General features: G+C 40.6%; 2 long non-coding RNA genes across 2 annotated transcripts; one reads left to right on the top strand and one right to left on the bottom strand.

Annotated features, from left to right (window-relative positions):
- Positions 1 to 30052: 30052 nt before the first annotated feature.
- Positions 30053 to 41827, top strand: LOC143441911 (uncharacterized). Its single transcript, XR_013109663.1, has 3 exons — positions 30053 to 30270; positions 40372 to 40483; positions 41745 to 41827. It is a non-coding gene; the product is annotated as an uncharacterized LOC143441911 (long non-coding RNA).
- Positions 41828 to 56243: 14416 nt separating this feature from the next.
- Positions 56244 to 68407, bottom strand: LOC143441910 (uncharacterized). The gene is made up of 4 exons (XR_013109662.1): positions 67839 to 68407; positions 65971 to 66030; positions 57249 to 57330; positions 56244 to 56360 (listed from the first exon to the last, which is right to left on the bottom strand). It is a non-coding gene; the product is annotated as an uncharacterized LOC143441910 (long non-coding RNA).
- Between the last annotated feature and the right edge of the window lie 3682 nt (positions 68408 to 72089).

Raw genomic sequence — 72089 nt, 5'->3', positions numbered from 1 at the left:
GGCCAATAGTCATAAAATTTTCTCTCTCTTGTAGACATGTTACTCATGTAGCTCAGTCTGGTCTTGAACTCACTACGTAGCTGAAGCTGGCTTTTGACTCCTCATCCTCCGGACTCCTCATAAGTGCTGGGATTACAGGCGTGTACCACCATGCTCAGCTATCTAATTTATCCTTCATTGGGAAAGTACAAATTGAAACCACAATAAGATACCGCCATATACTCTCAAGAATGACTAAAACATAACAGGCTGACAATCCCAAGCCTGGGGAAAGTGTGGAGCACTTGGAACACGGTTCTAGTCCAAGTGTCAATGACAAAAGCAACTCTGGAAAACACTTTCAAAATAAATATTTAAGCTATACAAATGTACAGTCAAAGCCTCAGCAATTCCCTTTCTAGGAACGACTGCAATGGGTGTATGAGGAGAGCAAAAGTCATGTGCATACGTATGTGTCACTGTGAAATCTTAATAAAAGTTAAAACTAGCAATAGCTTAATGCCCATGAGCACAGAAAGGAGGAGTTATCTGTGTTTTACTCAGCAGGGAACAGCTTCTACTGGATCTCATACCACTATGTCCAGCAGTTGTCAGACACCAAGAGCACATACTGCACTATTCTGCTTTTCATGAAGATCAAAAGAAGGTAAGGCAGATCAAGTATCAGAAGTCAAAGAGTCGTCGTCGCTACCACTAGGAGGAAGACGCTGGGGCTCACAAATTGCTACTTTTTGAATTGGATAGTGGTTACCTAGGTGTGTTCACTTAGAGAAAGGTCATGGGAGTGTGTGTCAGGGGGTATGTGTGTGATGAGAGTGGAGTGTGTGTGTGTGTGTGTGTGTGTGTGTGTGTGTGTTATAGTGTATATGTGTGTGGTGTGTGTGTTATAGTGTATATGTGTGTGGTGTGTGGTGTGGTGTGTGTTGTGTTGTCTGTGTGTATTATATGTGTACGGTGTAGTGTGTATGTGTGCGTTGTATGTATGTGGTATGGTGTGTGTAAGGTGTGAAATGTGTGTGGTGTGGTATGTGAGGTGTGGTTTGTGTATGGAGTGATGTATATGTGGTATGGCATGTGTAGTGTGTATGGTGTGTTGTATGTGTGTCTTATATGTATGTGGTATGATGTGTATGTGTGTGGTGTGGTATGTGTGGTGTCTTGTCTGTGTGTGTTATATGTGTATAGTGTGGTGTGTGTGTATTATATGTGTGTGTTATTTGTGTGTGGTGTGGTATGTGTGGTGAATTGTCTGTGTGTGTTATATGTGTGTAGTACGGTATTGTGGTGTGGTATGTGTGTGGTGTAGTGTGTGTGTTTATACACTTTTTCATATGTATATTATTTGTCAATTAAATCAAGCCCTTGAAGGAGTTTAAGGTGCAAAAACATTATTTTCATGTCACTTTACAGGTTTTTCCTCCTTTCACAGCAAAGAAGTGAGACTTTGTATCTTGTTTTCTGCCTTAAAGAACTGAGATGTGTTTTGAGACACATTTCTGTAGCACTCATCAAGTGTGTTTCTATTACTGTCTTCTTGTCCCCGGGCTGTGCCCGCTCCATATTCTTTTTAGAGTCATGAGTTGTTGCTGCTGTTGCTTTTCCATGTGACCCTAGGACAAATGCATTACCGAACATTAAAGAAAGATCAGCCACCCTGGGGCTGAAGTGAGACCTCAGTCTGTCCTCTACCTAATGGAACAGGGTTACTGCCGATGAGCGTATATATTTTTATGTATACTGTCGTAAAGGGGCTTTTATAATGAAAACATAAGAACTTACTGTGTCAGAAGAAAACATCTTGTTACCTCTGTATGACTGTTCTCTCCACCAAAACACAGCTCATCACAGTGTGCAGGCAGTAACCCAGAACGACTTAGCTGGGTTTTAGGGTCTTCAGACAGAGAGTCAAACGCTAATCTACTAACAGTTATGCTTGACAAGAAGGATTAGCTCTCTTTGAGCTTCAAGTGACTTTCCTGTCAAGACAGTTATGTCACAAAACCATTATAAGGATTTAAATGATATATTATGTAAACCTCCCTGCCATAATATTTAACACATCTGGATATTCAAGATGGGAGCTCTCCACTCTCTTCATTCTTTTCCTTTTTAGGCAAAAACTAAGCTGTTTGGATAGTTTACGCCCTGACGCATGTCACCACGACATCTGACTTTAGAGACGGCAGGCCATGGGAGATTGATTTTGTGAGCCCATGCAGAGCCGAGCAGCTGTCTATGACTTTCCCCCTTGTTTCCACATGAAACTTGTATTCCAGGTGGGATTACAAACGTGAGAGTATTTGAAAATTTCCCTTGGTGGGAAAGAAAATACGATATTTATTAATTCAAATGTGTGAGAATTTATTTTATATCTACATTTCTATTGTTCTCTTTGTTTTTATTTTATTTGTGTGGGTGTTTTTTCCTGTGTGTTAGTCTAAACTCCACGTACAGACACTGCAGAGCCTGCAGAGGCTGGAAGAGGGAGCCAGATCCCTTGGGACTGAAGCTACGGATGGTTGTAAGCTGCCATGCTGGCTCTCGAAATCCAAGCCAGGTCCTGAAGAAGAGCAGTCAGGATTCTTGACTGCTGAACCATTTCTCCAGTCTCTTGAATCTATTATTATTTGTGAAGTTTCATAGCTTTGGATAAACTCCTGTCAATAACATTATAACATAATAACAGTGTTTTATGAATTGACATTTGGCTACATTTCATTATAATCACTTGGAGTTAGGTTTTTGTTTTTTTAAAAAAAAAATGCATTCCCTTGAAAACAAAACAAAGGTTTTGTAGTGATTAGTATCTTCATTTTGTAAGTAAAAATAAAGAAATGGAGCAACTGCCTAAGGTAAGCATTGAAAGTTAAGAAAGAATGAGTATTTTTTTTTTCCCTCTGAAAGTGGATACAAATGGAAATAAAAACAAAAGAACAAAGTCAACCTACAGAAACAGTGAAGTCTGACATTATCAAAGGCTTGGCCTCACAGTTACAGTGTCCACAATTGCTGATTGAATCATTTTTAAAACACTTATTTATTTATTGTCTTAGTTAGGGTTTTACTGCTGTGAACAGACACCATGACCAAGGCAACTCTTATAAGGACAACATTTCATTGGACCTGGCTTATAGGTTCGGAGGTTCAGTCCATTATCATCAAGGTGGGAGCATGGCAGAGTCCAGGCAGGCATGGTTCAAGAGCAGCTGAGAGTTCTACATGTTCATCTGGAGACTTCTAGCAGAATACTGGCTTCTAGGCAGCTAGGACTAGGGTACTAAAGCCTATGCCCATAGTGACACATCTACTCCAACAAAGTCACACCTACTCCAACAAGGCCACACCTCGAAATAGTGTCACTCTCTGGGCCAAGCATATACAAACCATCACATTTATTTATTTATGTATGTATTTACTTACTTACTTTACATCCCGTCCCTCCTCTCCTCCAATCCTTCCCTTCCTCCCATTATTCCCTCCCTTTCTCCTCAGAGAAGGGGAGGCCTCCCGTGGTTGTCAACCCATCTTGGCATATCAAGTTACAGTGGGACTAGGTGTATCTTCTCCTGTTGAGCTTAGACAAGGCTGGTTAGTTAGGGAAAAGGAGTCCAAAGGCAGGCAACAGAGTCAGAGACAGCCCCTGCTCTAGTTGTTAGAGGTCCCACATGACAACCCAGGTACATATCTGTTATATATGTGTAGCAGGGCTAGGTCCACTCGATGCATGCTCTTTGCTTGGTGGTTCAGTTTCTGTGAGCCCCTCCGGACCCAGGATAGTTGTTTCTGTAGATTTTCTTGTGGTGTCCTTGACCCCTCTGGCTCCTACAATTCTTCCTTCCTCTCTTGCACAAGATTCCCCAGGCTCTGCCTAATGTTTGGCTCTCCTTCTCTGCATCTGTTTCTATGAGCTGCTGGGTGAAGCCTCTCAGAGAACACTTATGTTAGGTTCCTGTCTGCGAGTATAGGAGAATATCATTAATAATGTCAGAGATGGGCTTAAAGCCAGGCCTTGGAGCCTTTTGTAGTAATCAAGGCTCTGCGAGCCGCCTCCATGACCATCTGCCCTATTGGCACCACAGAACAGATCAGGCCTGCCTGGCAAGCTAAGGCCTGGGGGAGTGCAATTAATAAAGATGTGGACACCTTTCTTCATACTGCCCCTTCCAGGTCACATGGGGAGCAGGCCTTTCAAAGCAGCAGATGCTTTTAAAGACGTGAAGCAATTCAGTTAAAATACTATTTGCTCAGTAATCTGACTACAGCATTTCTATAGCCTACTGTTATCAACTTTTTCTTTCCATCGGGGAAAATGTTAACTTAGTTTCTGCCTGTCCTAGTGATTCTTCTATTGCCCTGAATAGATACCATGGCCAATGTAACCTATATAGGTTGACATTTAATTGGGGCTTGCTTATAGTCAGAGGGTTAGTCCATGTGCATCATGGCAGGGAACACGAAGCGGGTCAGCAGGAGTGGCAGTGAAGCAGTAGCTGAGACCTTGCATCTGATCCATAAGGAGAAGGTAGAAAGAGAGACTGGGCCTGCTGTGGACTTTTCAAACCTCAAAACCCAACCCCAGTGACACACTTCCTCCAATAAGAACACAACTACTCCAATAAGACCACACTTCCTAATCCTTCTCAAACAGTTCTAGTAACTTGGAACCAAGCATTCAAACAAATGGGGGCCATTCTTATCCATTCAAACCACTACACTGACTACACTGTGTGAGTTACCAATATTCAGAATTTTTTTGGTACCATTTTCTCACTATTTGGCAGATTTCAAATTATCCAGTGCAATACTTTACAAATAAAAGTTCTTGGAAGATTCCTCAGGATGTTGTCACTCTTACTGAGCTTATATGGCCCCTAGAATATGAGTCAGTCCCTGCTGCAATTGCAGTATCATTTATTAGCAGGGAAAGGTAGTGAAAGACCTATATATGGTTTGCTTTCTTTGGTTCATGGCTTATTTTATTACTATGACACTGACTCCATTTCAGTCATTTTTTCATATTCCAAAGACTTAAAAGAGGTTGAGAAGAACATAGACCTTGAAGTACATTCTAGCTTACGAATGGAAATCAAAGACCCCTCTATTTCAGTAGTTCTTACCCAGAGTGTGAGAAAAAAAATTCATGTATAAGCCTTTTAGAAAATCTAGTGCATAATATCTGAATGCAGTTCCAAAGGATACTTATTTTTTTTACCACCTCTCTCTAGACAATGCTATTGGGACTTGGGGATGAAGAGTCAGAGAGCCATGTGTATAGCTGTCTTGTTCAGGCGGATGTTGTTGTGGAGTGACATCATAGCCTCATCACCAGCCAGCTGGCTTCGAGTCCCCACTGCTGTTTTCCAGCAGTGTGAGTCTGAGCAAGATACTTAGCCAGTCGCTCATTGGTTTTCTCTTTCATAAGAGATGCATGGTGATAGTAATGGGGCATACATTAGAGGATCGCTGGTAGGAAGACCCAGACTGACGTAGCTGAAACAATCTCTCACGTTGTGTATGTTATATACAATGATACAAACACTTACCAGTCACTTCTACCATATACTAAAGTGAAAAGTTCTCCTTCCCCCCCCCCCATCGCCCCAAAGCCAAGGAGAGCCTCCTTCTTGTCATTTATGCATTGTCTTGACTTGGTGAATATATTGCTTCTCCTAAACACTGGATTAATATTATCTGCTTCTGCCTGTGCATTGTCCTCAGAATCATATACTACACATTTCAGAACAACTGACAACTAACTATACTACTTCACTAAGGTGTGAATTATTTATAGCTTTATTTTATTACAAAAGGGTTAGGGGCAGATAACTTATAAAATATATGATGCAATAAGTTAAAAGCTAATAAACTCAGACTAAAATAGAAACAAGAGTAAGAAGACAGATTAGTCCTCCACACTTGGCTCCCAAACTACCCAGTAGGCATTGGAATCTTGGCCCTGAACAACATCATTCAGGCCTAAACACATACACAGTGTGTGCAATAATATTATCAACACAGAGAAAGAAGGGTGAGTTTTAGTATTGCTATTTTAATAAGCAGAGAAATTTAGATTTTAGAAAGCTAAGCACGTGTCTGCAATTCATTCAATGCGCAATTGACCTGTGAAATACCAATTTTCAAATGTTATTTGTTGGATCTAGAATGACATAAATGGTGTCAGATCCATTGGATAAAATATAAAGTCTTTACAAATGCTTGCTAGTCATTGCTACTTCTACAGAAGACAACTGTTTGGAGTCAGTGTCCAGAGAAATGAGCCCAATATGTGTGCCAGATACAGCGCTTATTTTCACCCTATGATTCACTTTTATCAAAGCTTGAGTCCGCATGTGGTTAGCTCTACAGGCTTTAAAAGGAGACAAATGAGAACTTGAGAAGCTTGGCCTAGGATGACCCCACAATCGTCTCTGGACATCCTTCCTTTGTCTTGTCAAACAACTGCCATTGGTATAAGCCCACAGCTGGATATACAAGACTCCCACCCTGGACAGCTTCCTGGCAAGCAGATAGCATGGCTTTGTATTCTCTGAGCAGCCAGAGACTGTGAAGTGTTCTTGTGGGCGAATCCACTATCTAAGACAAGAGAAAGATAGAATAGCTGTCAACTAATGTGTTTTTTACAAAGCTATTTTGTGCTCCAGCACTGTTAGCTTCGGACTTGACTGTAGAAACGTTTTACTCTCTGTTTCAGATGAGACAAGTTTTGTAATGTCACACTTCAGTGATGAATGAAACTAACTTTTTTTAAGATTGTCTTTTTAGTATATTTATTCTGAGACTAAAACTTTCCAAGGACCTTCAGAGTTTTGAGGCCCTTCAAAGCATTCTGAACAAATTTCTATGCATAATATATATGTTAAGGTCTCCTTCCCACATGGCTAACAATTCTTTTGATCTTGTGGAAAGTGATATGCTGGCAAGAAAAATAAGGATGTAACATATCTTAACTTATTTTCTCCTGATGCAGCAGAATACCATAGATTGAGTAATTTGCAAACATAGAAACTAACAGCTTCACAATTCTAGAAGCTGGGAGGGTTGACAGCATGCACTGTTACCTCATGAGGTCTTTGTTCTGTTATACTACATAATGAAAAGGTAGTGAGCTGGTGTGACATACAGAAAACGAGACCAGGGCTAGAGACCTGGCTCGGTGGCTTAGTCGGTTCCCTGTGTATCAACAAAGCCCAGAGTTTAGATGCCAGTTTCCAAGTAACAAGTTGTGTATCTCACAAATGCCTGCAACTCCAGCTTTGAGGGATCCAATACTCTCTTCTGGCCTCCATGCACACAGAGGCATATGCATCTGCATACACATACACATATGCACACATGCACATATGGGGTGGATTAAAACATATTAAAACATAATACAAAATTAGGCCAAACTAATTTTTTTATCTCTAGCCCTATCCTGTAAAACAATGTTAATTAATTCATGAGACTAGAGTCATAAAAAAACAGAACAATAATTTACGGTCAGAGTCCCTTAATAGAAGTACAACAGTAATTACATTTTGGCATATATTCTGGAGAAAATAGTCAACCTCCTGGCTGGTGTCATTTTCATATGGGTCTTAAGTTTGAGTGTCTATGTTTAAGTCTACTGCACTGTCAACTCCAATATCCTAATTAATAATTCTCACCTGCTCTGGAAACATTCTCTTCCTCAGGACCTTCACTGAACTGTTCTCTTAAAAAATTCCCACAGGCTTCTGGGGCAAGGGATCCAACATTATGAACATATTCTTCAATGGAAAGGCCCTCCTCCCCTGGAAACTGGATCTTTGGCCAAAGCAACTCTTTGGTGGGGTCCAGAACCCTAATTCTACTCTCTTCCTTCCTTCCTTCCTTCCTTCCTTCCTTCCTTCCTTCCTTCCTTCCTTCCTTCCTTCCTTTCTCTTTCTTTCTCTCTCCTTTTCTCTTTCTCTCTTTCTTTCTTCTCAGCCCGCAGTACACACCAAACAGCAGCTGCTGCAGGATGGCCATGTTCACTTTCCAGAAGATATGAATCTAATTTTCCTCCCCTTCTCTGCCTGTCCCTTCTGAGGCCTAACTTCAGTCTTCACACTCATTTGAGGATTTCTCTATGATGACACATTGGTGAGTCTGTCTGAAATTGTTCCAGCTCTCTTGGATTAACTGTTGATGCCAGCACCAGTCAGTTCTTATAAAAGGAGGGCTACCATTAGAAGTTCCTTCCAGGAAACACAACAGGCTTTTTGAACTTTGCTTCTTGAGTCCCTTGAGAACATTATGAACCCCGTTACCCTGGAGTGATGTCCTTCCAGGAACTGAAGTCACTGATCCGCTGTCTCAACATGGGAGACGTCCCTTCTGGCTGTTCAGACTCACCGCTGGGATGTATTCTAAGGAAATGAAGTAAATTTGATTCTCAGACCCTGGGAAGGAAATGCCTTGTGTTCATTAAAATGCCACCAGATCTCTTCCCATGAAATAAATGGTCCTAATTCTAGTTTCTGTCTCATCATTTCCTAACACCAATTATCTTACGTCTTTAAGTCTACATAACAAACTACATTTGACATTTTGCCTTCACTGCTCCCTATAAATATTTAGACTAAGCTCTATGTCTGTGAAATTTTCTATGTTGCTTTTACTGATGGTATACTCCAATAAAGTATGACTTTGTTAAATGTCTTTTGAGTTTTTTATTAGAGTACTCATAATTATTGATTGGATATAATTGTTTACAAGTATCTTATCTATTGGCCCACTGGTAGTCTGTCTGTAATTTGAGGCTTTGTTCTTCACACACTTAGCAAGAAAATGCACTCTAAGAAGTTTTTGTTCAAATTGGCTTATAAATAAGAAACTGTATATATACATAGTCCAACTTCCTTCAAATGCATACAAATGGAGAAAGCTAACAAATTGGCCATTTGTTGATAAAAATCATGCTAAAAATGACTGTAAGTACATTTTCTCAGGATACTATTAATAGTTTCTATGTTTTCAATACAACATTCTGGGTACTTTAGTAACATTTACAAAAACTGGCTTAAAATCTTAATATTATACTTACTCGTTAGCCAGCAAGTAGATCAGTTGTTTTTAAGGTGCTTGCTGAACAAACCTGGCAACCTGCACTCAGTTCCCAGAACCCATGTCAAGGTAAACAGAGAAAATGAACTCCACAAGACTACCCTCTGACCTGCTTGTGTGTGCACACACACACATAGAGGCAAATAATAAATAAAAATGTTTAAAAAGATAATTACTTATGCTTCCTTGCTAAGTTTGTCAAGAGTAAAACTACTTACTGTAGCCACATCAAATTTGGTCTAACATGGCTTGTTTTTGTTGTGCTCTATCTAAATGTTAAACAGCTAAATTTTACACTCCTATCCCTTCTTTAAGATTGGTTTCATAGGCATTATGGATATCCAACAGTCTTATTGGAGGCTAAACTCAGTGGGAGCTAAGGGCCTATGAGGATAGGTTCTATTTTGACTTTTACTCTCAGGCCAAGGGGACCAGGGAACCAGGAGACCAGGTTGAAAACCTTTGCAAAGTCCTATAGCTCCAGTAAGCCATCCGTCCTCTTGATTAGAAAGATCACTGAGACTCCAGAGGATAGATTCTAAATAATGTCTTCATGGAGGGTAATGTCCTTAACGTTTCCAAGTAAAGCTACATGGTCAGTGGGTCAGTTTTATGTCAATTTGATACAATCTAGAATCTCTTGGGAAAAGAGCTTCAAATGAGAAAGGGCCTCTAGCAGACTGGCTTGTAAGCAAGTCTGGGGGGGGGGAATTTTCTGATTAATGACTGGTGTGGAAGGGCTCCACACACTGTGGACAGTGCCATCCCTGGGCAAAGAGTCCTGGCTGGAAGAAGGGAGCAGGCTGAGCAAGCCATGAGGAGCAAGCCAGTGAGCAGCCTTCATGGCTTCTTCAGCTCCTGCCTCCAGGTTCCTGCTTGGGTTGCTTTCCTCAGGGATGGAATTTTTCACCTGAGAAGTGTAAATAAAAACTAATTATTCCTTCCTCATGTTTCCTTTGGTCATGGTGATTTATAACAGCAATAAAAACCCCTAAGACAGTAAGCTACACTGAGCTCCTCCTAAAACCCCACAAGCAACACTGTGAAGCCCCCCAACATAACCAGTGGGTTAATCCTGGCCGCCTACATCATCTTAAGCACCTACATGAACAGTATGGACAATAAGACAATGAGTAAAATAATTAATATTACTAAAAATTAATTTCTGTCAGATCTCAATTAGGATTCTCATCTTAAGCCAGGTCAGCTAAGGGACCTGGTGTAGCTGCTTGGATTCTCATGCTAATTACATTCCCCCCAAACTGCTCACACATGTATCCATATGCAAGACACTGATGGACCCTGCCCCTAGTTGTTTCTGACTAGTAAATAAGATGCCAAATGACTGGGCATGGCAGACAGAGGCAGGACTTTTAGGATTCTCGGGCTAGGGACCAACAGGAAGGGGAAGAAGGAAGTATGCCATGCCAGGAAGGAGTGGAAAACATGCCTAAGGAGAGTAGAGGAGAGGAAAACATAGGTGGCATATGAAGGAGCCAGGAGAGTGTGGCCCAGCTGGGCAGCCCTCTGGGTCCAGAGCAGCCAAGATCGAATGTAGGATTTAGGAAGTAATAACTCGGGATTATCAGAGGGGGTAGGAGGTGGGGGGGAAGTGGATTAGCTGCATGGAGGTTAGGAAGTGGCCTAATCATTGCACTGATTAAGGTATATTGAAATATAAAGGCTGAGTGTGTGTCTTTCATTAGGGAACCCAGAACATTGGGGTGCGTAGGGAGGAATGCACCTTTGGGATTTATTTAATTATCTAAATTCTATGACCTGGTGAGCCTAAAGACCTGCAGAGGCAGTCATTCAGTTAAGCAACTTAGCCAAGATAGAAGGGATCCCTAGAATATCACTGGGCAACTGGTACACACTGATGGCCATATATGAAAATATGTGTTTATTTTCTTCTGTTTGATGGCATCTTCCCCAAACTCCAGATTTCTTATCCCCATGCACAGCATGCTCTTGCCTTTACACTATCGTACTTAACAGGCAATACTTGCTCTTAATACCAAGCTTCTTCCTCTTTTTCTTCCTATTGTTCAAAGACTACCTTTAGCACTCACACACCAAGCATGTGCTAGCCTAAGAACTTCAAATGACACAGGAACAGTTGAATTCATTTCAGCGGTTACAATTTCCAGGACAGTCAGCTCTAGATCTGCTGACTGATGCTAAAGGTAGAATGTGCATCATGGTCAAAGAAGGATGCTGCATTCACACAAACAGATATGACAATGTAAAGCATTCCAACAAAGTCACCAAAACATCATCAAATACACCAGCGATCTTGGGGATACAGAACAAAAGGAAGATTTGACTGGTGGGATTTTAAAACATCTGGTCCTAGTTGTTCTGGTTGCTTTCTTTCCTGGGGCCACTCTTAGCTACATTTCTAATTCTTACACTAGATCCCTATATTTTAAACCTTCTAACCAAGCTTGTTTCTTCTATGGTTTAGCAGATCCATCCTCAGATGATTCCTCAGCCAGGCTTTTGACCCTTGCCATAAGATGCACTACTTAAACACCCTGTACCAAACAACCCAGACCACTGAGCAAAACTGCCCCCTTTTGGGCACCCCATGGAACCTCTACAAGAGAAATAAATAGATAGAGTTGGTGTATCCATGTGTCAGCTCAGTTTGAAAAAGCTACTGAGACCTCTAATGTCACAAGATTGGGTTTCTTGCTCTGTCAAAGTGGAATGTACTGGAAGGCCATGATTGAAAGACCAGAAATGGAACAAGATCCCAGTGTGAGCTGGTTTCAAAACAGATCCCCCAAAAGAAAAGCTGTGACTTCATTCTACTCAAATAGTGAATACAAGATTGTAGCGTTTCAACAAAATTAGCCAGAACCTTATACCACAGGCCACTGTCATTTGCCTGCCAAGAATTATATACCTAGAAACTACATAGTAATGTGACTCACCCTGACAAAATAAGTATCCCTCCATAATGGAGTCCCCTACAGCCTGTTTTTGTACACAAGAGGCTCTACTGTTATGGCTATCTGGTCCTCTTTACAATATGCTAAGTAAAATACTTCTTTCTATTCTGTTTTACAGGGTGAATTCTTTCACCCTAAATTCCCCATGACTATACATATATATATATATATATATATATATATATATATATATATATATATATATATACCTTTATCTGTATCTGCCTAGATACAGTAGTTTTGTGACCAAATAGGTCATGACCCCTGTGGCAAACCTCTTTCTCCAAAATTATTTATACTACAATCCACAACAGTATCAAAATTACAGGTATAATGTAGCAATGAAGATAATTTTATGGTTGGGTGTCACCATAACCTAAGGATCTGTGTTAGAAGGTGGCAGCATCAGGAAGGCTGAGAACCACTGGTCTAGAGATTTAGATATGGCTACTTCTCTATTGTCTTCACTGCTGTGATGTTATAATGAGTTTTAAAGTCAGTAAGTGAGTTATGTCTTTGTTCTCCTTTACGAATGTCTGCCATTTAATAAGACTCTTGAATCTCCATACAAAGCTTAAGTTTGTCAGTTTCTATGAAAAGATAAATCAGTACAAACTTTAATAGTCATCGTGTCGAATCTGTACAATGCTTCAGGGAAGAACTGCCATTTTGATAACTTTAAGTCTTTCAGAACCTGGACAAAGAGTGTCGTCCCATTATTTAGATGTTCATTTACCTGATGATCATGTATATTTTCAATGTGCTCCAGTTATACTTCTTTTGTTAGATTAAGTCTAAATACTCTATTCCTTTTGATACTGTTACTAATGATGCTATTTTCTCAAGTTCATTCCTCTTTCAGCCATTGCTAATAAATAGTAATATGACTGTTTTTTTTTTAGTTTTTCCATGCATAGGCCTTGAGTTCTGTGATCATTATGTAATGATATGGTTATTTCCTCCAGGCATAATATGACCGTTGCCATCATGAAGCATAGCTGTAGTCATGGCAACAAAATAAGCAAAACAATACAGTTGTTTTGTTTAGCTCTAAAGTAAGGACCATGGAACTGTAGACATTCCAGAGTATAAGGACACAGGGAGGGTCACCAGCCCCTCTACAGTGATCCCAACCACCATTCCTTGACACTTTCCTTACCAGATACATATTACCTTGACAGGTACTAGATGGAAAACCAGGAGGCATAAAGTTGGCTGAGGGTAAGACACTGGTGATGAAGTCTGGGGTCACTTTTCTTGTAATGGGACTTTTTAGTGATGCAGCTGCTTTTGAGTCACTTATGCTGTTGTAAATAAACCCTCACCCATGTTCCTGCAAATAGCTTCAATGTGCTCGATGTTTCACCGAGCTGGACTTAGATGGAATAATGTCTTTAGTCTGTCCATGTCCTATCTGGGGTGCATAGCTATTTGTTTACTGTTCCCTAGGTGTCTTACTCACTGTTCTATTTCTGTGAAGAGACACCAGGACCAGAGCAAGTCTATGAAGAAGACATTTATTAGGGGTTGCTTCTAGTTTCAGGGGGTCAGTCCATTATTATCATGGCCAGGAGCATGGAGGTGTACATAGTGCTGGAATCATAACTATATCCTGATCCACAGGCCAAGGGAAAGTGTATGAGAGAAGGAGAAAAAAAGAGAGAGGGAGGGAGGGAGGGAGAGAAAGGATAGGGAGACACAGAGAGAGAGAGAGAGAGAGAGAGAGAGAGAGAGAGAGAGAGACAGAGAGAGAGAGAGAGACAGAGAGAGAGAGAGAGAGAGAGAGAGAGAGAGAGAGAGACTTGTCCTAGTCTGACCTTTTGAAACCTCAAAGCCCACTCCAAATAACAGACTTTCACCAATAAGGCCACACCTCCTAATCTTTGTAATTTCTTTAAACAGCGCCACTCCCTGGTAACTAAGCATTCTGTGGGGCCAATGTTATTTGCACCACCACTCCAGGATAAAGCATAGAACAAATGGTGAACTCTCTGTACAATTTGTAATGGGTAAAGATGTATATGTGCACACTAGTGTATGTTTGAATGTCCTAGTGTTTTCTAAGTTTTTCCTCAGTATGATACAAAATAATAAACACTACCATAAAGATAGTTTTATTTTTTCCATTTAAAACTACTTTTTTTTTTTACCTAATCACTTGGCTAGGACCTTCACTCTGCTGTTGCATAAAAGAAAGTAGACCTTCCTTTCTCTTACTGAACATAGAAGAAAGTCATTCAGACACTTACCATTGAGTATAGTTATATTATATATGGTATAATTATGTGTGTATATTAAATATATAATATATTATATATAAATATAATATGTAATATATATAATATATATATTATTAGGCTCATTACAATATTACTTTTCACATCTCAACCAACCATGTATCTCAAGGCTAAAACAAATTTAATGTAAAATTATTTCCACTGGCTTCAAGCAGTGATTGCCAAGTGTAATCTTCAGATCAATGATTCCATAGGATGCCAGCTAGTAGTTTGTGGTGGCTAGTTTTATGTCGACTTGACAAAAATTAGAGTCCTTTGGAAAGAGGGACCCTCACCTGAGAAAATCAATGCCCCCATTGGCCTGTGGATAAGCCCGTGGTACATTTTCTTGACTGAAAATTGATGTGGGAGGGCCCAGCTCACTGTAGGTGGGGCTTTTTTTGTGCTATTGGTGATATAAGAAAGCAGGCCGAAGCAGCCAAAAGAGAGCAAGTCAGTAAGCAGCACTCCTCCATGGCCTCTGCATCAGCTCCTGCCTCTAGGTTCCTGTTCTGTTTAAGTTCCTGCCCTAACTTCCTTCAGCAATGGACTTTTACCGTGAAGTGTAAGCCGAAATAATTCCTTCCCTAAATTGCAAAATAATCCCTTTCCTAAAATTTTCATAGTATTTTAATCACAGTAGAAACCCTAACTAAGACATAGTTGCTCTATGAAAAAGAAAGAAAACTCTGTTTGGGAAATGTTGACTTATAGTTAGTCAGATTTCTCACAGCAGAATATATAAGAGAAGATAATATGACTGTGAACGTACTGTACTTATCCATCAAGAATATCCTGTGATGCTAATTTTCCATTATACTTTAAGTCAGTGGTTCCCAACCTTCCCTTTAATACAGCTCATCCTGTTATGGTGAACCGAACCATAAAATTATTTTCATTGCTACTTCATAACTGTAATTTTGCCACTGTTATAAATCATCATGTAAATATTGTTGGAGACAGAGATTTGCTCAAGGAGTTGTGACCCACAAGTTGAGAACCACTGCTTTAAGTTTTTTTCCCAAGAATTTTAATTAAATTTCTCTGGCAGGTTATAGTGATTTTAAAAGGCTAGAACCAGGGGGATCATCAATAATTAAATTGTACATTGCGACCTATAAAGTTAATATGCATTTATTAATTTTAAATCAGTTGCTATAAAATTGCTTTATATTTATTACTGCTTGTAGAGCATCTCCCTGACAGGTTCTCTCTCTCTCTCTCTCTCTCTCTCTCTCTCTCTCCCTCCCTTTCTCTCTCTCCCCACCTCTGTGTGTATATGTTTGTGTGTGTCCATGTGTGTGTCCATGTGAATGTGTGTGTCCGTCCGTGTGTGTGTGTGTGTGTGTGTGTGTGTGTGTGTGTAAGGTAGCATGCTATATTCAGTAATCTAGGGGATAGAGTGTGTTAATTTGTAGCAGCAGTGAAGATGGACAGAAATGTTCATAATCTGTTTGTCAACTTAAATGTGATCACAGGAATTCCTGGAAACTTGGATAAGAGATGTGGGAGAAGGGAGACACTAAAATGACTACAACATTTTAATGCTGTTTATCAGCAAAGAAGAAAACGGATGTGGGCAGACTCTACAGGGGAAGGGAAAGTTCAGTTTTGGAGCATGTTGTGTTTTCATTTGCTAGATGTTTTATCACTCAATGCAGGGACTGAATCTGCTATTCGCTTTATAACAGATCATTCAACTAACATTATCAGAGGTACCAGCTTACCAATGTGCTGCTCTGGGAATATCTGAAAAGAGAAAAAAAAATAGAATTGACACATGCTATTTATACTGTCTTTACTTTTTGGTTTTTGTTTATTTGGTTGGTCGGTTAGTTGGCTTGGGGGTTTGTTTGTTTGGTTGGTTGGTTGTTGGTTGGTTTGGTTTTTTAAACAGGGTTTCACTCTGTTGTCCAGGGAACTCACTCTGTAAACCAGACTGACCTTAAACTCAGAAGTTTGCCTGCCTCTGCCTCCAAAGTGCTGGGACTAAAGGCGTGTGCCACCACAGTCCATGATATCTATTTTTCAATTAGTATTCCATCCATTTTACTGAAGTACGATTTATTGTTTGTTTGTTCCCAAGGTCTTACTGTGTAGCCCAAGGTGGCCTTCAGTTTGTGATCCTCCTCCACAGCCCCTCAGGTTCTGGGATTATAGGTCTGTGCCACTACACTGGGCCTCACAGCTTCTAACAACTTCTTCCTACGCGTTAAAATAATTTTGGATCTTGTCCTGTAGAAAAATAGTGTTAATTACAATAACAAACTAGTAAAAGCTAAAGCTCCATTTGCCTTCTGCAGTGAGGAATCCCTCTGCAGGCCTTGGCATTTAAAATGTCTATTCAAGGCTGACATATAATGGTGAGTCAATAAAGAAGGTATCTTCCGTTGGCATAGGAACTGAGAGAGACATCTGAGTGTTCACTCAGTCCTTGAGTGAGAAAAGCAAGTTATGTCCATCTGTAAGACATCAAGAAGGATGTGGTGCTTTGCTTTTCTTGCTAGTCTGATCTCTGGCTTCCCTGGCAGAGAGGTATCGCCTTATGACTGATATTTTGTAAAGGAATGCAAATGGAGGTGACCTGTCCAGATCTGCTTCATGACCTCTCATCCCAAGTCTCTGCTTGAAAAAAAGTCTCAAATGTTTATATTTTTATACTATTATTACAATATATGTAATAATAGTAGTAGCAATAATAAATGCTAATAAAAGTCTCCTTAGATACTAGCCATGTGTCAAGGGGTAGCGAAAGCACTTTGAATATTTAAATTTATTTATCACAATAATCCTTCTGCTTCTACTTTCCCAGTAGTGGGATTAGAGGTGTGAGTCGCCATGCCAGCTAGAGAAAGGCATGTTGTCATGTTGTGTTGTCTACTAGCTACAGAAAGCCTTTTGAATTGAGATTGAGATTGTTACAAATAAAATAACATTGAAAACTGAGTCAACTGCGTGATGGTCGCCACACTAAGCAGCCCCAGTGCAGAATGTTCTGCCATCTCAGAGTGTGTCACAGAAAGCCCCATTTAAGCGCTGTTCTAAAACGGAGGGTTGCCCTTCCGGTCTGGGCCAGAGCACTGAGCAGATCTTGGGTGGCAGCTCTGCCCCCAACCTCCAAGAACCCAGAGGAAGCAGGGATCCCAGGCGCTCTAACTTGGACAGTGTCTTAGAAACTAGTTCTCAGATCTGAGGCCTGGATCAGACCTCTGTCAGGTCTGCTGTTGTGTGGACCCCGGATTTCACCTGAGACATACTGGAAGGTCCACTCAATCCAGAGCCACAGAGGAACAAATGAACTCAGAGCGTCAGACAACATATCCTGAGATATTCTAGAGGAGACACTGCACCCAGAACAGCAGACACCTAGCTGGACTACTACCTTGGAGGCACCATATCCTGAGGCATCCTAGAGGTACCACTGTAATCAGTGCAGCTGGAAAAGATCAAAGAGACATCTGGACCCCTAGGAGATCAGACACAAGCTAGATAACAGGAAAGACAGGCTTCAGTCAGAGACAGCAAGTACAGGCAGCACTAGAGTTAACCAGATGGCAAAAGGCAAGAGCAAGAACATAAGCAACAGAAACCAAAGTTACCTGACATCATCAGAACCCAGCTCCCCCATCAGAGCAAGCCCTGAACACCCCATCACACCAGAAAAGCAGGAATCAGAATTAAAATCACTTCTCATGATGATGATAGAGGGCTTTAAGAAAGACATAAATAACACTCTCAAAGAACTTAAGGAGAGCACTGGTAGACAGATAGAAACCCTTAAAGAGGAAACACAAAAATCCCTTAAGGAATTGCAAGAAAATGCAACCAAACGGGAAAAGGAATTAAACAGAACCATGCAGGATCTAAAAATGGAAGTAGAAACAATAAAGAAATCACAAAGGGACAATACCCTGGAGATAGAAAACCTAAAAAAAAGATCAGGAGTCATAGACACAAGTATCACCAACAGAATACAAGAGATGGAAGAGAGAATCTCATGTGCAGAAGATACCATGGAAAACATTGACACAACTGTCAAAGAAAATGCAAAATACAAAAAGCTACTAACCCAAAATATGCAAGAAATCCAAGACACAATGTGAAGGCCAAACCTAAGGATAATAGGTATAGATAAGGGGGAAGACACCCAACTTAAAGGACCAGTAAATATCCTCAACAAAATTATAGAGGAAAACTTCCCTAACCTAAAGAAAGAGATGTCCATAAATATACAAGAAGCTTACAGAACTCCAAATAGTTTAGACCAGAAAAGAAATACTTCCCGCCATATAATAGTCAAAACATCAAATGTACAAAACAAAGAAAAAATACTAAAAGCAGTAAGGGAAAAAGGCAAAGTAACATATAGAGGCAGACCTATAAGAATTACACCAGACTTGTCACCAGAGACCATAAAAGCCAGAAGATCCTGGACCAATATCATACAGACCCTAAGAGAACACAAATGCCAGCCCAGACTACTATACCCAGCAAAACTCTCAATCATTATTGATGGAGAAACCAAAATATTCCATGACAAATCCAAATTTACACAGTATCTCAACACAAATCCAGCACTTCAAAGAATAATTGGTGGAAAACTCCAACACAAGGAGGGGAAACTACAACCTAGAAAAAGCAAGAAAGTAATCTTCCAAAAACCCCAAAAGAAGATAGTTACACAAACATATCTCCACGGATGTTAGCCCAAAAGCTTGGATTATCGAAGACTCAACCCACAGACCACATGAAGCTCATGAAGAAGGAAGACCAAGAGGGGATGCCTCGGTTCTACTTAGAACGAGAAACAAAAATGCTCAAGGGAGCAAATAGGGAAACAAAACATGGAACAGAAACTGAAGGAGGGGCCATCAGGAGACCATTCCACCTAGGTATTCACCCCATGTACAGCCACCTAAGATAAACACTGTTGTGGATGGCTGGAAGTGCATAATGTGAGGAACATGATATAGCTGTCTCCTTAGAGGTCTGCCAAAGACTAACACACTCAGAAGACGATGCTCACAGTTAACCACTGATATGATCAGGGGTTTCCCAATGGAGAACTTACTGAGGGGACTGAAGGAGCAGAAAGGGTTAGTGACCCCAGGTGGAAAGCAACAATACCAAACAACCAGAGCCCCCCAGGGTCTAAACCACCAGCCTGGGAACACATAGGGAGGGACCCAAGACTCCAGAGGTATATGTAGGGGAGGATGGCCTTGTCGGACATAGGTGGGGGAGGAGTTTCTTGGTCCCATAAAAAAAAATGAACACACAGTGGGGGGGTAGGGGGAATGTGAGGGCGGGGAGGGGATAGTGAGGGGGGGTAGGTGCAGTCACTGCCTCATAGAAGCATGAGGAGGGGGATGGGATAGGAGGTTTCTGGGTGGTGGGAGGAAGTAGGCTAAGGGGATAAAATCTGAAATGTAAATACTACAACCAATTTTAACAAGCGAAAAAAAAAGTCTTCAGAACCAACATCTTTAAAAAAAAAAAGTCAGCCCCCTGGGGGTGGGAAATTTTTTTTTCTTGATAGTAAAACTTGTTCTGAGAATTGTATATTGCAGAATATACAGCCTTGGTGTATCTACTCATCAAGCATACTGAGCAGACCTGCCCAAACCTCCGATGTCCTGGAATTCCATCTGGATTCAGTGAAGACACAGCATCAGAGGCTTATCAACTTACTCTTCCCCCCCCCCCCCGACCCCTCTTCTAAAATCTCAACGCCCTTAATCAGCTTGAAGAAGTTAAAGAAGAGTCAGCGCCCCTATTCCCTGAGCTTGGGGACTAATGTGGTTAATAATGGTCTGTCTTTCTAGGGAAAAGTAGTGGTTTTGTTGGAACAGGGGGGATTAGCTAGGACTTATTGCATAGCCATAACCTATTGGTAGAAATCTGTATAATTATTATCAAGATGAAGTTATAATTTCTTAAATGGTACAAAATTTACTTTGATTTCAAATTTAAGATTTTCATTGGTATGAGCCTCTTATTAATATAAAAATGAGATGAATATTGATACTCTCATGGGCATTGTGCCTGTATAACACATTTAGGAATACAATGCCTAGACCCAGCCCTTTTTTAACTTTTTTAACTGATTTGGGACGGTTAACCTATGAGTTAAGGGACTATAGCAAATTCATGGTTTTGAGTTTATTGTTAGGGTGTTTTCCATATTTTATTTAGAAATAGCTGAGAGGAGTGAACAGACAACAGTCCAGGTTACCTTACATGGATAGTTGATTTTCAAAACATCAGAAGTCTATAGAACTGACACTACAAATATTTATATATTAATGTTCATATTGATTAGAGACCTGTCTGCTCCTGACAGCTTCCTGTCATGGATTCTAAGAAGAACTTGAGCATCCTTGGAGTTACTCCAGTTGTGTGGTAACAGCCACTAGGCAAGAATTGCCTCTCTCCATCTACAGACAAATTACTGTCCAGAAAAGGACACACATGCAGAATAGTCGACTGATTATATCTGCCTAGACAGAGTAATCAGTCCTTAATAATCCTGTATCACTTAGGTCTGTCAGATGATTCTGGGCCAGAAGGCTGAAGATTTGATGCTCCAACGTTCGGTAGTATAGGGGCTTTTCAGGTGTTCAGAGGTCTCTATAAATTGGCTAAGTTTTAGAAGCTATGCTTTGTGCTTCCCACAATTATAGTTAACTCAGTCATTCTGGATTTCTGATGGGGTTGAAAACTTATAGCTATTTACCTTAAGAGAAAAGATTTGAGTGGATGGTCATCAGCTGACATTCATCCTAAAGCCAGGTTCAGAACTAAATGTTTTAGTTAAGATAGATGACAGAGGTGCTGGTTAGTCAACAAAAGGATGGACGGGGTATTAGGACTATCTTATACCTCACTGGTACAAATTGGCATAATTATGCTCTAATTGTATTTTGAGAGCAAAGTTTCATTTTAACAGGAAGGGTGATGTGTAGGAGGAGCTAAGGTAGGAGGAGTACTGAGAGGAAGAGAAGGAGTAAGAAGAGGAGGAGAAGAAGGAGAGGAGAAGCTAGGTGATGAAAGAGAGAAAGAGGGGGGAGACAGGGAGGCAGATATTCATGTATCTCCACCAGTCAAAGATAGTTGTTATATCTAGGTTGGTCAGTGGGTTACACCTCTAATTGAACAATTCCAAATTTATAAAGCTTATGATTAACATTATTTTTAAAAAAAATGTATAAATGCAAAAAGGAAAAGGGGGCATGGGATACGGGTTTTCTAAGGGGGGAATGGGGAAAGGGAATGGCATCTGAAGTGTAAATAAAATATCTAATAAAAAATTTTAAAAAATTAAAAAAATAAATAAATAAATAAAACGGAGGGTTTACGGTCAGAATTAATTTTGTCAAAAATAATTTGCAGACCTAACTTACTGGTGATTTGTTTTCCTTTCTACATCCTTCTCAGAGGGTTCTATGAAGAACGAACATGAACACTGAGCAGTAAGCCCTGTTGCCCCATTGCCTCCCTCTGGGGAAGACACCGACAAGGGTCAAGCAAGCAGGATGCCTAAAGGAAGCCAGGAGGAGAGTAAAAGTAACGCCCAGATCATCCCGCCAGCTGTGGACCAGTAAGGAATGTGCTGCTCGGTGCACATGAGAAACTGAATCTTTACAGCTTCCTTAATAAGGACTTCGAAGTACTGTGTGACTCGGTTGGGCCTTTAGCCTAAGACCAAAACCTACACAATTAAAAAACACAACTGTCTTCTGAAAGGCTCCACCCAGCAGCTGGTGGAAACAGATGCAGAGACCCACAGTCTAACATCAGACAGAGCTCAAGGGGTCCTGGGGAAGGACTGAGAGAGCTAGAGGGGTCAAGAACAGTGTAAGACCTACAGAGCCAGGTAACCTGGGGCCATGGGGGCTCACAGAGCCTGAACCCCCAATCAAAGAGCATGCAAGGACTGGATCTAGGCCTCCTACACACATGTAGTAGATTGCAGCTTGGTCTTCATGTGGGTCCCCCAACAATTGGAGCAGGGACTGTCTCTGACTTGAACTCTGTCGCCTGCCTTTGGATCCCTTTCTCTTAGCTGGGCTCCCTTGTCTGACCTCAGTGGGAGAGAGTGCCTTAGTTCTGATGAGACTTGATGTTCCAGGGTTATTGGGGGGGAGGGCTCCCCCTCTCTAAAAAGAAAATGGAAGTGGGGGAATGAGGGAAGGGGGTGGGAGGATGGGACTGGAAGGAGAGGTGGAAGGGAAGCTGCGACTAGGATGTAAAGTTAATAAGTAAATTAATTTTTTTTAAAAAAGCTATGTAAAGACATAAAGAACAAGGGCAATTTCTGCACCATTAAATAACACCATCATTCAATTGCTCCATAGTTGCTACCTGTGCCCTGGACTACTCGATTCCTGACCCTACCTCCCCTTGGGGGTTGGAGGTGAGGTGGTGCGGAATCAATGACACAGACTCCGGGAGCAGGTGAGAACCGCTGCAGCAAGCTCATCTGAGCACTGCCGCTACCTCCTTTAATACCCTCCACCCGCGCCCCACTGGTCCCAAGAAACCATCTCTTCTAAACAGCACTTCTCAATTGGCTGGCATTGGCTGCGTCAGCAATCCTTGGTCACACAGGCAGTCTTCAATTAGGTCTTCCTGTAGGCGATGCCTTTGTGGCTGCACAGCTTTTATGTAGAGGTGACTGTCCTATTTCTCTTACATTTTCTACCCTTTTGTCTTTAGATTTTTGACAGCCTAGTGAGACCCCTGGGGTGCCATTGCCTCCACATTGTTGGCCTCACCTCGGAGGATTCCCAGTATTGCACATAGGATTGATTTTTTTTTTTCTTTTCCCTTGATGCTTGTATGGAAGAGACTGAGATTTCTGGCACATCCTTCCGTTTGTCTCTAGATGTCTAAGTTTCCAAAGACAATCACTAGCTTTGCCCTAGATACTGACTACCTACTATGAACCTTTCCAACAGGACTTCTTTTTCTCTCTCTCTCTTCAAACTTACTATTAAAAAGAACTGATTAAAAGATAATGGAATAGTATCAGCCATATATTCTCCAATTTCCCGTTATAAATGTGCTATCCTTACCTTTTAGCTGACACAATTCTGGTCTCTCTCTCGGTTACCCCTATCTTTCTTAAGCTAGATTCTACTATTTCCTTTTCAAAGACAATGCAATAAATATTAGTTCCAAAAATTGTCAAGGGGAAGCAAAAGAATATATACTAACGAGGAAGGAATTCTTTGCTGTGTTTAAATTTTGCCATTTCAGGTTTGATGCTGGAGTCTTTGATGCATTTAGAGTGAATTCTTGTACAGGGTAATGGATGGGCCTAACTTCGTCCTTCTGTGTGTGCACATTTGCTTGGGGGAGCACTCAAGGAAGCATTGTTTCATATATGTTTCTATTTGAAATATTTAGGTTCAAATAGCCATTGAACCAAAACCTTTTACTTTCCAGCACCAAACAAACCCTGGGTTTTGTCTGTGTGTGTGCACTGCTGTGTGTGTGAGTGCATGTACATACTACAGCACTTGAGTGTTCCGCGCACCTCCTGTGTCCCCCCTCACCCGTGGGAGAGAAACACGAGAGGCAGAATTCGGGTAGTTACCACAGCGAGGCTTTACTCTGTATCACAGACGTGGAAAACGCGGAAGGGCTGAAGACAGGAAGAGGCCCCGCTTAAATACACCCTAGAGTGACATATTCACTTCTGATTGGCTGTTTACTCATTGCCCAATATTATGCCTCGGGATTGGCCAGTGACTTTGGCGGGCTTTCTGCCTTTGCAGCTGCGCAGTTACTTGTTTACTACTGGGAAGACACGATGCCAGCGACATCTTGGAATGGCGCATACTGACTGGGGCTCCCAACACTTGAGGGGAGGTCAAAGGACAACCTCAGATGTCAATCTTCATCTTGCACTGTGTTTAGGACAGGCTGGCATGTTTGTTGCTCTGTGGACCAGGGTAGCTGGCATGAAAGAAAACTTCTTCGGATTCTGCTGTCTCTAACTCCTGCTTTACAGAGGAGCACGGAGACTGTGGGTGTGCTCTACCATGCCTGGTTTTATGTGGGTCTAAGGATTTGAACTCAGATCATCATGTTTGTGTGGCCATCTTTTTTAGCCACTGAGCTATCTCTCTGGTTCCTACAGTTTTATAACCCACTATAACTTATTCATACACTGCAACAGTATAATTCAATTGTAGAATTAGTAGATAAATGTTATAAAAAATATTCTTTGAAGTTTTGTGTTGTTTTGGTGTATTTGTTTGGGCTTGAGAAAAACTACTGCAAACCATAATTTCTGGTGTGCTTTTTTAGACTACTATTTTCCCTCCTGACTACCAGTCATCACTGGGCATGAGACTTGTGCAAGCCACCAAGGACATACATACAATCTGGGGAACTTTGAGCTATCTTGGAATTCCTTAATTTCATGGGAAAGAACTAAGAGGGGAACAAGCATTTTAGTATTATATAGAGATGGGGGACACTTGAATATTAAGCTTGGGAACTTCTCAGATGTATTAAAAGAATTCCATATTTCTTGCTGAAGTAGGACAGACAAGGAATGTCTGCTGTATATGTCTATAGGCTATACGTAGTCTGTTTACATGAAGAATTTAGGAATCTCCTTGGAGACTCATTATCTTCAAATAAAGAGAGTAATGTGCAACAGATGAATCCCTATGGCAAAATCTTCATTATTAGGGAGGGCTTTCAATTTTGATTACTGTGAAGATGATAGAGATGCTCTGTGTCTTTAGTTTGCCAATCTTTATTTTAATAATAAAGTCTTTGGTAGGTAGTTTGGATCTAGAAGCAAGTTCTTTCCTGTTCTATAAATTGAGGCCACCGGGTCAATTTTGTGCAGTCAGCAGAGCAGACAGATTGATACTTATAAATAAGTAATTTTTCAGTTCCTTCCTTTTGATTTTATATGACATTTTTCAATAAACTCAGACAACATCAGAAGCTCACAGTCTGTGTCAAGATTTGGGGATACGATGAGGAGTTTGACTGGCCATCTTTTCTTTGATCAGCTATAGTTTCATGGGAAAGCTAACTTCAAACATATGTAGCACCACACTAATAATAAAATCCCAAGACCACTTGTGAGATTATATAACAGGAAGAACTCTAACCTAATATTAAGGAATGCCTCTTAAAGTGAGATTTAAATTGATGGGAGAAAAATATGAAGTTGGTCACGTATGTAACATATGAAGAAAGCATTACAGGAATCAAGTGTGTGACATATGAAGAAAGTGTTACAGGAATGAAGGATATTTGTCACGACCTGGTATAATACTATATTTAATAAGCTCAAAGAACCAAAGGAGCCATTGTAAAAAAGATCGAGGAGGAGGAACCTGAGGAGGTGACTCTGCAGGCATTGGTAAAGATTGGCTTATGCATGGCTTTGTCAGCCCTTGTAAGGATTTTAATTTTATTCTAAGAGTGATGGGATTCATAAAAGTGTTTTGGATCAAAAGTAATATGATTAAAATGGACTTTCCAGAAGTTCACTATATGGCTGTTCCTTGCCATATAGATTACAAGAAGCAAGAATGGATGTGGGAAACCCATTACAAAGTCCAGACCAAGAGACACTGGTGATGGTCACCAGTGTCTGCGGCTTCCTGGAGATCCTGAGCATCCTTTCATGGGCCAGCAAATGCTGCTTCTATAGCAATTCCTTGCTTCTTACATTGCTTTGCTATTTGCACTGGTGACACAAAGAAACATAATTCCAGAGATTAGTCTGAACTGATGTGGAAGTGGTAAACTGTACTTAGAGTCTTTAAACTCTCTTTCATATTTTATTCTTTGAGAATATTACACGAATTTACAATAAGACATGGTATATACAAAGAAAAAGTATACAAAGAAAATCACCCCATTTTCTCCTTACACTCCTCCTGACATCCCCTCTGACCGGTCCCTGTCATCTCCTCCTACTCTTCCTCCTCCTCCACCTTCTCTTCCTCCTGCTCTTCTTCCTCCTCCTCCTCCTCCTCTTCCTCCTATCTTTTTGGAACCCAGTAATTTGAATTAATGTTTCAGATGCTTGCATACATTTAGAGCCATCTACTGGAGTATCTTAACATAGTCTCAATAAAAAGTTTCAAGTTATTTTTAAAGATACTCCTGATGAAGCAGAAACACTTCTTAGTTTTAATAAATCCTATCCCTGAGAAAAACCCCATTCCTTTTTATTAAGGTTAATTTTTTTCAATCCATGTATTGTGATCAGTTTCTCCTCTCTCATCTCCTCCCAGACCCTCCTTCCTCACCTCTTATCTAACTCCACACCTTCTTTCTCTCTCTCTTTAGAAGACAAAAATAAAAAATAGACAAACGACAATGAGAAGGAAAAAACACAAGAAACACACAGAAATACATACACTAAAAACATAAAAATACAAAATCAGAAACCATACTATACAAGCAAAAGGTCAGTACAGTTTTAAAATACCTAAACAAAGCAATATAAAACAAAACAAAAACAAGAAAACCTCCAAAAGTGCCATTGAGTTCATTTTGTGTTGTCCATCTACCGCTGAGCATGGGCTGCCCTTACGTGTGATTTGTATCCCCAGTGAGACTCCACTGGAGAAAACTAATTTGTCCTTCGCAAGTGATTGTCACTTGGAAGTAGCTTCTTTGTTAGGGATGGGGTGAATGAGAATGTTAGAGATGGAGTGAAGATGTTAGAGGTGGGGTAAGGATGTTAGGGGTGGGGTGAGGATGTTAGGGATGGGGTGAGCATAATAAAAATGGGATGAGCAAGTTTGGTAGGAATGGGGTGGGTACGTACCATTCTAAAATCGTGAAACACTTAGTTGACACAGATTGAAGTAAGTGCTTGTTTCCCAAGGCATAACCAGAGGTCAGCTGCTTCATGTAGCATGGAAGAAGGGAAAGAGGGTAAGGGAGGGAAGGAGAGAGGAAAGGAAAGAAAGAAAAAAAAGGATAGAGAGTCAGAGATAAACAGACATAACAGAAACAGAGACAGACAGACAGACTATTAATGTGAGGAGGGGCTCTAAATTCCAATGGGAAAAGGAAAGAAAGTAAAGGCCCGCACATCAATGCATCTACAATGGTCTACAGTCATTCTCCTGACCCGCCCAGTCTCCCAGTTCTTCATTAAAACCACTGAGTTCCTTTATTTCTTACTCTCCCAAAAGTATATGTAGAGAGAAAAAAAAACGAAAATAAATCTTACTATGTCCCCAATGTATATTACTTTAAATAGTTCCAATACTGTGTATGCACTTAAGGCAAAAGAAAATGGTGAGGTGGGGGATGGTTGTCGAGTGAGCAAGCCTTCATTTCAACTGCATCTTGCAATACATTTTACTCTCTCTTAGCTAACAGTCTTGAAAAGCTGCACCCACTAGTGATGAATTCCTAGGTATTTAGGGATTAATGGCGGGGCTTGTGGATTGACACCACCTCATCTTTGCTTGTCTTTGTTCTCCTTGTGGCCTCTAGTCACATCTTGTTACTAATTAGAACCCGCTGTTTCTCTTCCTATTTTTTAACGCCCCCCCCCCAAATGGTGTTGCAGCAGGAAGTCAAAAGAATTTGTTAACATTTATAGGTTTTAATTATCCATTTACCATAAGGATAGTTCTGCTAAACTTTATATATTACAGAAATACTACTTCAACGAAGATTTAAAATCTTCATGTTTAAAATATCTAAGCATCTTATGTGCTGTCTGCCTCTAGGAAGGATTAAAACACCCTCAAAATTAGATATAATCCTTCTTCTATCAAAGTGCCCTCACAGTATTAAAGCATTTTTCCATAGCGAGCACTTTGTCATGGTGAATGAATTTGAGTGTGTTCCTTGGAAGATAAACAGTGGAAGATAAACAAAATGTTGGGCTTCGGTTACAGCCAAGCCTTCCAAAAGAAATAAAGTGAGTCGTTAATCCTCATAGTACTGGAATCTGTTCACTGTTAGCCAAAAGACTATTTAGGGACTGCCTATGTGTCTATGCATGCAGGAACTCAAAACCTTGACTGTGGACTGCATAAAAGAGCAGGAACAGGACAAAAGTGGGACCACTGACCAGGCTAAGGATGGTAGAGACAGTTTGTTCAATTGTGCATGTGTGACTGTATATGTGTTTGGAGAAGGGCATGAGGCAAAGGGGAAGGAGGCAGTATCACTGTTAGTATCTCTATTCTTGTTGGCAATTAGTTAGAGCTAAGTCTCCTAGAAACAAAATTGACATGAGGCTTCCATAACGGGAACCTTTGAGAACCTCCATCCTAGATGGGTCTTAGGCAGCTTGAGAAGTCAACTAATCTTTACTCCACATCAATTGTTCTTTGTGCCTTTGTATTCAGCATGTATGAATACACATATATATGTATATATATTTGGCAAATTTTCAAGAGAACAAACACATAAAAAATGACCTTATCATACACACAGAAACGCATGACATCTCATTTCCACTAACTTCATTCTGCACTGCAGAAAGTACAGAAAATACTGGTTTAGGCGTAGAAGTAAAACATAGCTCCTCACATGAAGGTCTCTTCTCCTCGGGGTCGTCAGGCCCACGAGGACAAAGTGGGCAGAGTTAATGAAAAGGGTTTCAGACGCCCGTGAGCACAAATCAAAATGACGACACATTCCGGGATCAGCTTTGGGGAGACAGATCAACTTTAATCAGAGTGAATTAAGGGTTATACAGCTTCAGGGAAGGTGGTAGCAATATCCAGAGTGAGCAAAGGTCGTTGGCGGAAGGCTAAGGTGTTGAGATGCATCATGAACATGGAGAGGCAGCCCAGGAATCTGAGACACTTGCTGATTGGGTTCTTATCCCAGAGAAAAGAAGCTGAACCCGTAAACTAACAAAGGCCAAGCAACATTCCACAAGTAGAGGGTACAGGGGTGTGGGCCCCCCAGAAAGAGTCAGAGAAGGAGAAGCCCTGCTAATAAAGGGACTCTGCCATTTTACACTCAGGGCTTTCGGGTAATGTCAGACTTCGTCCTTTGTTATCAGGGTGACCTACTAACAAATGATCAGACATGGGCTGAAATGTCTCCGTATTTCTAGAGCAGACACACTGCTGGCTTCACTGAAACGAGAACTCACTTCTCACTTGAATGATTTGCAGTGTGTAAAAGAAAAGGAGAAAAGAGGAGTGGAAAGAACAAGACATCGATGATCTCAGAAATCATTTTCTCCCTCTGATGACGTCAGTATTGGGAGCTGACGTCATGCCCTATGTCCCCTGCGATTCCCATGAGCACCCAGTCCCATCCACTTAAATTTACTCATCTTTTGGATTCGCCTCACACCGCCAGCACGCTCTGCATGCTTAAGTCCAATGGAGTTAGATGCTCTATTGTTTTGTGTTTTGACTCTTTGTTCAATTGTTAACCGGGTTTTAACATTTCAGGCTCTCATTCACAAGTTGTATGAACGTTCTCTGGTCTGCCCCATTCAGACTATAATACACTTATGTATTTAAAAGGGTGAAATTGATTGAGGTGAATAGTATTTATAGTACATTAATTTTATTCTGAAATGAAAAACCCTTTTTAAAACAGTTTTGTTGATTCTTTGTGAATTTCACAGCATGTACCCCAATCCCACTCGTCTCCCCATCCTCCTCCATATCTGGCCTCTGACCTTGGAATCTCCCCCTCAAAAGCAAACAAACAAACATCTCACTGTGAAAGCTTCAGTGTGTCACAGTGTGTCACACAGTGTATCATTTTGTCCAAACAGCTTTTCTTGCAGATGTTCATTGCAGTGAGTCATTGGTCTGGTTCAAGGCCTCTGGCTTCTGCTACACTGTCAACACTGGATCCTCACTGGGACTCTTCTTGGATACCCTGTGGTTGCCCTGTGTCATGGAGATCCTGCATTTGATTCTGTAGAACCAGCCCTTCGTGCACTCCAGCCTTTCATAGATGAGGTAGGTGTTGAGGTGAGCCAATTTAGAGTCCTGGGTCTAGACTTGGGTGGTAGCTAAGTTCTCCCATGCCTCACCCCCAGAGTGAGCTCTTCACTGCCCAGGTGAGAGGTGAGGCCAGCTCACCCAAGTGCTGCAGCTGGCAAGGAGCGGGGCCAGCTCACCCATGCCCTGCTCGCCTATTTCTGTCTTCTTGTAAAATGCCCTATTTCTGAATCAGCAAAATGTTAACAAAAAATGGTAAAGAATAAAAATAGACTTCTTCCTACATTTTGAACAACTCAATTCGTTGAAGCTTCTGACTTGATGATTAAGATAATGTATATTAAAGAATTTTAAATAGTATAATTATTTTCCATGAGTTTGAGTTGTATTTTTTGCAGAAAAGCTGAACATCCCCAGATAAGCTTATATGTCTTAATTCATTACTAAATCTGTAGCTAAAATTTCTGAAGGAAGTATTTTTTCATTTCCTGAAATTTTATGTGTTTGTGTCTCAGTTAGGAGATAATTTTGTGAATTCACTACTAAAATATTGTCAAGATAATCATATGAATGGATGTTACCTTCAAATATGCTTACTTTACTTTAATGTTTTGCTAATGTTCTAAAAAAAAACAGACAAAATGCAGAAGACTGAGTGGAGAAATGTTTAATTTTAGGATTTTCTTTATGTTTTATTAAAATGAATTATTTTTCAGCTAGTCCTGTCTCTTAGTGAGAACATAAAATTAGATAAATGTCTAAAATCATCACAGGTCAGTTATCTTGAGTCACATGTATGTCACACAGCAAACAGACTTTCGTTTCCTACTGTGTATACAATAGAAATGTTGGGCAACTTTGATGTTGTAATGACTGTAAATTTTGGGTGTGATTCCTGTTATCCCACAGAATGGGCTGACAGATTCCAAACATTGGCCTGTTGAGTTCACTAGGACAACTCAGAAAAGCCACACAACTTTCTGACATGATAATGACACAGGGATCGTGTCTTCAGGGCTTCATTCGTAATCTGTGTAGCGCTTTAGTCAAGAAGTGAAGTTTTCATTTTCAGGGGTAGACTTTATAAATGAAAGAGCTGTCATTGGAAAATAAGATCCACAACTACGCATTTTTCTAAACACCAGTAGACAAACACACTGAAATCAAACTCACCTCAGAAGGACTGATCCAGAGTGATGTGCTGGCGGGGAGTTTGTGTATCCCCGGGACTTGAGGAACACTAGCTCTGGCTGAAGGCTTTGCAAATAAATCATGTGCAGCATTGTGGGCCTGAGAGTAGAAGCTACTTAGTACAAATAAGCAAAACAGAGTTTGTATCTGACATACTATGTTATTAAGGCTTCCCTCCAAGGTTTCAAGAACTGGAATTCATAATAAAGCCAAATATATCCTTGGACTTCTAATGGGAAGATAAACAATAATCATCAACTATATGACAGTTTAAACAAGCACATTAGAATCCTGCATTGCTATGTGAAATACCCCCTCAAGGATACTCTTTCATTTTAATTTCTAATTTTGTGATATTACTGAAGTTTGTCACGGGAAAAAGATAACTACTATCTGTCCAGCACAGTATAAGGGTTGTAATTTCTAGTTTGGCTCCTCCTCCTCTTCCTCCTCCTCCTCTTCCTCCTCCTCCTCTTCCTCCTCCTCTTCCTCTTACTCTTCCTCCTCCTCCTCTTCCTCCTCCTCTTCTTCCTCCTCTTACTCATCCTCCTCCTCTTACTCTTTCTCCTCTTCTTCTCCTCCTCCTTCTTCTTCTTTAACACCCAACAAATTCAGCATCATTGCCCTCAATTTACAAATGAACTCTCTGAGATTCAAACTGCAGGAGCTAATGTTGTGGAGAATTCCCAAATATCACCCATTCCTTTGTTTGTTTATTTTTGTCTCTAAAATGCCAGTAAACTTACGCTTCATATATTAAGAGAGATGTTTATCTATTGCAGATCAAAGGACTTCAAAGTGGTGCTCCCATGTCTGTGGGAACTCCAGGGCTAACTGTTGGGTAGGTTGTTTAACCAATGGCTCCCTTTCAATGGCGTGGTGTAGCAGTAGCTTGGAGCTCAGGGAGAAGGGGCAAAGAAAGACTAGAACACAGACCTTTGCACTTGGAAGAAAATGCTGTTTATATACATGTGAATATATATATACACACATACACACACATATGGCAATCTTCATTTTTAAATTTCCAGCTTCTGACTATTATAAATAGAGCAGCAATGAACATAGATTAGCATTTCATTAAGATATAGAGTCCTTTGGGTATATGTCCAAGAGTGATATAGCTTGTCACAGAGTATACTTTATTTGCCCAAACAGCTTTACTTGTAAATGTTCATTGCATGAGTCATTGGTCTAGTTCAAGACCTCTGGCTTCTGCTACACTATCAATACTAGAACCACATTGGGATTCCTCTCGTATATCCTGTTGCTGCCTTGTGTCATGGAGTTCCTGCAGCTTTGGTTCTGCAGGACCAGCCCTTTCATGTGCTCCAGCCGTTCATAGGTGGGGAAGATGTTGGGGTAGGCTAACTCAAAGTCCTGGATCTAGGCCTAGGTGAAGTCTGAGTCGGGCAGCCCACCAGCTCTCCAGCACCTATGCCACCAAGGTCAAGTCAACTGTGCTGCCCAGGCAGGGTGCGAGGCCAGTTCTCCTGCACATATCCATAGGAGCCAGGTCTCCCATACCCACGACATCATTGCCAGCAGTCCCATGCTGCCCAGGCAAGAGGCAGGGCCAGCTCAGCACAGTACTTGGACATCAACATGGCCCTGGCAGCAGTCCAATCCAGGGACATCCACATGGCCTTTGGTGGTAACATGGGCCATAGACATCAGCACAGATCCCAGCTGCAATAGAGCCATTGACCCAGACAGGGCCCTTGGCAGCAGCCTGAGCCAGACATCACCATGGCCTCAGGTAGTTGCACAAGCTCCTCATATCTGCCTGTTACTGAATGCCATAGCTTCTCTGGTTCCACCTTTCTCCACAGTGCATGAACCACTTGGCTTCACTTTCTCTCCCATCTCTCCACAGCTATACTTGGTCTCTCCCATCTCTCCATCATGTAGTCAATCAGCATAATGGCCAACATCTACCAGGGGCCCTGGGTGACCACTTGGGTGTCTCTCTTCAGGCCACTCCAGGGACGTATAATATTTTTGTTGTTGTTATTCAGTCTTTGTGTGGTTTTGCTCATCAGGGTAATAGTGGCTTTGTTAAATATATATAGAGAGAAATATATAAGTTCCTTCTCTATGTTTCTCTTTAAAATTTTGGTAGAATTCTATGCTACATTTATCAGACTTATGGCTTTTTTCACTTGGGAGATTTCAAACTAGTGCTTCTATGTCACTAAGACTATGCGTTTGTTTAAATTATTCTGTCTTAATTTGCCTTTGTTAGGTTTGCCATGTAGATGAAGAATTCGTTTCCTTTAGGTTTCCAACTTGGTGGCATACAGATATCATGTTGTGTCCTTATGATTCTCTAAATGTCTTCAGGATCTGTTGTGAGCACTCCCTTTCATCCTTAAGCTTGCTATCCTGAATCCTCTCTGTCTGTCTTTGTGTTATCTTAGCTAAAGGTTTGTCAATCTTGTTGATTTTCTCAAAGAATTAACTTCACCCTATTAATCTTTTTTATTGTTTTTCTTTGTGATTGTTGTTGCTATTTCTGTTTTATCAATTTCAGCAATAAATTTGATTAAATTTTCTTGTCCACTTTTTTGGATGATGTTTCTTCAAAACTTTCAAGTGTATCATTAAGTTGTTAATATGAGATCTCTCTGATGTGCGTGTGCATGTGTGTTTGTGTGTAGTTACTTTGTGCCCTGAACTATTAGAACTGCCTTCATTGTTTCTTAGACATTTTGGAAGGCAGCTATGCTTACCACTATACTACCAACGCAGCACATTCTTAGACATTTTGATGCGTTATCTTTTTATTCCCATTCAATTTTTAAAAGTTTTAAGTTTCCTTTTTTTCTTTTATTGGATATTTTCTTTATTTACATTTCAAATGTTATCCCCTTTCCTGGTTTCCCCTCCAGAAACCCCCTATCTCATGCTCCACTCCCCCACTTCTATGAGGGTGTTCCCCACCTCATCCATTCTCACCTCCCTGCCCCTGAATTCCCCTATACTGGGGCATCGAGCCTTCACAGAACCAAGGGCCTCTCCTCCCGTTGATGCCCAACAAGGCCATCCTCTGCTACATATGTGGCTGGAGCCATGAGTCCCTCCATGTGTACTCTTTGGTGGATGGTTTAGTCCCTGGGAGCTCAGGGGAGTCTGGTTGGTTGATATTGCTGTTCTTTCTATGAGGTTGCAAATCCCTTCAGCTTTCAGTTTTTTTTTTCTAACTCCTCCATTGGGGACCCCATGCTCAGTCCAATGGTTGGCTGCGAGCATTCCCTCTGTATTTGCCAGGCTCTGGCAGAGCCTCTCAGGAGACAGCTATATCAGGCTCCTGTCAGGCAGCATTTCTTAGCATCTGCAATAGTGTCTGGGTTTGGTGACTGTATATGGGATGGATCCCCAAATGGGGCAGTCTCTGGATGGCCTTTCCTTCTGTCTCTGCTCCACACTTTTTCTCCATATTTTCTCCTGTGGGTATTTGTTCCCCTTCTAAGAAGGACTGAAGTATCCACACTTTGGTCTTCCTTCTAGAGCTTCATGTGGTCTGTGAATTGTATCTTGGGTATTCTGAGCTTTCAGGCTAATATCCACTTATCAGTGAGTGTGTTCTTTTGTGATTGGGTTAGCTCAGTCAGGATGATATTTCCTTCTTGATTTCTGCCCCGACCCTCTCTCCATTTTGTAATAGCTTGTTTAGCGTCTACGGTTTTGTGTGCTCTCTGATATCTCGCTTTCTGTCGATACATTGTACAAGCATGTGGAGATTAGATTAAAGCCTTTGACTTGGGTTTCTTCTCCTTTTTTGGCTACTATTTGTAGGTTTGGTCTTTTCATGATGTCCCAGATTTCCTGGATGTTTTGTCCCTGAATATTTTTAGATTTAATATTTTCTTTGACTTATTGATCTATTTCTTTTAACTTGTCTTCAATACTTGAAACTCTTACACGTTTTTCTTCTGGATTTTTTTGTTTGGCTTCCTAAATTTTTCATTCTGAGTTTTGTTTCATTTTGACCATTCCTTAGCAATTCTGTCTCTTTGTCAAATTCTACGGTCAGACCTTGAACTGATTTCATTATTTCATTCAGAGGTTTGTGTTTTCACAATCTTCATTGAGGTATTTATTCATATCCTCTTTATGACCCTTGAACATATTCAGAATTGCTCTTTTGAGGTCTTGGTCTTGTACTTCAGATAAGTTGCTTTTTGCTGAGAATATTACAATAAGGATGCTAGTTTCCTGAGGAGGCATATTGTTTTGGTTGCTGATGTTTGTATTTTGTGATAGGAACTAGGCATCTGGAGTTTTTCTTAGTGTAGATATACTATTATATATATATATATTTATTTATATATATACATATATATACATATATATATGCATATATATACATATATACATATATATACATATATACATATATATATATTACACTATAGTATACACTATACTATAATACTGCTTCTATTGGGTGGGAATGTGGGGCTTTGTTTGATATTGCCCTAGTTTGTCAGATTGCAAACTATCTCAACAATACTTGGTTTTCCGTTTTGGCATCACTCTGGGTTTCATTGTTCAGACTCAAACTAGCTGAAGATCAGCTTGATAGTTGGAGTAGCTAAAAGTATTGTTGTAGCTCTAAGGTCAGTCTCTAAACAGTCTCACATAGGTGCCATGGAAGGGGTGGGTGCTAAGTGAGCAGGGTTTGGGGGAGGGAGAAGGCTGACTTTGAAGGTCTCTTAAGTAGAATTTGGGGTCTAGCTTCACATGACACCTGAACCAGGGCCAGTGGCTGGTGGGCTAGGTAGAGGCAGTGAGGAGTGAATCTGTGTCTGGAAAACCCTACCTGAAGTTCTGCTTCAAACTCTAGATTTAGACTTCAAAGAGTCCCAGATTGGTTGCCATAAAAGGTTTGAAAGGAAGCTGAGCATGTTATGGCAGGGTATAAAAAAAATTAGGGTATACAAAGACACATTTTAAAAGGTCAGTTGTTCCTTCTTATATTAGTCTCAGGAAGACATGATGTCAGCCTGCACTGCAGTCAATGAAGACAGAGAGAAGCTCATAAAATCAGCAGATTTAAAGTTGTAGAACTGATAATACTTGCTGGTAGATTTGTTGTAGAAGATTAGGAAAAGAAGAAAAGGACAAAATTTGGTACACAGTTACGGGCTGGCCACTTGTAAAGATGAAAAACATTGGCAAGTGGTGTGGCATTGGGTTAAGAGAAGGAGCCTCAAGAAGGCGCCAGGAACAAGAATGTCTCTCACTACCTGATGGTTCAACATCGGGGGTGTTTTTCAAATAGGCCTATGATTGGAGAGCTGAGCATGAATGCATACTCAGCTAAATGCCCTTTCAACTTCTTTTCTTTCTCTTAAACATGTAGACAATTAAATTTAGGCCATGGAGTTGGAAATGCAAACAGTAATACATTTTCTAGATGGCTACAGGGTCAACACTTAACCAACTCATTTAATCTAAGACCTTTTGATCTCCTTGGCCTCGCTAGATTCTAAGGGGATTCTTGTATTAGCCTTACAAGAATCACTATAAGGATCTTTCCCTAATCTAAATTGAAATCCAGAATTTCAGTGTGTACTTGATAAAAAGGTGCAGCTAAAAACTCTAAGAGGCCATGTTGATGAAGTAAGTATGTAGCAGGAAAGTGACTAGAGCAGCAGTTCTCAACTGTTGGTCACAACCTCTTTGGGAGTCAATGATCCTTTCACAGGGGTCACCTAAGACCATTAGGAAACAGATATTTACATTACAATTCATAACAGTAGAAAAATTACAGATATGAAATAGCAATAAGAATAATTTTAGGGTTGGGGGTCACCACAACATGAGAAACTGTATTAAAGGGCCAAAGCATTGGGGAAATTGAAAACCACTGGCCTAGGGCCAAAGGCAGACAGGAAAGCAAATAGAAAATGGTACTACAAGAAGAACCTGGTGTTTGCGATTTTGGAACACTGGGACAGGATTTATTACTCAGGCACAGAAACCAGACTTAGTTATTATTTTTCAAGCATCTTTGCTAGCCAGGATCTCAGCTACATGACTGATAGGAAGATCCAGGAATGGAGCTTGCCAACTTTGTTCAACATATCTTGAGCCTACGGAAGTAAGTGTATGGAATTACACAAGGATGGCCACAAATTGGAGCTCTTGTTGTCAGACCCGTTCTGTTTGGGTAGTGAGTCTTACTGAAGTCTCATGCAACAGTCAACTTATTCAGAGCATCAGACAATTTATACCCAGAGTGTTAAGAAGCATCACATGAGTAAAGTGTGACACAAGAACAAGCCACACAGGGCAAATCATATTTTTCCATAGAGATGGGTGAAGTAAACTCTATGGGATTGCGATACAAGCATGATTCTTATACTAAAGTGTGCTTCAGAATACCTGGTGGAAGTTCTTAATTTTTAAGACCCATGCCCATGTCCCACTTACAAAGATTCTGATCTAGAAAGCGTAGTGTGGTGTACCAGAAGTGAGAAACTCCACATGTGCCTCTGATACCATCCTGGTTAAGTCATTGCCTGAAGTGCATCACACTTGGGTTAGAGCTGAAAATATGTGGCAGAAGAAGTTAGGTATTTGGGATTGTTCTCCTTTTTGATGCTATTGCTTTGCTTCTTCTTTTTCTCCCCTGCTTCTCACATTCTCACTGAAAGGACTTCTTTTCAATTCCAGTGGTTCTCTTAATTCTGCACTGAAGGTTTCTGCGACAGAGATGCAGCTAACCTTTAACTCTTAGAGCCTTCAGCCTTGGATTGAGATGAGAAGAAAAGTTAAGAATGTAAACATCCTTCTACACTTCCTTAGAGAAAGCAGTTCCTAGCCTTGTTTGATCATGCTAAATAATTCTGTGAATATATTTTAAGACATATTCCCTCTTCCTCTACTATTTTTCCAGCTTGTTCTATTGTGGTTTGTTTGTTTGTGGGGTTGTTTTGGTTTGGTTTTGCTTAAAAGTTATCCGTGGAATCTGGCATGTGTCAAAGTAATTTAGTAACACTTTTCTAGACCTTGAAGAACAGTAAGACACAGAAATGATACTTAACCACACCTAGTACTTGAAATAACCTGTGCTAACGGGACCCACCTAGTTCAATGACTCATTCTTCAACACTATTTGCCAATTTTTAATTTGATGGAATTTTAGTCTTCTGGGAATAAAATGAAAATGCAATACAGCTTTCCCCTCCCCCAGTATAAGAATTTCAGCCGTTTGTTCTGTCAAGAACGCAGAGATCAAACGCACATCAGGGATAACAAAGATCAAGGAACAGACTAGAGCATGTTTTAGTTTGAAAGGGTCGGCAAGGCTATCTTCCTGTACTGCCTCTGTCTGAGGAGGAGACATGAGGTTCTGGAGGGAGGCGTGATTCTTCTTAGTACTGAGAGAAAAGGAAATTTGGTATTGGGAACGTACTGATGTGCTGATCAGCTGAGAGGCCCTGGGAGGGCTGGCCTGGTCAAGCAGCTGGGAAGATTGACATAACTGCTGCACTAGAGACAGAGAAACATCCTGGTCAGTTTAGTCCAAACACTCAGAGAGCTTTGATTTCATGAGAAAGGAAGTACTGTTCCTTTCATCTGCAGGGTGTAGAATGTTGCACCAATCATAAAGGGAAAAAAAGAGGGGAGACCAATCTTCTGTCTTTATTACTATTATGAGAAAATTTTAATCTAACGATTGATTCTGCAAACCAGAGTACAAAATGGTGGCTATTTAACAGTGATAGAGTTCATTTGTTTGTTTGTATTTTAAATTTTTACAAATGTTGTGGTTTCTGGACATTCAAATGAAGGTAACAATTCAGCTGATTTTTAGTACAATTTATATGTAAAATAAAGTCAGAATCGAGGTAGAAAGGACAGTTTGAGGCATCTCTTTGGGATACTGCTTTAGTTACCTTATCATCAAAAATTCTAAGAGACCATGATGTGTAAAACACTGTGTTTGGGGATGAGTAAAAGGGAGTTAGATATGGTGTCAGCTTAAGTGGGGTTACAATATGGTGATTGCAAGGCCAGACAGGAGACAGTGGACACCTCATACTTGGAGAATCAATCAGACAGAAGTTGTGTGGAAATGTCAGTCAAACTGAGTGCAGCACGCTAGCATCTTGCAGCTCTGACAAGTGGTGTTTTATAGACAAGTATCTCTCAGTGCCCATCCTTTCGGAATCAGCACTGTTACCCTATACAGGCATGTGCACATGCATGTGAAAGTGTATGCAAGCACATGGAGACCGGTAAACAAACTCCACCCGAATCTGTAATCTGACAGCACTCATTTTACACCACTAGCTTGTCTTCTTTTTTTTTAAGACTTATTTTTAAAATTGTATGTATATGCAAGTTTGTGTTGGAGGCGTGTTCATGTGAAGGCAGATGCCTATAGAGGTATCAGACCCCACTGGAACTGGAGGCACAGGTGGTTGTTAGCTGCCCAGCACAGGTGCTGGGACTAGAACTCAGGTCTTCTGCAAGAGCAGTCTGCGCTGTTATCGTGGAGCCATTCTCCAGCCCATGATATTCTTACATCTAGAACCTCGGTGATTCTTAGACGTTGGAACCGTAACTATTTTTTAGAAGGTGTAAGTAAACTCTGATTACTTCCAGACAGCAGAGTGTGCGTGTGCATGTGCGTGTGCGTGTGCATGTGCGTGTGTGTGTGTGAATACAGTAATATTTCAGAAATGTCTTACTGAAATCCTTTGGCAAAATCACTCACTTCTCCTTGGCTCAACTTTAAAATGACCATAAAATACCACAAACAGTTTGAAAAATCAACTGAGGTAATTATATAAAATATTAGCACAGAGTTCAGGGCAAATGTGTAATAACCAACGTCCATTCTCCCTCCCTCCCTCCCCCACCCTCTCCTTGCATTTCCCCCTTTCCTTCTCTCTGTCTTTCTTCTGATAGGGTTTCAGTTGCTATGATAAAACATCATGACCGAAAGGGAAGGGAAGAAACGGTTTATTCCACCTTTCATCTTCTAGTCCGTCATCCAGAGAAGGGACAGAAGGAACTCAAGGTAGGAACCTGGAGGCAGGAACTAATGCAGAGACCGTGAAGGAATGCTGCTTATGGGCTTGCTCACGTGGTTTCTTAGCCTGTCTTCTTATAGCATCCAGGACCACTAGCCCGGGAGTGCCACTGCCCACACAGCTCACACAGCTCACACTGCCCACACTGTTCACACTGCCCACACTGCCCACACTGCCCACGCTGCCCACACTGCCCACACTGTCCACACTGCCCACACTGCCCACACAACTCACACTGCACACACAGCTCACACAGCTCACACTGCCCACACTGTTCACACTGCCCACACTGCCCACACTGTCCACACTGCTCACACTGCCTACAGTGCCCATGCTGCCCACACTGCCCACATTGCCCACACTGCACACACTGTCCATACTGCCCACACTGTCCACACTGCCCACACTGCCCACGCTGCCCACACTGCCCACACTGTCCACACTGCCCACACTGCCCACACAACTCACACTGCACACACAGCTCACACTGCCCACACTGTTCACACTGCCCACACTGCCCACACTGTCCACACTGCCCACACTGCCCACACTGTCCACACTGCCCACACTGCCTACAGTGCCCACACTGTCCACACTGCCCACACTGCACACACTGTCCATACTGCCCACACTGTCCACACTGTCCACACTGCCCATACTGTCCACACTGACCACACTGCCCACACTGTCCACACTGCCCACACTGCCCACACTGTCCACACTACTCACACTGTCCACACTGCCCACACTGCACACACTGTCCATACTGCCCACACTGCACACACTGCCCACACTGCCCACACTGCACACACTGCTCACACTGCCCACACTGCCCACACTGTCCACACTGCTCACACTGCCTACAGTGCCCATGCTGCCCACACTGCCCACATTGCCCACACTGCCCACACTGCACACACTGCACACACTGTCCATACTGCCCACACTGCCCACACTGCCCACACTGCTCACACTGCCCACACTGCTCACACTGTCCACACTGCTCACACTGTCCACACTGACCACACTACTCACACTGACCACACTGACCACACTACCCACACTACCCACCATACCCTGACAAATCATTCATCAACCAAGAAAATGTATCACAGAATGCCCACAGGCTAATCTGATAGGGGCATTTTCTCTGCTAAGGTTTCCTCTTCCAAAATGACTAGCCTGTGTCAAATTGGCATTAAACTACCCAGCACAAAGATTATTTTCTTTCCTTTTTTTTTTCACCAGGGAAGATGGAAGAAACAAATGGATAACCAAATTTCACACATGGACACAAAAGAAGAGAGAACAAAGACATCTGAGACCTTCAGCAACTTGTTCATGGGAATGTCTAAGAAATCTACAAAATACTGTGAACATTTTATGTGAAAATAAACATTTCATATATTTAATCTAATAATCTTAATAGTATTAATTACAGTGCTAGTGGCATTTTCAAACCACGGAGCTCTTGTTATAAGTCAGGTGCTGTGCTTAGTCTAGCTTATATAATCACTTTCTTGAGTCCTTTTAAAAATATAAAATTATATGGTCATAATATGTCATCTGAAATTCTAAAATAAAAACTCTAGAAATGATTACTTTTCAACAGTTGATCTAGTGGCCTGATGGTCTAATGGTCTGCGGTTCAGTCTCAACCTGCCTTATTGGCCCAATTGCTGGGCGATTCTAATCTCCCACCTGGACAAGTGGCCATGTCCCACCCAAGATTTCACATGGCTGGTTATCCCTTCTCCCTCTGAAGAATCCCTTCTCTTTTCCTGCATCTGCTAGCCTGCCTGTGGGAGGGGGGGGGAGACTGGAAATCCTGCCTATTCCTCCCAGTTCATTGTCTGCTAGCATCTTTATTCATCTATCAAGAAACAATTGAGGAACAGGACCTTCAGTGTTCACACACAGATTCCCAATCAAGGCATCAGAACCACCTCCTATGAGAAGGCCTCTCAATGGTCCAACCATGGGGCCATCTGTGGTTGGCTTTTAACAGACTAGTACTTGTGCAGGCAAAGTTGCACTGAATTAACCATTGGAATGGCTTTATCATGCTCAGAAGATAGCTAGCTTTCCAGAGTCCTTTTTTCCTGTCTTGCAGCCCTTATAGTCATTTGCTTCCTCTTCCTTGGTATTGAGCCTTAGAGGGGTTCTTGTTTATGCCTTCCTTACCCTCAGCACCTTGAGGGCTCCCAGAATATGACTGCAAAGAGAAGCTTCTCTGCTTAAGATCAAGAGTAGCATCTGTCTGTGAATTATAAATAATTAGAAGGTAGTTTGATGCTATTTCAGTTTTGTTAAACATTAATGAATTCCTTCCTACAGTCTACTACTTCCCCAGGCATGAAGTTGTTTGCTTGTTTCTTTGTAACTGGAATTTACAGTACAGAAATGGATTGCCTCTTGTGTACCAAGCCTCAAGTCTAATCAGAAAGTTGTTGGTTACTTCCATAACAACTATGCCACTGTTCTATAATTGGGCACTTCTTGCCTGCTAGGTTGGCATTCTAGGAGAAACCTCCCATTTCAGCTCTAGCTTGGTTTCTCTGTAACCTGTAATCAAAGTATATAGTCTCTTCAGCAGCAAAGTCTTATCATCTAATTGTGGTAGGCAACCAACAGTAATGGCAAAAGCCTATTTCTTTTGGTGGTCCCTGGCAGACAACACAAAAGATGGTATCTTATATCTGGCTCCGGGATTTTTGTTTCTAAGAACAGTCTTATAAAAATCCTCAAAATTATTAGCTGTTGGGAAAATGCACATTAAAAAAGCTTTGAAATTCTATCTTACCCCAATTAGAATGGCTATCAAGAATATATATATATATATATATATATATATATATATATATATATATATATGCACATGCATATGTATATATTACTGAGTTATATTCTTTAAATTGGGCTGAATAATAATAGGTTTATATATGAATTTTTCATATATCCTTTAACTTGGTTCACCCTACTACCCTTTCCCATTCTCTCTTCCCTCCAAACCTTCCTGCTTCAACTTTCCCAAACTCTTGGTTTTTACCCTTTTTATTTGAATAGTTATATTTCTCATTTCACATGTGAGGAAGAACATGTGCCATTTTTCTTTCTAGCTTCTACTTTGCTTGGTATACTTTTTCTCCATGAATTTAACTGAAAATTTTACAATATCTGGGTGTTTTTCCACTGAATAGGTTTTTTTCAATATGCACCAGCTTTTCATAGTCAAATTCATCAGCTGATTACTCACCAAGACTTATTCCATTTCCCAGCTATTGTGCATAGAATGGCAATGAACATGGGTGAAAAAATGTTTCTATAGCACAGTGTAGGCTTTTTTTTTTAAGCATATGGCCAGGAACAGTTGGGTAGTATGGTATCTTTTTGAAAAACCTACATATTGATTTCCATAGCAGCCGTATCAGTTCACAATTCCACTAATGTGGATAAAAATTCTTCTTGCCCTCATCCTTATCAAAATTTGTTTTGTTGTACTTCTTGATAGCCATTCTTATTGGGGTAAGAGAAAATTTCTATGTGTTTTAATTTGCATTTCACCAATGGCTAATAATGTTGAACATTCTTTTTAAATGTTTGTTATATATTTTAAAACTTTTTTTGAGAAGTCTATTCAGTTCTGCAGCCTGCTTTGGGGATGGAGTTGTCTGCTTTCTTGATGCTTTCCTTTTGAGTGCTTTGTATGTTTTAGATATTAATCTTCTCAGAGATGTATAGCTGAAAAAGATATTCTTCCATTCTGTAGGCTGTCTCTTCACTCCACTGACTTTTTACTTGACAAATGGAGGTCCCATTTGTCAAGTGTTGAGCTTAATTCATGAGCAGATGGAGTTCTTTCCAGAAAGTTTTTATGCCTGTGTGTTTCAGTGTGTTGTCTGCTTTTTTGTAGCAGTTCTAGAGTTTCAAGTTTTGAATGAGACCTTAAACCTATTAGGAGTTGTTTTTGTGCATATATGAGAGAAAAATCACGTTTCATTCTTCTACATATGGACTCTCAGCTTTGAGAAATGTTTTATTGAGAATTTCTTTTTTGATCTTCCTCTTCTTCCTCTTTTTCCTCTCCTTCTTTTCCTCCTCCTCCTCCTCTTCCTTCTTCCTCTTCTTCTTCTTCTTCTTCTTCTTCTTCTTCTTCTTCTTCTTCTTCTTCTTCTTCTTCTTCTCCTATACCCACAATTCCTGGGTTAGATCATTTTGTGGTGTACCAAATTCATCTACTTTGTGACCACTGAGTAGTGAGTTAAAGCTACAGGAGTAAAATATCAGAATATGCAAAGTAAGAATACAGTAATAACACACTATTGAAAGAGGAACTTAAAACTGCTTTTGCAAATAAAGAGCCAAAGAAAGAAAAAAAGAAAGATTAATTGTACACTTGCACCAAAGGTAACTTAAGGCAAGATGATACTCTGGCATCTCACCCTTCATTTTTGTCTGTAGTTTGTCTGGGATCACAGAGGAAAGTTATCATCAGCCTTTCCCCCTGAGATTTTTTGAATTCCAAAAAGAGCAAAACCTCTCAGGAATTGATATCCTCCAAATGAGGACAACTTTTCATAAGGGTGAGGATGTCCCCAGAATAGAAGTGGTCATCTTATAGGAAAGGACTGGCCTCCTGGGCAATGAACAGATACTACTTAAAAGATCGCCTTTGATAATCACGTTGAAAGACGGAGGTAAGATTCAGTGTTGGACAGGACCAAACTTTGACCCTTGCCCTTTCTTTTAATACAAACCTCATGTCAGTATTTGGACACAGATTAAATGTCACTGGACCACTTTATTTGTTCTTTCCAATGTGGCCACATTGCAAAACATCTTAGTTTTTCTACGTTTTGCCACTGTTTATATGTTTAATGGACATATCAGCATGGGAGGCCAAGGAGATTAATTAAGGGACCACTGGAGTCCGGGCTATATGCTAAAAACCTTGATGACACTGTGTGTTTGAGGAGATAAAAATGTTAATATTAATTTGAATATTTGTGTACATGTATCAAACATTATCTCATCCTCTAGAAATACATAAAGTGTTAGTTTAAAGGAACAAAATAAAACAAAAACTTTCCCCCAAAAAACTTGTTGTTCTTCCCTTTAAGTTGAGATAATAATTGAGTATAATACTAACAATTTTTTTCATTCTATTTAGAAACCAGAAGTATCCATACTATTGTTGTAATATACTTGATTAGTTAAGCTCATTTGTGTCTCTATTTATTTATGTTTAGTTGCAACATATCCAGATTGTGATTTTTTTTCACAGATCTCACACATGTAGTGTAAGCTTAGGTTTTTTAAAGTCTACTTTAATTAGAGTTCTTTAATGCTTTCAACCTCTGTTCTAGCCCACCAACCAAAAGCAGGGGGGAAAGATGGCTAACAGGACAAAGAAGATTGTGGCCCTGTTTAGAGGTAGTTCTTTGAGGTGATTCTGATCTTTGTTGTCAGGATATCAGCAGTCTAATAGCAAACACCAAACACAAATCAGTAGCAGTGTCTTGATCCAGCAGAAACCCAGAGGCTCCACAGAGTCACAGGAATACCAGGAGAAGGTCTTTGGTGCTTTTTGAAGACCAGCAGCAATGCAAAAGCATCCTTTCTCTCTGTGTGGTTCTACTTATACTCTTTCCAAACATCACACACCCTATCAAGTGTCTGCTCCAGCAAAACATCCTCTCATGTAGCAGCTTCCAGAAAAACATCATGTGACACACTGAGTTTAAAAAAAAAAAAAACAGAAATTTCCACTTCAATGTATATTTTGGCATTCTGGCATTCATTCTTAAGTGCCTTGTTCTTTCCTGTTCAAATAACGACTTTATGAAGCAGTCTGCCATCTGTAAGCAGATTCTCATGAGTTGAAATGTTTAAATCTGTCCTTAAAACATGAACAAGAAGACAACAACAAATAGCTCTGCTATAATTTTAGCATCCAAATACTTCAAAACTATTGGCTGTGAAATCCCACAAAAAGCCCATCCATCCTAAATTACTAAATCTAAAAGAAGCAAAAGCTAACAGGTCAAACAAACCATCTCTGAAATGCACCCAATCCCCATATGTTACTATCAAGTGTCCGTTTCTACCCTAAGACTCTTAAACCACACAAGAGAAATGTACTTGGGAGGCTTTCAGTTACATTTAGAAAATTCAGAAGAGCTTTCCAGAGTTATAGTTGGAATAAGTTTTGTTTTATTACTTTGGGGAATAGTTGAGAAAAGGAAATAGGAATTTTCTGACCTTTTCCACTATCAGCTGGCTCCCAAGAACATTGTACTTTCTTGTCAAGTTTTCTGTAGACATTGAAGGTGGGCTACAGAGTGTACAGGGGTCAAAATAGACAAACTCCTCTTCTTACTTTGATAACTCAATGATTTCTCCTTCTTCAAACTTTCCCTCTGTCTGCAAGTTGATACAAAGCTATGAAACACAGTTACCAGTGGTCGTTACAAATTGTTATGTCATATCTTGGGCCTTTAGAAAATTTAACTTTGTTCGATTTTAGATTCTTACCCTTAAAATAAACTGTATTACCTTTTATAGTTTACAAATCAAAGTGTATGTCTCAGGGTTTTCATAAAGTTTCATGCTTTTGTCAAATCAATTCCCCATAGTTCTGGATACCATTGTGAGCATAAAAGTCTCCAGGTTTGTCTTGAGAAATTGGAAATTTTCACTCAGCCCATGTTGCCACAATCATTCATCAGTTTCAGAAAGAATCAGCCGATCCTACTGGTAGAACATTTGCTGTCCACGTTGCTACAGTGTCTTCTATTCCTTAATTTTTCCCAACTGCAAAGACATGTTGGTTGCCAGCAACAAGGGTGAAAAAGTGAAAACTTTGTAGATTATAGATGTGTGGACAGAGAGAGCCAAAGACACAGCAAACATGAGAGGAATGCAAAGCCAGTGAGGTCTTAAAAGGCATGTTGTAGACTAAGCTGCCCAAAGAACAACACAGGGTTAGGAATGCAGATTCTACTTGCCAGCAATTATATTCCTTGAAACTGATCTTTTGTGAGAGAGATGCCTGCATTCTGGATGAAGGCTTCAAATTCCATCAGCCTGGGTCACATAATGAATACTTCTCTCCTAACAGGTATTGGGACTAAATTTCCCAATTTCTTCGAGCCTGTCTCCAACTGTGACCTGTTGAAGCTCGTGATCCTGTTCCTGCTGTTTCATATCCATAGTCTGCCTTATCTATCACAGACTCTCCCAGTGAAATTTAATTTCACAAATGTATACTGTACCCCTGGGAAATGATGAGGTACCTTTTAGGTCACTTGCTAACTGCCATGCCCTGTTGTTGTAGCCATTCTGAATTACTGTTGGATAAAAATCTACCACATCTCCCTTCCTACTTGCCAAAGGAACATCAATTTTTTGCTTAGATAATTTGACCTCTTCCAGAAGGCCATGTGTTTTCTTAATAAAATCATGGTAATCTCATTCTTCCTGCCAACAGTATGTATAATGTATTTCTGATTAAGGAGTCATGGAAGGGAATCTACTGGAACCCTTGGGGAGGGATATTCATAATTATAGACACAGAAAAAGAGGCGACTTTATACTGTGTTATTTCAATTATGATACAGGGCATATCCTGTTCCTGAGGACAAACACATACCCTGAAGAATGCATTGCTGAAAAGTAGAATGTCTCTCATTCTTCCATGATACCGCTAAGGAACTGAGCTAAACAACTCACAACACATACATACACACACACTCACACGCATGCATACACACATATACACTCACACACACTCACACACACACTCACATTCACACTCACATGCAAGCACACACACATAGACACACACACTCACATTCACACTCATATGCTTGCACACGCATGCACACACTCACACGCAAGTACACACACGTATACACTCACACACTCACATTCACACTCACATGCTTGCACACACATGCACACACTCACACGCAAGCACACACACATACACTCACACACACTCACATTCACACTCACATGTTTGCACACATGCATGCACACGCTCACATGCAAGCACACACACATATATGCTCACATACTCACATTCACACTCACATGCTTGCACACACACACATGCACACACTCACATGCAGCACACACTCACACACACTCACACACACTCACATGCTTGCATATATATATGGCTGATGTAGATATAGAACCATCTACAATCCACAAATGAAAGAAAACATGCAGTATTGATCTTTCCAAATCTGGCTTATTTCACTTAATGTGATGATCTCCAGTTGCACTCATTTTCCAGCAAATGACATAATTTAATTCTCTGTTGCTGAATAAAGCTCCATTGTACACACATATTACATTTTCTTCATTCATATTTTGGTAGACACCTAGGTTTTTGCATAATTTAAATAATATTTTAATAAACATGGATATGTTTCTTTGAATGTATATCCAGAAATAGCACATCTTCATCACATGGCCATTCTATTTCTAGTTTTTGGAATGGTTTTCATAGTGGCTAGATAAATTTACAGGCTCACCATGAGTGGACTCAAATTCTATTTCCCCCACGTAGTTGCCAGCATTTCTTGTTTCTTTTCTTAAAACTGACATTCTGACCGGGATGAGTTTTAATCTGAATGTAGGTTTAGTCTTCATTTCTCTGCTAGCTAAGGATGTTAAAATTTTTCATATGTTTATTAACTATCTGCATTTCATATCCTGAGAAATGTCTGTTCATTTCATTAACCCAGTCATTGGTTCAATAGCTAGGCTTCTTGGTATTTAGTTGTATAAGTTCTTTATATAGTAGATACTAATCCTTTTTCTGATACATGGCTATGAAAATTTTCCTCTCATCTGAATACTGTCTTTTGATCTAATTATTATTTCATTTGTTGCATAGAAACTCAAGAATGGAAAGCAAGTAATAACTCTACCCAGCTTTGAGAGCTATGAACTATAACAATGACCAGCATGACCCAGTCGCCGTAAAGGTACGGTGGTGGCACTGTTGTCTGGGTGATAACCAGTAGCTGTCTGACTAAATGGAAGGCCAGCCTGCTGAACAGAAGAGAAACCCAGCAAGCTAGCAAGGTCTAGTGAGGTCTTGTGTCTTAGAGAAAAACCACCACCACTTCTCTACTCCAGCATAACTCATAACCATATTCTAAATATTTACGTTATGACCACAGGTAAGAGCCACTCTCAACCTTTGTCAAGGAAGCTTCTCTTTACAGAAGTCAGAGGCCATTACAGAAAACCACAACTGGCCAACATACAGAGAACAAGTAACCATGCTAACTGTAACACAAACATGTTATCCACCTGTGAGTATAGGTTTCCCAAGGAAAAATGCCTCCTGTAAATGGAAACTTTTAATACAATATAAAATCTTTTTTTCTTTATTTTAAAGTAGGCAATAATAAATTTTCCTTTGCTGTAGATTTGTCTAAACAGGTCAGAAAAAGAGACAAGAGCAAGAGGTTGTTCTCAGAAGTTACCTATAGTTCAGCTAGACCCTTTAAAATTAAAAAAAAAAAAATCTTATTTTAATTTTAGTATCTCCTTTAAAGTCACAAATAGTTTTCAGAGCTATTTTTTAATTACTAATTTTATCATTTCTCTTTTTAAGATTATTTTCCCATTATAGCAGGCTACACAATTTTGACTTAGTTAGAAAAAAAAAAAAAAGGAAGCTGAAGGGTTTTAGTTAATAAGCCACTTTGGAGACACTAATGTTCTCTATTAAGGGAAGAAACATCAAGTTAACTTTAGCTGGATTTTCGCTTTTGCTTTTCAACTTGTATTGAAACATAACAAACATTAACAAACTAAACAAACAAAACACCCAAATACCTTTTCCCCAAACCCCCTGCTTGCATAACATATGGAAGAAGGTCCTTGGGGTGGGGAGGGAGAGCAGCAGCAGCTTAAGGACCCAAAACGCCTTCAGGGGTCTAAAAGCGAACAAACAACAAACTGAATGCCAGAAAATGAAATATTCCCATAGCCAACAAACAAAATAGATACCTAAAACAAACACTTAGGAACAAAAAAACAAACAAAAAGAACATGTACCAAATAAAATCCTTAAACAAGCAGTTCAGAATAAACAAGTGGACCCTTAACTTGCCAAAATCCTCCTGAGGAGATGACGCCAGGTGGCGAGCCAGCTCCCGTGGGTCCATGCTGCCATCTTGCTTCTATCCAGGTTATTACTCTGGTAAAAGTGGATCCTTCCCAGCACTGCACTTTGAGATCTTCATTGTTGACACAAAGACGATTCTCATATCAAAGGGGATAAGTTGTAATTTATTCTGAGCGGCCATGGCCCAAGAACACAGATTTAGCTTTTGCCCAGATTCATGTTCCAAAGTGGAAGAAGTTTCATGCAACTTTTACAGTAACAAAACAATGAAAATCATAAGTCAAGGCGCTTTTCTATAATATATTGGCAGAAACATTAGGTGGACAGATTAAACAGCGTGGGAAAGGCCCTGCCACCAGCCTCAGACACTGTGTGACACTCTTAGCCTGTTGATTGCTGGGCTAAGTGTTTGCATTCCAAAAGATTTGCCTTGATTGTCACAGAGGTGTTAGCTCCTACATACACAGAGGAAGGAAATGAATGGCTCTTAAGAGGGCTAAAGATATCCCAAGATGGCTGGGTTCTGGACTTGGAACTGTCCACAGTCATGGAAGTTCTAATTGCTTAGCCAGCCTTTCAGAGGTTCAAAGGAAAGTGCAGCTGTTTCCCAAGAACTTTCATCCACAGATGAAACCCAGAATCAATCACAACCAAGATGAGAATCAATCACAACCAAGAGACAGTTGCTTATTACATTTTCTCAAACAATAGCAACTTAATTGTCGCATAGCGTCTGCCAAGGAAAACCATCTCTTTTGCACTTGTGGATGTCAATTATTTCCTAAAAATCACAAACTAAAAGTATTTATCTTCCAGTTGATATCAATGCTTTACCACTAATCTCCTTCTGGCCTTTGCCTTTTGCTACACGCTTTAATAATAATCTGTGGTATCAGATTTTAAAAATGAGGCTATTTGATTAAAGTATTTTTAATATGTGTAATTCTGAGGTTCATCAGAGGTGAGCTGACATGCATTTTGGTTTCTTTATCTACTAACATCAAAGTATCTTGTGCACATTTCATCTTCTTGTTAGGTTAGATTAAAGGCTCACATTTGTTTTTAAGTCATGGTGTTATAAAAAGGACAGAATAGAAATTACAAAAATAGACACTAAGGAAAATATACAAACAATAAAAATTACCTCACTTTTTCTGTTTTTGTGTATTTGTTTACAAAAAAAAAAAAAATGTCTAAATGGGTCTTAGAAACCACAGAGGAAGAATCCATGACCACATCATTCTTATGTCTTTCATGCCTCCCAAAACAGTAACATAGGAATGACACTACCACCATTGACTTCCAGCTATAGATGGACCCTCTCCCCCACTGGCCAGATTATCTACAGACTTTGTGAGATGAAGCAACTTATGCCTTCTCCTTTCACTAGATGGAAACTTATCTGGGTAAGGTCTCATCCTGTTCCCATTGTTCCAGTACAGAGAAGAAGGCCCCTGCTTAATGTTAGTAATCCCTTCCATAGCCTGTCTTCAGCACACTCCTTGCCTGGAACCTTAGGCTTCCTAGGCTTGTTTTCTCCACAAACCATACATTTTGTCTTTCTTTCTGCCCCACACACTCTTTTTTAGTTGTAGACCTAAATTAGAGCTATCAAATAAGGACTGTAAGCCAAGTGAACCCTTTCCTACTGGAGTTGATTTGATCAGAGTGTTCTGTAACCCTAATAGAAAGTAAACTAAGACAAATTGGTATCATGAGTGGGGTACTGCTATGATGTATCTCAGTTGCAGTGGGGACCCCAGCATACTGGCAATGCTAGAACCATGTGATCACTACCAAGGGACAGTTTAGAGTGGAACCAGCCTGAGCCTACAAGATTCTGATTCAGTGCCTGCCTCTGGGCTCCCGGCTTGGGTTCCTACCCTGACTTCCCTGACTGTGATGTGAAGGTGTAAGTCAAATAAACCCTTTCCTCCCCAAGTTGGTTTTGTCAGAGTGTTCTATCACAGCCACAGACAGTGGCCTAAGACATTTTACTTCCTTGATGGCCTTGTGCCACACCACTGTCTTCCAGGATCCTATTAAAATGTCCTGTTAATCTCAGCTTACAGCATTCAATTGCCTTTCTAGTCCAAAAATTTCAAAGTCTTCTACATTACTCTAAAAAATAACAGGAGCGAGTTCTTCACAGAAACACCATAGGTCTAGTGCCAACTTCTATGTTAGTTATTTTTGTTGTTGTGATAAATTACCATGACCAGAAACAACTTATAAAATAAACAGTGCCAGGAACCAGGGGCCAAGTGTTCAAATAAATGAGGCTATGGGAGGAATACTTTTCATTCTAAGTACTACGGCATTCCTGGGGTATGTTCACTTCGTGCTCCTTACCTATATGCTTACAAGCAGTGTATTTGGTCATATTATGGTTATAATTTTAGTTTGTTGGGCAACTGCCACACTGATTTCTATAGGTGCTTCACTAGTTCACATTCCCCGTAGCAGTCTAAAGATCCCTGCTTCCTTATATCCTTGCCAGCATTTGTTACTTACGTTGTTGTTGTTGTTGTTGTTGTTGTTGTTGTTGTTGTTGTTGTTGGTTTGTAGGTAATTGTGGCTCGAGATGCAGGGTTCCTCATGCCAGGCTGTGGGTAGTTGGCTGGGAATGCAGGGTGTCCCTCTATGGAGAAGTTTGGCATGGCTGCTGTGGCTCCACGGTTCCTCACCACGCGGTCCCAATGACACGAGAAAGTCCATGGGTTTTTACAGGCTTTAATGTCATGGCGGATGGTGGATGGATCTGGATGCAACCCCCCAAAACCCAGGCCAGACCTGAGTTAAATAGGGAGGGAGAGAGGGGGGAGGGGCTGGGGAAGAATGTTTAGTTGGCTCCACCCTCTGGCCTTCAGGAACCACATTAGTATGTAAATCTCTCTAGGGCCTGAGGCCTGTTCCTCATGACTATTAGCCATAGACCTCTCTGTCTGTGGGAGTGGTTGTTGGAGAGCTGAAGCTAAATGAAAAGAAGGAGAGCCTGGGAGCAGAGCTGAACTGCCATCCAATAAGGTTCCGGGGTTCCAAGCTCTTGGTCGACCAAGCACCCAGCTGCTTCTCACAGCCCACCGCCCCACAGTTGTTGTTGTTTTATAATAGCTATTCTGACCGGGGTAACATATCAGAATCTCTGAATAATTTTTATTAGAGTTATTAAAGATGCTAAAGAATTATTTTCATGTTTTTTGATCACTTGCTCATTAACGTTTGAGAACTCTCTATTCACAATGATTCATCAAACCATTAATGATTTGTCTGATTATTATAGAGAAAACAAATGTTTTCTCTCATTCTGTAGACTGTAGAGAGAATCTCTCGCGTACTGTTTGGAAATATCACATGTCAACAAGAAGCTGATGGCCTATGAGCCGGGGCTGGAATTAGAAGGCGGGAGCTCTGATAGGGAGAGAGGAATTCTGGGATAGAGTCAGGAGCAGGAAGACATTCACCCTGAACTCTGAGGAGAGAGATACTTGAAACTAGAAGAGGTAACCAGTCATGTGGAACTCATAGAAAAGAAGAAATGGTTAATTAAGTTAGTAGCTAGTCAGGGAATAAGCCCAAACTTATGGCTTAAGCTTTTATTCATAAATAATAAGTCTCAGAGCTGTTATTTGGGGAACTGGGGTATGAGTGGGAAAGTCCACAGTTAGAGTAGACTGTCCCTTAACTCAATTAATTGCTTCATTTGCCATATAGAAGGTCTTTAAATATAAGCAATTCTGTTTGTTAATTCTCGGTTTCAGTTCCCAAGCAGAAAACCCTTTCCCATATTTATATTTTAAGGTGTCCTATTTTCTCAGATGACAAACTTATTTCCTGTTCTTGTCTGTTTGTTCTAAGTGCTTCCCTTAGCTGGATAGCTATTTCTTTCATTAGAACTAGGAAATTTTCCACTATGGCTTTATTGGGTATATTTGCTATGTCTTTATTTTGAACTTCTCAGCCTATTATACCCAATGAGTAATAAATTGGCTCTTAAAAATGGAACCCTATAGATATCATATATTCTATGTGTACTTTTTATTATTTTACCTGCCACTGCTTGAATGTTCTAAGTAACTGACTTTCTAGCCGTCCACTGAAGTATTTTCAGTTTTATACTACTTACTGTAATATCTGCTATACGTCTGCCACATATAGATTTTTATTATGTTGAGGTCATGTTTCTTCTACTCCTAATTTCTTCAGGACTTTGAGCATGGAGGGATAGTGAACCTTTGTCGAAGACTTTTCCACCCACTGAGAGGATCACAGCATTTCTGTCCTTAAGCTCATGCTGTATATTACATTTGATGACTTGCTGGACAATCCTTGCATCCCTGGAATGAAATTGATTTTTTCATGGGATACAATCTTCTACATCTGTTCGTAACTTTAGTGTGGAGGATCCTTCAGAGACATTTCTTTTTCCATCTATGCTCCTCGGGGTTGTCAGGTTACAGTGGTTATAATTTTTTATTTTTGTTTTTTTTTTAAGGCTTTAATAACAGTGGAAAGCATTCACAACATAATAGATTGATTGGGTGTTAGCTTTGTATCTTTAGATATGTGTGTTTCATTTGGGAAACCCACAGAGGTCAGGAAGTTAGTAAGGGACAATGTGGGCATCTTTCAAGGGAGGGAAGAAAGAACATAGTAATATAAAGAGGAGAAAGAGAATAATGGAGTAAGATAGTTAAACAGGGTTGAAAACAGGGTAACAGGCTATCTCGGAGGAAATACAGGGAGGGATACCTCCCACTAAGGACCTTCTGAATAATTATAGGAAAAACTACTACTTCAGAAGCTTCCTAAAACCATGTGCTGTCCATATGTAAAAACTTTTAGGTAGAGTTACCCTATAACGGGCCACCACCCTGTTAGACATCACAGGCTAAAAAATAAAAACCAAATACCAGGGATGGATTATCTCTTTTGGTGTTGTTGGCCACTGAAGTTTCATAGACCCCCAAATACTGCAGGCTTTTGTCACTGTTCTCAGTTGCCCTGCATAATTCGATGGTAAGACCATTGAATTTTGAACTGTTGGACCTACTGCATATTTGAGTCATATTTGAGCTGGACAAATCCAGCTGATACTGACCTGGAAGCTTCATCCCTACTAACTAGCTTTCACAGTGTTAAAAGATACCAGGCAAGCTATTGGAGGAGAAAAGTAACCTGCAATCTCACCAGGCTGTGAACCTCACAAACTGCAATTATTGGACTGGCAAGATACACTCACTGGTTGCACTAGAGGCATGGGAGTCACCCACCATGTTCTGATGGGACTAAAGCCAACTTCACAAGATGGAAGTCATTTTTAGTAACATTATTGGAGTCAAGAACATGTTGCTAGACTGGTCATGGGATTACTTACACTACTGTTCTACTAAAGGGACTTGGCTTTAAATAGAGTCTCAATGACTTCTTGTTACACCTATAGATTAGTGTATCTCTCAATCCTCATTTGAGAAGGTTCTTTTTACAGTATATGATGACTGTATAGCTCAGAGGCCCACAAATGGCCAATGTACAGAGAACAAGAGACTCCAGAGTGCTCAGCTTTAAATGGGACATCTGTAACACACCTCTTCTTCCTCCTCCTCCTCTTCCTCCTCCTCCTCTTCCTCCTCCTCCTCTTCTTTCTTCTTCTCCTCCTTCTCCCAAGGCCCAGGGTATTTGTTGAAGAGAAGGCAGGAAGGCTGTAAGAGCTAGAAATGATGGACAACTATAAGGGAATGTTTTGTGGACACTACAGAGTAGTTTCACATGTGAACTCACAGCAGTTGTGACAGCGTGCAGAACACACAGGCAAGCCTAAGCCAGACAAATCCCAGCATAGAGAGGGAGGTAGGTGATCACAAGATTTCACTCACTGCTGGGGAGTTACTGTTAATTCACAGCTGCTTGGAAAGGAAGCATTGGTTTTCTTTCAGGCTGTGTCCCCTGGGAAGTGGAGCATGCTCTAGGGTGTGGGCATATACACAAGCACATATGAGTAACATAAATTGCACTCAGTGTTTTTTGGGTTTTTGGCCTTTGGGGGGTGTGAGGGAGTTGTAATCAAGACACAAAGTTGGGTAGATATAGGTAAAGGGTGCTAGTTAGTTTTGTGTCAATGACACAAGTTAGAGTCATTTAAGAGGGACACTCATTTGAGAAAATATCTCTACCAAATTGGTCTGAGGGGAAGCCTGTGGTCACTGTTCTAGTGCCACCTCTGGGCTAGTGGGCCTGAGCACTACAAGAAAGCAGTCTGAGCAAGCCATGATGAGCAAGCCAGTAAGCAGCACTCCTCCATGGCTTCCAATTCAGTTCCTGCCTTCAGGTTCCTGTCCTTCTTGAATTCCTGCCCTAACTTCCCTCAAGGATGGACTGTTACCCAGAAGTGCAAGCTGAAATAAACCCTCTCCTCCCCAAGTTGTTCTTGGCTGTGGTGTTTTACCACAACGTAGAAACCATAACTAAGAGAGGGGTGGACCTTGAGAAACTGGAAGAGGGAGGTGACTATGATCAAAATACAATGTGTGAAATTCTTAAAGAATTCATCCTTATTAAAGAGAGCAATATATAATATCAAGTCAATGTTTACAGCTCACATGTGACTTGTCTTCTTTGGATTGTTTTTCCATCTCTCTGTGTCTTGGCAGTTGACTCTTGTGTTAACTCACTATATCAGACCTTGAGAAGAAATTGAAAAAGATCTGCAATTATAGTGCATGAAGATGTGGTACACAGGAGTGCCGACGCCCTCCCAAAAATCTGCTCCACAATTCCTGCTGTCCCAGCTGAAGCTAGGGAATATAGCAGTAGTCTGTTATACACACACGAGGGTGGCTTCCTAATGCTTAGCATTAAATCACAGAGGACGGGAGAGAACCTAAAGGGTGTGAATACTCAGCTCATTTTTGTTTCCCCACAGTGAGATGCTTTGAAAAGAATCAAAGGAGAAAGAATTAGTCTATGACTGTCTTAACTTATTTCTGTAAGCTCTGATTTAGGGTGGATTTGAGTACATTGCAATGATAAGACAATTATAGAATTATTATTATACAAGAAGCAAAAAGGAAAGTAGAGAGGTTGAAGGGGGAAAATATGACAAATGAAGACAAATGAACGTAGTCCTGAGTTTCTCTCCTGTCAACACTAGTACTTTAATTCCCACCCATGACTCAAATAAAGAAGAAATAACTTTATTTTTTCAGACCTGGCCAGAAAAGAAGTAGGCATTAAATAAACTCATGAGTTCCATTGACAGTTTTATTATCAGCGTATTGGTGGAAGAAATTTGCTTTTCTTCAGGAAGCAATAATTGTGTCTAATGCCCCTTTTAAAAGCAACAACAACAAAGCATCATATTAGAAATGAGAAAAGCAGCATTTCAGCTATTTCTAGGCCAGTAGGTTTCATTGTTTTATCTCACATAAGAATAGACAAGGGTCTAAGTTTTCTTTTCAAGTTAAGTTGTTGTCAGACATATGGATGTGGTTAGAAATGTAAGAAATGAACCTAGAAATATAAGGGTTTCATATGGAAAGATGAAAAAGGATGAAGTATTGTCTGCACTGTCATATACATGAAATAGTTTCAAGATGCAGACGAGGGTTGTGATTAGCTAAGAGAATGTCATAGAGTCACAACCTATTGTTCAATAGTTTTAATGATAGTTTTTACGTCAAGCATTTTTCAAAGATAACATAAATGAAAATATAATGGTTCGGGTGAATAAAATTTCTACTGTATAGGCAAATACAAAAATGGGCTTAGGGGCTAGAGAGAACTCATAACTTAAGAGCGCTGTGTGCAATTATTAAGAGCAGAGTTCAGAGCTAGCACCCATGTAACTCTACCTCCAAGGGATCCAGAACTCTCTTCTAGTCTCCGTGCACTCATGGGAGCACACTGGCACGCACATAGGAATGGCTATGCACACGGAGAGATACATAAGTAAAACGAGTCTGTTTGAAAAATGATAGTTTTCAAGAAAAAGAATAAACAAACACATGTGCAACAGTGTGTCATCCTTTGTAGAGAAATTGAGAGAAAACGCAGGCAGAACAAAAGAGGAAATTGAATGTTGTGTCCTATGTAAGTCTAGTCGGTTCTCCCTTGTGAGCAACCATACTCTGCAGCACACATTGAGAGTAAGGGGCTGACCCGATTCTTCATAACTAGAATAACTTTCAGGAGATACAGCAACTGTTTCTGGGTGAAGATAAAGGAAAAATTTAAAAAGGAGAACCAAGAATGCTTGGAGATTTTTCCAATTCCTGCTACAGTTAAAATTCTGCCGTGTATCAAAAGAGAGAGCATAGATATGGGGTACAGAAAAAAAATCGTTCTCAGTAAACACCCTAGCTGCAAAGAAGAAGAGGAAGAAGAAGAAGAAGAAGAAGAAGAAGAAGAAGAAGAAGAAGAAGAAGAAGAAGAAGAAGAAGAAGAAGAAGAAGAGGAGGAGGAGGAGGAGGAGGAGGAGGAAGAGGAGGAGGAGGAAGAGGAGGAAGAGGAAGAGGAAGAAGAGGAAGAAGAGGAAGAAGAGGAAGAAGAAGAAGAGAAAAAGGAGAGCGTATTTGACCATTATATTTATGTTAGTCTCCACCTGAGGCTAAAAGTCTAAACTGTTTCTTATCTTGAAATAATTGAAAGCATCTATAGAAGCATTCATCATAAGCTTTTGAGTATAAACGTAGTCATACTTACTAAAAAAACTTCTTTTATTGTATATTCAGGAATAGTGTTCTAGAATTTTTTATTTATTTATTTATTTTATATACATGAGTAAACTGTAGCTGTCTTCAGACACACCAGAAGAGGGTATTGGATCCCATTACAGATAGTTGTGAGCCACCATGTCATTACTGGGAATTGAACTCAGGACCTCTAGGAAAAGCAGTCAGTGCCCTTAACCGCTGAGCCGACTCTCCAGCCTCCAAGGGCTTTTGTTCTAACTCAGGATTTTAGAAAGAAACTGAAGAAAACCTTTAAGTAGTTTTCATATAGAAAATGAATGAAACTTACTGGTAAGTTTGTTGTCAGTGACCAATGTTAAGTCCCTTCAGTTCTTTAAAGTGAAGGCCTTTGGAAAGATTCTTCTGTGGACTTACTGTTTCTTTACTTCGAGTTTTTGTTTGTTTTGTTTTTATTGTACATGAGATTTACTGATGTTTGGAAGGATGTTCTATGTACTTAATAAAACATTTAGTTTTAAGCCATCAGTTTCTACTTTTACACAATGCTACATTACATCCTCATGTCTAGGATAGCTTAAATATTTATTATGTACTCAGTAAACGATTAATTATAACTTCATATTCCATTCATAGTTTTGGGTATAGTTTCACTAGCAAGAACTTATTAGAAGTTATTGTGATAATCTTGCTTGAATTGTTTTGTGGCCTAGGGAGATGACTTACTGGAAAAAAATCTCGTGCAAGTATGTAGACCTGAGTTCTAATTCCCAAACCCACATAAAGTCCTGACACAGTAGTGCACATCTGCAGTCTATTAAAGTCTGGATACAGTAGTGTGCATCTGCAGTCTCAATAAAGTCCTGACTCAGTAGTGCCCATCTGCAGTCTCATTGCTCCTTGGGCAAAATGAGAGTTGGAAATAAAAACATTCTCCAAACCTCACAAGCCAGCTGGCTTGCTGTGTGCACTGGTGAACTACAAGGAGAAACCCAGATTTCAAAGTGGAGGGTAAGGACCAACCCCTGAGATTGGCCTATGAGCTCCACACCTGTGCTGTGGCAAGTGCACACCTGCACTCATAAGTATAAATGTGCACAGATACACATACAAACACACACACATACATTCACACACACATACACACACACACATATACACACACATACATACACACATACATACACACACATATATACACACATACACACACATACATACACACACATACACACAGAGACACACACACATATACACACATACACACACAGAGACACACACACATATACACACATACACACACAGAGACACACACACATATACACACACATACATATAGACACACATACAGTTTTTAATAAAAGTCCTTACGATTCTCATAGGAAATAAAGATATCAAGAATAGAATGTGCCATGTTAAAAATCAGGCTTACACACACAAAGGACTTTGTATCAAAGTTAAAAATATCTGTAGGATGTGAAAGTCATAGTCAGCACCGTGCTCCTCTGTTTTAATTTTAAAGAAAGAAAAGGTAGACACTTAGAATAAGAGCCAATTGACTGGTGGCTGGAGAAGAACCAGTGTCTGCATGGACTTCTAATAGAGCTGGATGTTAGGAGGAAAACTGGAGGTATGCAAGGTCCGTCACTTGACAGCTTAAAATAAGGAAAGATAAAGTCCACTTAGTGTTAAAAGTATCTTTCTCCAAGTACAGTAGAAAAGTATGAAAATGCTCCAAAATCACACTTAAGTTTGCCTGAGGACAGAGAGGTGGCTCAGTGGTTAAGAACCTTGCTCTTCTTCCAAATGACCAGAGTTTAGGTCCCAGCACACACATGGCTCATAATCACCTGTAACTTCAGGGGATCCAATGCCCTCTTCTGGCCTTCAAGGGTACTACACATATGGCATACACCCACACAGACATACACATTCTTGAATCTTTAAAAAATTAGTACTTGGATACTTGACTTCAATAAGCAACCTTTAAACTGCACTGAGTGTCTCCTCATCTGTTTCATTGTAATAGTCCTCGAGTATACTTTGTTTTTTTTTTTTTAACAAACTTTTCTTAAGAGTCTGTTTTGCACTCTCAGTACCAAGTAATAGGATGAAATTAAAAGATAAATATGACTGGTCCCTTCCGGTCTGGGCCAGAGCACTGAGCAGATCTTGGGTGGCAGCTCTGCCCCCAACCTCCAAGAACCCAGAGGAAGCAGGGATCCCAGGCGCTCTAACTTGGACAGTGTCTTAGAAACTAGTTCTCAGATCTGAGGCCTGGATCAGACCTCTGCCAGGTCTGCTGCTGTGTGGACCCCGGATTCCACCTGAGACATACTGGAAGGTCCACTCAATCCAGAGCCACAGAGGAACAACTGAACTCACAGCGTCAGACAACATATCCTGAGATATTCTAGAGGAGACACTGCACCCAGAACAGCAGACACCTAGCTGGACTACTACCTTGGAGGCACCATATCCTGAGGCATCCTAGAGGTACCACTGTAATCAGTGCAGCTGGAAAAGATCAAAGAGATATCTGGACCCCTAGGAGATCAGACACAAGCTAGATAACTGGAAAGACAGGCTTCAGTCAGAGACAGCAAGTACAGGCAGCACTAGAGTTAACCAGATGGCAAAAGGCAAGAGCAAGAACATAAGCAACAGAAACCAAAGTTACCTGACATCATCAGAACCCAGCTCCCCCATCAGAGCAAGCCCTGAACACCCCATCACACCAGAAAAGCAGGAATCAGAATTAAAATCACTTCTCATGATGATGATAGACAGCTTTAAGAAAGACATAAATAACACTCCCAAAGAACTTAAGGAGAGCACTGGTAGACAGATAGAAACCCTTAAAGAGGAAACACAAAAATCCTTTAAGGAATTGCAAGAAAATGCAATCAAACGGGAAAAGGAATTAAACAGAACCATGCAGGATCTAAAAATGGAAGTAGAAACAATAAAGAAATCACAAAGGGACAATACCTTGGAGATAGAAAACCTAAAAAAAAAAAAAGATCAGGAGTCATAGACACAAGTATCACCAACAGAATACAAGAGATGGAAGAGAGAATCTCATGTGCAGAAGATACCATGGAAAACATTGACACAACTGTCAAAGAAAATGCAAAATACAAAAAGCTACTAACCCAAAATATGCAAGAAATCCAAGACACAATGTGAAGGCCAAACCTAAGGATAATAGGTATAGATAAGGGGGAAGACACCCAACTTAAAGGACCAGTAAATATCCTCAACAAAATTATAGAGGAAAACTTCCCTAACCTAAAGAAAGAGATGTCGATAAATATACAAGAAGCTTACAGAACTCCAAATAGTTTAGACCAGAAAAGAAATACTTCCCACCATATAATAGTCAAAACATCAAATGTACAAAACAAAGAAAAAAATACTAAAAGCAGTAAGGGAAAAAGGCAAAGTAACATATAGAGGCAGACCTATAAGAATTACACCAGACTTCTCACCAGAGACCATAAAAGCCAGAAGATCCTGGACCGATATCATACAGACCCTAAGAGAACACAAATGCCAGCCCAGATTACTATACCCAGCAAAACTCTCAATCATTATTGATGGAGAAACCAAAATATTCCATGACAAATCCAAATTTACACAGTATCTCAACACAAATCCAGCACTTCAAAGAATAATTGGTGGAAAACTCCAACACAAGGAGGGGAAACTACAACCTAGAAAAAGCAAGAAAGTAATCTTCCAAAAACCCCAAAAGAAGATAGTTACACAAACATATCTCCACAGATGTTAGCCCAAAAGCTTGGATTATCGAAGACTCAACCCACAGACCACATGAAGCTCATGAAGAAGGAAGACCAAGAGGGGATGCCTCAGTTCTACTTAGAACGAGAAATAAAAATGCTCAAGGGAGCAAATAGGGAAACAAAACATGGAACAGAAACTGAAGGAGGGGCCATCAGGAGACCATTCCACCTGGGTATTCACCCCATGTACAGCCACCTAAGATAAACACTGTTGTGGATGGCTGGAAGTGCATAATGTGAGGAACATGATATAGCTGTCTCCTTAGAGGTCTGCCAAAGACTAACACACTCAGAGGACAATGTTCACAATTAACCACTGATATGATCAGGGGTTTCCCAATGGAGAACTTAGTGAGGGGACTGAAGGAGCAGAAAGGGTTAGTGACCCCAGGTGGAAAGCAACAATACCAAACAACCAGAGCCCCCCAGGGTCTAAACCACCAGCCTGGGAACACATAGGGAGGGACCCAAGACTCCAGAGGTATATGTAGGGGAGGATGGCCTTGTCGGACATAGGTGGGAGAGGAGTTTCTTGGTCCCATAAAAAAAAAAAATGAACACACAGTGGGGGTGGTGGGGAATGTGAGGGCGGGGAGGGGATAGTAAGGGGGGTTAGGTGCAGTCACTGCCTCATAGAAACATGAGGAGGGGGATGGGATAGGAGGTTTCTGGGTGGTGGGAGGAAGTAGGGTAAGGGGATAAAATCTGAAACGTAAATACTACAACCAATTTTAACAAGCGAAAAAAAAAAGTCTTCAGAACCAACATCTTTAAAAAAAAAAATGTCAGCCCCCTGGGGGTGGGAAGTTGTTTTTTTTTTTTCTTGATACTAAAACTTGTTCTGAGAATTGTATATTGCAGAATATACAGCCTTGGTGTATCTACTCATCAAGCATACTGAGCAGACCTGCCCAAACCTCCGATGTCCTGGAATTCCATCTGGATTCAGTGAAGACACAGCATCAGAGGCTTATCAACTTACTCTTCCCCCCACCCCTCTTCTAAAATCTCAACGCCCTTAATCAGCTTGAAGAAGTTAAAGAAGAGTCAGCGCCCCTATTCCCTGAGCTTGGGGACTAATGTGGTTAATAATGGTCTGTCTTTCTAGGGAAAAGTAGTGGTTTTGTTGGAACAGGGGGGATTAGCTAGGACTTATTGCATAGCCATAACCTATTGGTAGAAATCTGTATAATTATTATCAAGATGAAGTTATAATTTCTTAAATGGTACAAAATTTACTTTGATTTCAAATTTAAGGTTTTCATTGGTATGAGCCTCTTATTAATATAAAAATGAGATGAATATTGATACTCTCATGGGCATTGTGCCTGTATAACACATTTAGGAATACAATGCCTAGACCCAGCCCTTTTTTAACTTTTTTAACTGATTTGGGACGGTTAACCTATGAGTTAAGGGACTATAGCAAATTCATGGTTTTGAGTTTATTGTTAGGGTGTTTTCCATATTTTATTTAGAAATAGCTGAGAGGAGTGAACAGACAACAGTCCAGGTTACCTTACATGGATAGTTAGTTTTCAAAACATCAGAAGTCCACAGAACTGACGCTACAAATATTTATATATTAATGTTCATTTTGATTAGAGACCTGTCTGCTCCTGACAGCTTCCTGTCGTGGATTCTAAGAAGAAATTGAGCATCCTTGGGGTTACTCCAGTTGTGCGGTGACAGCCACTAGGCAAGAATTGCCTCTCTCCATCTACAGACAAATTACTGTCCAGAAAAGGACACACTTGCAGAATAGTCGACTGATTATATCTGCCTAGACATAGTAATCAGCCCTTAATAATCCTGCATTACTAAGGTCTGTCAGATGATTCTGGGCCAGAAGGCTGAAGATTTGATGCTCCAATGTTTGGTAGTATAGGGGCTTTTCAGGTGTTCAGAGGTCTCTATAAATTGGCTAAGTTTTAGAAGCTATGCTTAGTGCTTCCCATAACTTCAGTTAACTCAGTCATTCTGGATTTCTGATGGGGTTGAAGACCTATAGTCTCATAACCAATCCTGGCTATTTACTTTGAGAGAAAAGATCGGAGTAGATGGTTTTCAGCTGACATTCACTCTAAAGCCAAAAAGCCAGGATCAAAAGTAAGTGTTTTAGTTAGAAGAGATGACAGAGGTTCTGGTTAGTCAACAGAATGATGGACTGGGTATTAGGACTATCTTGTACCTCACTGGTACAATTAGGAATAAGTATGCTCTAATTGTATTTTGAGAGAAAAGTTCTACTTTAACAGGAAGAGTGATATGTAGGAGGAGCTAAGTGGGAAGGATACTGAGAGGAAGAGATGGAACAAGGAGAGAAGATGAAGAAGAGGAGAAGCTAGGTGATGAGAGAGAGAAAGAGAGAGGGGGCATGGAGGCAGATGTTCACATGTCTCCACCAGTCAAAGATAGTTTTTATATCTAGGTTGGGTATTGGGTTACGCTTCTGATTGAGCATTACCAAACTTATAAATCCTTTGATTAACATTTTTAAAAAATCATATAAAAGCAAAAAGGAAAGGGGGGGCATGGGACAGGGGTGTTCTAGGGAGGGGAAATGTGGAGAGGGGATGGCATCTTAAATGTAAATAAAATATAAAAAGAAAAGAAAAAAAGGAAAAAAAGATAAATATGAGACCTTTGTCCCCATGGAAAAACCATTTAATTAAAGATACTTTATAATTCTGAGCTATACTTCTACAATTATTTTGGTCTCAGCACTCATTTACACTTAAAAGTAATTGAAGGTCCCAAAAAATGTTTGTTAGTATAGCATATAGTTATCTGTATGCATTATAGTAGAATCAAAACAGAAAGCTTACAGAGTAACCGTGCATTCCTTCAATGAGATGAGAGTCTTATCCTGATGTAGCTTCTATACACTTTGGAGAAAATGAGAATGGAAAAGACAAATAAATTCTATGAATTTTAGAGAAAATCTTCTTGACTTTGTAGAGTCTCTGAAGTTGCAGATTCTCATACCTGTCAATCAATAAATGAACAGGGGTTTTTGAAACTATGGTACACATACATTCAAAAGCCCATGGAATATAGAAGAGAGTGATTGTTTAAATTCCCTAATGCTAATATTGTCCATTGTGCTATGTGACAAACACTGGTCTCCAATTGAGTCTAATTTCTAAAACAAGCAAGTGAAACAATGCTATCTCAGTTGCTGAATAGCCCATCTCACAAAATGAAAACACTCCTTTGCCACCTAGTGGCAATGTATTGTAATTACAGAGTGAGCATCTGGAGAGTTATAGTTTAAAAGTATTTGACTGCCAAATCTACCTCCAAGCACTGGAGAATACACTTCTGGTGTGTGCCAACCTGATGCTAGATAGTCACAAACAACCCCAAAGGGGTGGGGGATTGGAATGCAATCTTATTTTAAAGAATTAATAATTTTTAGGTTTTATAAGTTTGAATTTAATCAAAGTCCAGTATTTTCAGGCAGCAAAAAAATAAAGAGTCTTCTTTGTTTGTTTCCCCCTAAAATATTTTCTTTCCCTGTAGTAAAACTGACATGGAGAGCTTCCAACTTCTACCACACTTGACTTTTGTTGGTGCTATATAAGGGTGCTGGGAACCTGCCCTACAAGACGCCAATTCACTCTCCACGCTGGCAAACTACTAAGGAAGCACACGTCACTGCACACAAGGCCTGGACTTCCGGAGGGAGAAAGCTGGGGCATATTAGTGGACCAGAAGGAACTTTGGTCCTAAGATACATGTGACACTACAGAGTCTGCTAATGTATTCCCCCTTCTCAGCTTCAAACCTCACGTCATCGTCACAATTTCCCACTAGACAGAAAAGTCTTTAATCATTGATTGTGGTAGTCTGTGCCTTTGTTAATGAATAAAGTAATAACCGGTATGCTACATACAGATTCAGCATTCTTCATAATGAGTGGTATGATACAGCAGAGCAGTGTGTTGTAGTAACATTCAATCCCAGCCAGGAGTTTCTTCCCTGCCTTTGATCACTCAGTTCCCAAATAAAAAACACAAAAGGTATATAGATAGAGATAGAGATAGAGATAGAGATAGAGATAGAGAGAGAGAGAGAGAGAGAGAGAGAGAGAGAGAGATATTAAGCCTTAGACAGCATGAGAGCTGGGCAGCTATCTACCCTCTAAGCTATTAGAATCTACTTTCCTATCAATAACCCCAAGTTATTACTTGCTACGTTCCATCAGGGCTGCTCTTAACTCCGATTGGCCAGCCCTCACAACTTATCTACCTCATGGTGTCTTCTCCTCGCTCCACCTTGTCTCTTCTTCGTGATCCTGCCTCAGACCCCAAGCCTGGGAACCGAAGCCCCGCCCACCTCTCTTCTGCCCAGCTACTGGATATAGGCATCTTTATTTACCAGTCACGGATAACTTGGAGGGGGGGAGCAAGTTTACATAGCATCACTTATGTCCACATGAGCATCTTCTCATCCCTGGGGTCAACCAGGGCCAGTATTTAGCATCACAACACATAGCAACAGACCACACCTCAACACAGTGTTTCTCAGAGTAAGTAAAGACTTCTAAATATAGGTAAAGATAATTTTAAAGCAACCAGCTTTCTTGACCCTTCATTTCCGTTTATTTCCCACTGTGTTAACCATGCAGAATAAAACCATGTTTAAAAGTCCAAGCACTACTTTGTAAAACACATAGAAGTTCTTATTTCACCTTTGATCTCACCAAGATACACTTCCCAAAGGGTTGATATAGCTGTGTGCATGACGGGGAGTAAACATGTCTGTCTTCAGCTCCTGTCGCTCCCAGCTCTACGTAATGTTGAGCTTACATGCTATGGAAAGAAAACAGGGATATTCACCCCTGTAAGAATGTGGTGTGACTCGAGCAGAGGTTTCCCAGGCCTGGTGCTGGTGTCTATGGCTATGGTGGGAAACATTATTACCCAAGTTAACCAATATACATTCACATGCATACAACACACACACACAGAGAGAGAGAGAGAGAGAGAGAGAGAGAGAGAGAGAGAGAGAGAGACACACACACCCAGACACAGAGCAAAAGAGAAAGAGCAAGAGAGAGAGACAGAGACATACAGACACACACACAGACAGAGAGAGAGCTACACACATACAGACACACACAAACATACACACAGACAGACACACACACACAGAGACACACAAACACACAGAGATATACACACAAACACACCGGGTAATTTTTTTTTACTGAAAATAGATTTTTTTCATATAATATATTCTGGATATTGTTTACCCTCCGTCAACTCCTCCTAGAGTCTCCCCACCCACCGAAATCCACACCCTTTCTTGCTCTCTCTTTTTAGAAAATTAACAGGCATCTAAAATTACATAAATAAACAAATTAAAAACATACCATAATAAGTCGAAACAAACAAATAAACAAAACATAGCCAAATAAAGCACAAGAAACATGTACAGACACTGAGACACACACACAATGTCACGCACAGAAATCCCATAAACACACAAAACCGGCACCACATTATATAAGCGGAAGACCAACAGGACTTTAAAATGCCAAAGCATCACTGTCATTGTTTTTTATAGAAAAACCTCTAAAATACCACTGAGTTCGTTTTGTGTTTTCCACCCACTGCTGGGCACGGGGTCTGCCCTTAGTATGGTCTGTATTTGGGTTTCCCATAGGTCCATGACTTATCTGGCCTCAGGTTCCTGGTCTCCCCATGCAGCATCAGGTGTGGGTTCCATCTGATGGAGTGGGCTTTAAATCTGATCAGATAGTTGTTGGTTAAGCCCAGACCCTTTATATGACTTTTGAACCAGTGTATCTTGCAGCCAGGTCACCATTGTAGATTTCAGGATTTGTAGCTGGGTTGATGTTTACCTTTCTCCTTCGATAGCAAACAGAGTACCTTCCAGTACCATGGATACTAATCTCTGTACGGTTGAAGGCTCTGGGTCCACTAGCTCGACCTCTCCGTGTTCAGAGGTTGTGTAGGTGAAGGGAGCTCCAGCAGTAGGGCCTTGTTGTAAGTCTGTAGAGAGAAACCAATAGCCTTGGCAGTGTCCTGGGTTCTTTGGGAATTCCATGAGGCCTCTTTAGCCAAAAACTCCATTATTTGGTGATTCCAATTAAGATTATTGATCTTAGCCATTCCAACAGGTGGAAGATGAAATCTCAAAGTAGTTTGCTTCTGCACTTCCCTGATGACTAAGGATGTTGAATGTTTCTTTAAGCATCTATTTGGGGCTGGCTTACAGTTTCAGAGATTTAGTCCATCATCATCATGGTGTGGTGCTTTGCTGCATGCATGCAGACATGACAACTGGGAGTTATATATCAAGATCAGAAGGCAACGGGGAGAGAGAGACACACTGGGGCTGGCTTGAGCTTTTGAAACCCCAAAGCCCACCCCCAGTGACACACTTCCTCCAACAACACCACACCTCCTAATCCCTCTCAAGTAGTGCCACTGTCTAATGACCAAACATTTATGTATATGAGCCTATGGGGATCATTCTTATTCAAACCACCACATTCCATTTCCTAACCCTCGTAGGCTCCTAGCCATATCATAAAACAGCAAAACCTGTTCAGTCCAACTTCAAAAATCCCCATAGTCTGTAACAGTCTCAACACTGTTTAAAGGTCCATAGTTCAAAGTCTCTTCTGAGATTCAAGGCAATCTCTTAACCGCAACACTCTGTAAAACCAAAATCAAATCCCTTCAGATCTCCAACTCCTTTCAGCTGTTGACTGCAACACAAGTCTCTCTCTTAGGCCGGATACACTCCCAACCTGTACCTTTTCTTGCAGGTATCCCCTGACGCTGGCATCTCCAATGTCTTGGGGTATACTGATTGGTTTTGTGTGTCAACTTGACGCAAGCTAGAGTCATCAGAGAAGAAGGAAACTCAGTTGAGGAAAGGCCTCCATGAGATCCAGGTGTGGAGCATTTTCTCAATTAGTGACCAATGGGAAAGGGTCCAGGCCATTGTGGGTGGTACCATCCCTGGGCTGATGGTCCTGGGTTTTATAAGAAAGCAGTCAGAGCAAGCCATGTGAAGCAAGACAGTAAGCAGCACCCCTTCATGGCCTTTGCATAAGCTTTTACCCCCAGCTTCCAGCCCTGCTTGGGTACCTATCCTGACAGCGATATGTAAGTGTAAACCAAATAAATTCTTTCCTTCCCAACTTGCTTTTTGGCTTTTCACTGTAGCAATAGAAACCCTAAGACACAGGGTCTCTAAGGCCATCTAGGCTTCACCATCACAATGGCACACAATGGCCTCTCTAGGCTACCACACAGGGACACCCCTGACACATGCCTGGCCTCCGCAGCTTTCCTTAGTTTCAGAGGGAGATCCCATAGTCCCCTTCCTCTATCCTTCTAAAGCCAGAGCCACGTGGCTGAAGCTGCCAAGTTCTACAGCTTGTTGGAGCTGGAGCACGGCCTCCTTGTTCAATTACATCCTTACCAGCTTTCTGTTTGTAATGGTTTCCTTCTCTGCTTGTGTATTTCTTTAATTTCCTTTCACACACTGGAAGCTTTTCTGGGTGGGGTCTTGCCATAAGGTCACCACTCCCTGTATCCATTTGGAAGCAGACTTTTCTTTAAACTTGTTGTTGTTGTTGTTGTTTTGTTTTGTTTTGTTTTGTTTTTCGAGACAGGGTTTCTCTGTGTAGTCCTGGCTGTCCTGGAACTCACTCTGTAGACCAGACTGGCCTCGAACTCAGAAATCTGCCTGCCTCTGTCTCCTAAATGCTGGGATTAAAGGTGTGCGCCACCACTGCCCGTCTTCTTTCAACTTTTTATCTTCTTGAGCACTAGATGTAGCTCTGCTGTACTTCCTGGTGTTCATTTTCTCCTCAAACTGTACGTTTTATATTTTTTCCTTGCTCAGCTTGCTCCTTTTCATCATAGATCTGTGTACGATTAGCAGAGTCGATACCTGAGTGCTTGAAATCTCCTTTGCCAATGCCGTCAATCCAAAACTCAGCCTCAGGTAGATTTTTTTTCCTGTGGTGCTTATTAATAATTCTCTCCCCTGAAGCTTCTTGAACAGGGCTATCATGATCTGCCTTGCCCTCAGCACCACTATCTTCCATGTTCCTATGAGGATGGCCCATTAAGCCCTGTGTAAAGCATTCAAATGCTTTCCTAATCCAAAAATCCCAGAGTCCACATTCTACCAACAAGCAGCATAGTCACATCTGTCACAATATCCCAGCCCTCAATACCAACTTCTGTCTTAGTCACTGTTCTATTGCTGTGACAAGACACCATAACCACAGCAACTTTTATAAACATAAGCATTTAATTGGGGCTTGCTTTCAGTCTATTCTCATCATGTCGGGGAGCGTGGTGGTATGCATGCAGACATGGTAGCTGAAACTTCTGCATCTGGATATAAAGGCATCAGGGAAAGAGAGACCAGGCCTGGCTTGAGCTTCTGAAAGCCTCAAAGCCCACCCCCAGTGACACACTTCCTCCAACAAGGCCACACCTCTCTAATCCCTCTCAAGTATTGCCACTCTCTAAGGACCAAGAATTCAAGGATATGAGGCTACGGTGGCCATCCCTGTTCAAACTACCACAAAGTCTTTCACTTGCTTAGTTAGAGCTACCTCAAGATATAGTTGATATTGTGAAAGGTGTTGTTTCCCTGATTTCCTTCTCCATCTGTCATCTCCATAGAGAAAGGCTACTGGGTTTTGTGTTACTTTAGTGACCTGTTACTTTGTTGAAAGTCTTCATCGGTTGTACAAGTTTCCTGGTGTAGTTTTTAGGATCTTTGATGTACATGCTCATATCTGCAAACAAAGATGCTTCAACTTCTTCATTTCCTATTTGTAACCCCTTGACACCTTTCATTTGTCTTGCTGCTCTAGCTAAGACTTCAAGTACCATACTGAACAGGTATGAAGAGAGTGGGCAACATTGTCTTGTTCCTGACG

The sequence above is a fragment of the Arvicanthis niloticus genome, chromosome 4, assembly GCF_011762505.2.
Source record: "Arvicanthis niloticus isolate mArvNil1 chromosome 4, mArvNil1.pat.X, whole genome shotgun sequence".
Taxonomy (NCBI): Eukaryota; Metazoa; Chordata; class Mammalia; order Rodentia; family Muridae; genus Arvicanthis; species Arvicanthis niloticus.
Note: the sequence above shows the minus strand (reverse complement) of the source record. Positions and strands in the feature narration are given on the sequence as shown.